Source organism: Mustelus asterias, unplaced genomic scaffold, assembly GCF_964213995.1.
Source record: "Mustelus asterias unplaced genomic scaffold, sMusAst1.hap1.1 HAP1_SCAFFOLD_1789, whole genome shotgun sequence".
Lineage (NCBI taxonomy): Eukaryota > Metazoa > Chordata > Chondrichthyes > Carcharhiniformes > Triakidae > Mustelus > Mustelus asterias.
The window spans coordinates 9,822-72,500 of NW_027591734.1; the positions used below are offsets into that span (position 1 = coordinate 9,822).

Genomic DNA, 62,679 nt, shown 5'->3' on the forward strand with positions numbered 1-62,679 from the left:
GTCCCTTTGTTCCACAGAACTTCCCAGTCATAGAATCATAGAATCCCTGCAGTGTAGGAGGCCAATCAGCCCATCGAGTCTGCACCGAGGCCCCACTCCCACCACCCCACACATTTACCCTGCTAATCCCCTGACACTAAGGGACAATTTAGCGTAGCCAATCCACCTAACCAGCACATCTTTCGGACTGTGGGAGAAAACCGGAGCACCCGGAGGAAACCCATGCAGATAAGGGGAGAACGTGAATTGAACCCGGGTCTCTGGCGCTGTGAGGCAGTAGTGCTAACCACTGTGCCACTGTGCAGCCTGCATCAGAGTGCCGATTAAATAGACTCTAGACTTGCTGACTGGATAGCACTGATTAAACAGACTCCGCAGACTTGTAGACTGATCTGCTCTGATTAAATAGACTCTGTAGACTGGGAGACTGAACTGCTCTGATTAAATAGATTCTGTAGACTTGTTGACTGAATGGCACTGATTAAATAGACTCTGTGGACTTGTTGACTGAATGGCACTGATTAAATACTCTATGGACTTGTAGACTGATCTGCTCTGGTTAAATAGACTGTTTAAGAATAATACGGGGAGATGATGTATTTGGGGTTTTCTGTGAGCCCCAGCCCAGTCTTGCCACAAATGGTGTCCTCACTCCCTGCAGGAGAACCAAGCCCTTGTTGGAGTTGCCAGGACCGCGGCTCACTCTGGGAATACTGACCTGTGGGGGGACTGAGTTGGGGTCTGCTGGCCCGGCTGAAAAACAGGCTGCCTGGTTTCAGACTGTTACCGCTCCCTTCCTCCTCCTTCACTACAAACTGACCCAGTTTGGTGATCTTCTGCTGGGAAAAAGGGCAAAGGAGTTAAAAGGCATAAACACGCGCTGTTCCAGACCAAGGTGGCATTGAACTCAGTACAGGCAAAGGATTCATGCAATAACTTCCTTTATATAGCACCTTCAACAGAGAAAACATCCCAAGGAATGACGATCAAACAATATTTGACTCTGAAGCGAATAAGGATATCAGCAACAGGTAATCAAAATCTCCCACAAAGAGGAAAGGTTGAAGAGAGTCTTAAAGGAGAGAAGTTCTCCCTCCCCCACAAATTCATCCCTGTAACCTCCTCCAACCCCTACAACCTTCCCTATCTCTGTAACCTCCTCCAACCCCTACAACCTTCCCTATCTCTGTAACCTCCTCCAGCCCCTACAACCCTCCCTATCTCTGTAACCCTTCTCCAGCCCCTACAACCCTCCCTATCTCTGTAACCCTTCTCCAGCCCCTACAACCCTCCCTATCTCTGTAACCCTCCTCCAGCCCCTACAACCCTCCCTATCTCTGTAACCCTTCTCCAGCCCCTAAAACCCTCCCTATCTCTGTAACCCTTCTCCAGCCCCTAAAACCCTCCCTATCTCTGTAACCCTTCTCCAGCCCCTACAACCTTCCCTATCTCTGTAACCTCCTCCAACCCCTACAACCTTCCCTATCTCTGTAACCTCCTCCAACCCCTACACCCCCTCCCTATCTCTGTAACCTCCTCCAACCCCTACAACCTTCCCTATCTCTGTAACCTCCTCCAACCCCTACAACCTTCCCTATCTCTGTAGCCTCCTCCAACCCCTACACCCCTCCCTATCTCTGTAACCTCCTCCAGCCCCTACAACCCTCCCTATCTCTGTAACCCTTCTCCAGCCCCTACAACCCTCCCTATCTCTGTAACCCTTCTCCAGCCCCTACAACCCTCCCTATCTCTGTAACCCTTCTCCAGCCCCTACAACCCTCCCTATCTCTGTAACCCTCCTCCAGCCCCTACAACCCTCCCTATCTCTGTAACCCTTCTCCAGCCCCTAAAACCCTCCCTATCTCTGTAACCCTCCTCCAGCCCCTAAAACCCTCCCTATCTCTGTAACCCTTCTCCAGCCCCTACAACCTTCCCTATCTCTGTAACCTCCTCCAACCCCTACAACCTTCCCTATCTCTGTAACCTCCTCCAACCCCTACACCCCTCCCTATCTCTGTAACCTCCTCCAACCCCTACACCCCCTCCCTATCTCTGTAACCTCCTCCAACCCCTACACCCCCTCCCTATCTCTGTAACCTCCTCCAACCCCTACACCCCTCCCTATCTCTGTAACCTCCTCCAGCCCCTACACCCCTCCCTATCTCTGTAACCTCCTCTAACCCCTATAACACTCCCTAACTCTGTAACCTTTGAAGAAAGATATATTATCGTTGGAGGCAGTACAGAGAAGATGATCCCAGCTATAGAGGGACTGGCAAATGAGGAAAGATTAAACAGGGTGAGTCTGTACTCCTTGGAGTTCAGAGGAATCAGGGGTGATACGATTGAAACATAAAACACTGAAACATAGAAGGCTGATGAGCCTGGCATCAGTGGTGGGTAAGTTACTGGAGGGGATTCTGAGGGACAGGATCTACCAACATTTGGGTCGTCAAGGTCTGATTAGGGATAGTCAGCACGACTTCATGCGTGGGAAGCAATGTCTGACAAATCTTTTAGCGTTTTTCAGAGGTAATCAAGAGGATGGATGAGGTGAGGACAGTAGATGTTGTTTATATGGACTTTAGCAAGACCTTTGACAAGGTCCTGCATTGGAGGCTAGTCTGGAAGGTTAGGTCACATGGGATCCAGGGAGAACTAGCAAATTGGATTCAAAATTGGCTCGATGGTAGGAAGCAGAGGGTGAAGGTTATTTCTCGGACTGGAGGGCCTGTGACTGGTGGTGTGCTTCAGGGGTGGGTGTTGGGACCCTTGTTATTCATTATTTATATAAATGATTTGGATGTGAATCTTAGAAACCCTACAGCACAGAAAGAGGCCATTCGGCCCATCGAGTCTGCACCGACCACAATCCCACCCAGGCCCTACCCCCATATCCGCCCACTAATCTCTCTAACCTACGCATCTCAGGACTCTAAGGGGCAATTTTTAGCATGGCCAATCAACCTAACCCGCACATCTTTGGACTGTGGGAGGAAACCGGAACACCCAGAGGAAACCCACGCAGACACGAGGAGAATGTGCAAACTCCACACGGACAGTGACCCAAGCTGGGAATCGAACCCAGGTCCCTGGAGCTGTGAAGCAGCAGTGCTAACCTCTGTGCTACCGTGCCACCCGTTGTATGTACACAGCATGGTTAGTAAGTTACTAAATTAGGAGGTATCGTTGATAGTGAAGAAGGTTATCAAAAATCTCAGGGGGATCTTTATTGGTTGGGGAAGTGGGCCGAGGATTGGCAAAGGGATTTCAATACAGATAAGTGTGAGGTGTCGCATTTTGGAAAGTCAAACCGGGTAGGACTTAAACAGTGAATAGTAGGGCCCTGGGGCGTGTTGAGGAACAGAGGGACCTAGGGTGGTGACGAAGGCGTTTAGCACACTGGCCTTCATCAGGGCATTGAGTATAGGAGTTGGGACATTATGTTGCAGTTGTATAAGTCATTGGTGAGGCCACACTTGGAGTATTGTGGACAGTTTTGGTCACCCTGTTATAGGAAACACATTGATAAACTGGGAAGACTGCAGAGAAGATTTACGAGGCTGTTGCCAGGATCAGTGAGCCTGAGTTGTAGGGAGCGGTTGGCCAGGCTCGGCCTTGGAATGTAAGAGAATGAGGGGTGACGTTAGTGAGATGTATAAAATCATGAGGGACATCGATAGGGTGAACGCACACAGTCTTTTTTCCCAGGGAAGGGGAATTGAAAAGGTTCAATAGCGAAATTTAGAAGGCATTTGGATAAGTATATGGATGGGAAAGGATTAGCGGGATATGGGCCAAACACAGGCAATCAGGACTAGCTGGGAGGGCACCATAGTCGGCATGAAGCAGATGGGCCTGTTTCTGTGCTGTATTGCTCTCTGAGATTCTGAGGTTAACACAGTCAGGAGTCTCACAACAGCAGGTTAAAGTCCAACAGGTTTATTTGGTAGCTAACACCACGAGCTTTCGGAGCACTGCTCCTTCGTCAGGTGAGTGGGAGATCTGCTCATAAACAGCAAACAGGGCAACTCAGTTGAGTTTGGTTCACCTGTCACTAATACTGCGTGTATCTCACTGTTAACATGTTTTATAACAGTGCTGCAGGGGACAGGCCAATATTGTTAAGTTCCAGGTGTGAGGTAACCACACGCTGTTGTCAAGGGGCAGAGTGCGGAGAGGATGTACTCATGCTGCCCGGGTTTATAAACACACTCACCGGTGAGGAGGGTCCGGCAGACGTTTCAGTGTCCTCTGGAGTGGAATAAAACCTGATGAATGAGAGGCCGTACGCCAAGCTCTACATTGGTGTGGAATGAGAATTAAACCAGTCAACAGCAGCGAGAGACTCAAACCACCCCCCTCCCTCCGACGGAGCGGCACTCCCTCACCCTCCTCCCTCCGACAGAGCGGCACTCCCTCACCCCCTCCCTCCGACGGAGCGGCACTCCCTCACCACCGGCCCTCCGACGGAGCGGCACTCCCTCACCACCAGCCCTCCACTCCCTCAACACCGGCCCTCCGACAGAGCGGCACTCCCTCACCCCCCTCCCTCCGACGGGGCGGCATTCCCTCGGCTCTCTTGGCACCAACCCTCCAATAGTGCAGTGTTCCCTCCGCACCAATCATCCAACGGGTCAGTCCAGCCTCAGCGCCGACCTTCCGACAGCATGGTGCTCCATTTGCACCGACCCTCCAACAGTGCCGACCTCCGACAGCACGACACTCCCTCGACACCGACCCTCCCACAGCGCAGCGCTCCATCAGCACCGACCCGCCAACAGCGCGGCACTTCCTCTGCACCTGCCCTTCGAAGCGCAGCACTCTCTCAGTGGTGACCCTCCGACATCGCAGCGCTCCCTCGGCACTCACCTTGTTGTAGGGTTGGGTGCAGACCACTTTTACACGGTCCCATTTTTTACTCAGAGTGGCTTTAGCCAGTTTGTCTGGGCCGAACATGCGCACTCTGTTCAGGGATGTGCCACCCCGACTCTCCATGGGAGACATGAAGAAGGAGGACACCAGGATCACCTACATGCCAGAGAGAGAGAGAGAGAGAAAGTATTTCAATCAGGACAGGAGGCCCAGTGGACAATGGGACAGTAATGAATTACATTAAACTGCTGACAGCCCTCCCTCAGCACTGACCCTCTGACAGTGCGGCACTCCCTCAGTACTGACCCTCTGACAGTGCGGCACTCCCTCAGAACTGACCCTCTGACAGTGCGGTGCTCCCTCAGTACTGACCCTCTGACAGTGCGGTGCTCCCTCAGTACTGACCCTCTGACAGTGCGGTGCTCCCTCAATACTGACCCTCTGACAGTGCGGCACTCCCTCAGTACTGACTCTCTGACAGTGCGGCACTCCCTCAGTACTGACCCTCTGACAGTGCGGTGCTCCCTCAGTACTGACCCTCTGACAGTGCGGCACTTCCTCAGTACTGACCCTCTGACAGTGCGGCACTCCCTCAGTACTGACCCTCTGACAGTGCAACACTCCCTCAGTACTGACCCTCTGACAGTGCGGCACTCCCTCAGTACTGACCCTCTGACAGTGCGGCACTCCCTCAGTACTGACCCTCTGACAGTGCGGCACTCCCTTAGTACTGACCCTCTGACAGTGCGGCACTCCCTCAGTACTGACCCTCTGACAGTGCAGCACTCCCTCAGTACTGACCCTCTGACAGTGCGGCACTCCCTCAGTACTGACCCTCTGACAGTGCGGCACTCCCTCAGTACTGACCCTCTGACAGTGCCGCACTCCCTCAGTACTGACCCTCTGACAGTGCAGCACTCCCTCAGTACTGACCCTCTGACAGTGCGGCACTCCCTCAGCACTGACCCTCTGACTGTGCGGCACTCCCTCAGCACTGACCCTCTGACAGTGCGGCACTCCCTCAGTACTGACCCTCTGACAGTGCAGCACTCCCTCAGTACTGACCCTCTGACAGTGCAGCACTCCCTCAGTACTGACCCTCTGACAGTGCGGCACTCCCTCAGTACTGACCCTCTGACAATGCGGCACTCCCTCAGTACTGACCCTCTGACAGTGCGGCACTCCCTCAGCACTGACCCTCTGACAGTGCGGCACTCCCTTAGTACTGACCCTCTGACAGTGCGGCACTCCCTCAGTACTGACCCTCTGACAGTGCAGCACTCCCTCAGTACTGACCCTCTGACAGTGCGGCACTCCCTCAGTACTGACCCTCTGACAGTGCGGCACTCCCTCAGTACTGACCCTCTGACAGTGCCGCACTCCCTCAGTACTGACCCTCTGACAGTGCAGCACTCCCTCAGTACTGACCCTCTGACAGTGCGGCACTCCCTCAGCACTGACCCTCTGACTGTGCGGCACTCCCTCAGCACTGACCCTCTGACAGTGCGGCACTCCCTCAGTACTGACCCTCTGACAGTGCAGCACTCCCTCAGTACTGACCCTCTGACAGTGCGGCACTCCCTCAGTACTGACCCTCTGACAATGCGGCACTCCCTCAGTACTGACCCTCTGACAGTGCGGCACTCCCTCAGCACTGACCCTCTGACAGTGCGGCACTCCCTCAGCACTGACCCTCTGACAGTGCGGCACTCCCTCAGTACTGACCCTCTGACAGTGCGGCACTCCCTCAGCACTGACCCTCTGACAGTGCGGCACTCCCTCAGTACTGACCCTCTGACAGTGCGGCACCTCCTCAGCACTGACCCTCTGACTGTGCGGCACTCCCTCAGCACTGACCCTCTGACAGTGCGGCACTCCCTCAGTACTGACCCTCTGACAGTGCAGCACTCCCTCAGTACTGACCCTCTGACAGTGCGGCACTCCCTCAGTACTGACCCTCTGACAGTGCAGCAGTCCCTCAGTACTGACCCTCTGACAGTGCGGCACTCCCTCAGTACTGACCCTCTGACAGTGCGGCACTCCCTCAGTACTGACCCCCTGACAGTGCAGCACTCCCTCAGTACTGACCCCCTGACAGTGCAGCACTCCCTCAGCACTGACCCTCTGACAGTGCGGCACTCCCTCAGTACTGACCCTCTGACAGTGCGGCACTCCCTCAGCACTGACCCTCTGACAGTGCGGCACTCTCTCGGCTCTGCATCACTGTCGCTTATGAAGTGCTCGGTGCAGCTTCCAGTTGTGAACAGCTCAATTAGATCCATCCCTCCCCGCTCTGAGGGGAGGTGGGTAACTCGTAAAGTGCAGCTCGACAATTCCAGGTCATCCTCACTGGGATGTGGCCCTCGCTGCCTCCGATTGTGGGAGAAGCAGATTTAATCCAGTCTTCCAGAAGGATCACGCTTTAGCCAGGAATCAATGTGCAGGCAGTGGGAGCAGGCAGAGGAGTGAGAAGAGGCTTGGTGTTCTTGTGGAGGGCCGACAGCGCAGATGGGCTGAACATCCTCCCTCTTGTGCTGTAATACACCTGGGATACAGCTAACCGGTCTGAGGGCCAAGCGACAGGGCGGAAAACACCCGATACACCACTCACCTCAAAATCCTGTTCGCAGGCTGAGGTGGAATTCCCGACCAAGACCTCCACAAAGGCAGATCCCTCATTGCCAATATCGATATGGTGAATGTATTCCGCCTTCTCAAACTGCAGGGTCAAAGACAGAGGATTACACAGGGAATCTGACACACAATAATAAATCCCCTCACTGGATTTGTTACTCATTCTCTTCTATTGATGGCCCCTCGCTCCCGCCTCCGGGGAATTCAGGAGAAACCCTCTCCCACAGGGAGTGAGAGGATGTGGGACTCGCTCCCACAGGGAGTGAGAGGATGTGGGACTCGCTCCCACAGGGAGTGAGAGGATGTGGGACTCGCTCCCACAGGGAGTGAGAGGATGTGGGACTCGCTCCCACAGGGAGTGAGAGGATGTGGGACTCGCTCCCACAGGGAGTGAGAGGATGTGGGACTCGCTCCCACAGGGAGTGAGAGGATGTGGGACTCGCTCCCACAGGGAGTGAGAGGATGTGGGACTCGCTCCCACAGGGAGTGAGAGGATGTGGGACTCGCTCCCACAGGGAGTGAGAGGATGTGGGACTCGCTCCCACAGGGAGTGAGAGGATGTGGGACTCGCTCCCACAGGGAGTGAGAGGATGTGGGTTTCGCTCCGACGGGGAGAGGATGTGAGAGGATGTGGGACTCGCTCCCACAGGGAGTGAGAGGATGTGGGACTCGCTCCGACAGGGAGTGAGAGGATGTGGGACTCGCTCCCACAGGGAGTGAGAGAATGTGGGACTCGCTCCCACAGGGAGTGAGAGGATGTAGGACTCGCTCCCACAGGGAGTGAGAGAATGTGGGACTCGCTCCGACAGGGAGTGAGAGGATGTGGGACTCGCTCCCACAGGGAGTGAGAGAATGTGGGACTCGCTCCCACAGGGAGTGAGAGGATGTAGGACTCGCTCCCACAGGGAGTGAGAGAATGTGGGACTCGCTCCCACAGGGAGTGAGAGAATGTGGGACTCGCTCCCACAGGGAGTGAGAGGATGTGGGACTCGCTCCCACAGGGAGTGAGAGGATGTGGGTTTCGCTCCGACGGGGAGTGAGAGGATGTGAGAGGATGTGGGACTCGCTCCCACAGGGAGTGAGAGGATGTGGGACTCGCTCCCACAGGGAGTGAGAGAATGTGGGACTCGCTCCCACAGGGAGTGAGAGAATGTGGGACTCGCTCCCACAGGGAGTGAGAGGGTGTGGGACTCGCTCCCACAGGGAGTGAGAGGATGTAGGATTCGCTCCCACAGGGAGTGAGAGGATGTGGGGCTCGCTCCGACGGGGAGTGGGGAGAATGTGGGACTCGCTCCCACGGGGAGTGGGGAGAATGTGGGACTCGCTACCACAGGGAGTGAGAGGATGTGGGTTTCGCTCCCACAGGGAGTGGGGAGAATGTGGGACTCGCTCCCACAGGGAGTGGGGAGAATGTGGGATCCAGGTGCAAAGACTCTCAGTCAGTCCACGCTGTGCTCACACACACAATGAAAGAAATGATTTCCTAATCCTCTGCTTTTCTTCTGAATAAAGATATTTAAATGCAAGAGATTCACAGCTCGACAGAACATAATCACCGAGAATGGTTTGCGGGAAAGCTGCTGGGATCTCCGTGAAGCTCACAGCCCCTCTCCATTCCCTGCTCGAGATTAAACTGGGAAAGTACTGGGACTGCAGACATGGCAGATTGAAAACACATGAGTGGGTTTGGAAGGTGCTGCCTAAGGAGCCTTGGTGAGTTGCTGCAGTGCATCTTGTAGATGGTACACACGGCTGTCACTGTGCGTCGGGGGTGGAGGGAGTGAATGTTTGTGGTTAGCGTGTCGATCAAGCGGGGCTGCTTTGTCCTGGATGGTGTCGAGCTTCTCGAGTGTTGTTGGAGCCGCACCCATCCAGGCAAGTGGGGAGTATTCCATCACACTCCTGACTTGTGTCCCTGTAGATAGTGTCAGGCTTTGGGGAGTCAGGAGGTGAGTTACTCGCCGCAGGATTCCCAGCCTCTGACCTGCTCTGGGAGTCACTGTGTTTATATGGCTGGGTCCAGTTCAGTTTCTGGTCAATGGTAACCCCCAGGATGTTGATAGTGGGGGATTCAGCAATGGTGATGCCATTGACTGTCAGAGTGTGATGTTCAGATCCTCTCTCCAGTTGGAGATGGTCATTGCTTGGCACAATAAGGATTTTAAATCACTCAAGATCTGAATCTCACCTGCAGGATGACAGACGACTGTTTCTCCCCCAGATCAGAACATTTCCACTTCCTGTAAGTGTCTGGCTTCAACAGGTTGTCTGCCTTGTGGGTCTGGGGAAAATAGAGAGCGAACCGTCAGATCAGAGCACTCTGCGGGCAAACCTGTCCACCCCTGGAAACCTCATCTCACCCAGAACAATGCTGTCTCCCCCACCCCGCTGTATCCCTCACACACACCGCGTCCCACTCACCCGCCCCGCCTTGCTTGCTGAGCTGCCATCAGCTCCCGATCGGGGGGCACTTCCATTTCAAACCTCCCTGAATTGTTTTCAAAACACTGCCCCTCTCCTTAGGGTGACACAGTGGTTAGTACTGCTGCCTCACAGCGCCAGGGATCCGGGTTCGATTCCAGCCTCGGGTGACTGTGTGCAGTGTACATGTTCTCCCCGTGTCTGTGTGGGTTTCCTTACAGTCCAAAGATGTGCAAGTTAGGTGGATTGGCCATGCTAAATCGTCCCATAGTGCCCAAAGATATGTAGGTTAGGTGAATTGGCTATGCTAAATTGCCCCTTAGTGTCCAAAGATGTGCAGGTTAGGTGGACTGGCCATGGTAAACACGCAGGGTTATGGGGATACGGCTTGGATAAGATACTCTCAGAGTTGGTGCAGACCCAATGGGTCTAATGCCCTCCTACTGCACTGTGGGAATTCTTTGATTCAACCTCATCTCTGTAACCTCCTTCAGCCCCGACAAGCCTATCTCTCTGTAAGCTCCCCCAGCCCTGTAAGCCTCCCTATCTCTGCAATCTCCTCCAGCCCCTACAACCCCCGTTATCTCTGAAACCTCCTCCAGCCCCTACACCCCTCCCAATCTCTGTAACCTCCTCCAGCCCCTACACCCCTCCCTATCTCCGAAACCTCCTCCAGCCCCTACACCCCTCCCTATCTCTGTAACCTCCTCCAGCCCCTACACCCCTCCCTATCTCTGTAACCTCCTCCAGCCCCTACACCCCTCCCTATCTCCGAAACCTCCTCCAGCCCCTACACCCCTCCCTATCTCTGTAACCTCCTCCAGCCCCTACACCCCTCCCTATCTCTGTAACCTCCTCCAGCCCCTACACCCCTCCCTATCTCTGTAACCTCCTCCAGCCCCTACACCCCTCCCTATCTCCGAAACCTCCTCCAGCCCCTACACCCCTCCCTATCTCCGAAACCTCCTCCAGCCCCTACACCCCTCCCTATCTCTGTAACCTCCTCCAGCCCCTACACCCCTCCCTATCTCTGTAACCTCCTCCAGCCCCAACATCTCTCCGAGATCTCTGCGCTCCTCCAATTCCGGCCTCTTGATCATCCCCCAATTCCCATCGCTCCGCCATTGGTGACTGTGCCTTCAGCTGCCTGGGGGGCCCTAATTCCCACCCCCCTCTCTTTCACCTTGAAGGCCCTTAATAATCAACCTCCTTCAGTGACCTTTTGGTCACCTGTCCTAATGTCAACTCAATATAAAGTGACGGAAAACGATTAACTTGGAGTAGGGTTCTTACAAAAAAAAGGCCACCACTCGGAAATTACTTCAACTATTAATTAATTATCCAGTAAATAAAAATTCTGTTGAATGATGTAGAACTTAAGAATGTTCAGTCTAGGGTGGCATGGTGGCACAGTGGTTCGCACTGCTGCCTCACAGCGCCAGGGCCTGGGTTGATTCCCGGTTTGGGTCACTGTCTGTGTGGAGTTTGCACATTCTCCCCGTGTCTGCGTGGGTTTCCTCCGGGTGCTCCGGTTTCCTCCCACACTCCAAAGATGTGCGGTTGGGTTGATTGGCCATGCTAAATTGCCCCTTAGTGTCAGGGGATTAGCAGGGTAAATATGTGCGATTGCGGGAATAGGGCCTGGGTGGGACTGTGATCGGTGCAGACTCGCTGGGCTGAATGGCCTCCTCCTGCACTGTAGGGTGTCTTTGATTCAACAATGAGAAGACGCATGAACTTGGTTTTTATTCTCTCAGAGCTGTAGGTGATAGAATCGGGTCAATACAGCACCAGTATAGTTAGAATAAAGAAACATTTCCAGAATATGCTTCAAGGTGACATGCCAGCTCTGACATTCCCCTAACTCAGAGCAATAAACTACATCTCGGCCCAAGGAGTGTAACAGCCAATGATGGGCTTTTTTTTTGAAACGCAGTGAGGCTACCATTGTTCTGCAGGAAATACAGCAGCCAAATTATGCAAAGCAAGATCCCACATTCAGGATGTGGTAATGATCCAGATCATCTGCTTTTTTTGTCAAAGATCTTGCTCGCGGGATAAAGCCTCAGGGACAGATTCAAGAACAGCTTCTTCCCTGCTGCCATCAGACTTGGGAATGGACCTACCTTATTTTAAGTTGATCTTTCTCTACACCCTCGCTATGACTGTAACACTACATTCTGCACTCTCTCCCTTCCCTCTCCCCATGTGCTCCATGAACAGTATGCTTTGTCTGTACAGCGCGCAAGAAACAATACTTCTCACTGTATTCCAAATATGTGAGACATTAAAACAAGACCAATATTGGCGCCAGGACTCCGGAAAGAACATCCATCTACACAACTACCAACCCCACCCCCGACCCCCCCACCCCCACAACTACCAACCCCACCCCCCAACCCTCCACCACCGACCCCCCACCCCCACAACTACCAACACCACCCCGACTCCCCCAACCCCCCTTCACGACTCTTCTTCCAAACAGTGACCATGGGAACTTTTATGCCTACACCGAGGTCAGACAGAGCCTCAGTTTAATGTCTCGTACTGAAAGACGGCATCTGACAGTGCGGCACTCCCTCAGCACTGACCCTCTGACAGTGCGGCACTCCCTCAGCACTGACCCTCTGACAGTGCGGCACTCCCTCAGCACTGATCCTCTGAGAATGCACCACTCCCTCAGTACTGACCCTCTGACAGTGCGGCACTCCCTCAGTCCTGACCCTCTGACAGTGCGGCACTCCCTCAGTACTGACCCTCTGACAGTGCGGCACTCCCTCAGTACTGACCCACTGAGAATGCACCACTCCCTCAGTACTGACCCTCTGACAGTGCGGCACTCCCTCAGTACTGACCCTCTGACAGTGCGGCACTCCCTCAGTCCTGACCCTCTGACAGTGCGGCACTCCCTCAGTACTGACCCTCTGACAGTGCGGCACTCCCTCAGTACTGACCCTCTGACACTCCCTCAGTACTGACCCTCTGACAGTGCGGCACTCCCTCAGCACTGACCCTCTGACAGTGCGGCACTCCCTCAGTACTGACCCTCTGACAGTGCGGCACCCCCTCAGTACTGACCCTCTGACAGTGCGGCACTCCCTCAGTACTGACCCTCTGACAGTGCGGCACTCCCTCAGTACTGACCCTCTGACAGTGCAGCACTCCCTCAGTACTGACCCTCTGACAGTGCGGCACTCCCTCAGTACTGACCCTCTGACAGTGCGGCACTCCCTCAGCACTGACCCTCTGACAGTGCGGCACTCCCTCAGTACTGACCCTCTGACAGTGCGGCACTCTCTCAGCACTGACCCTCCGACAACAATATCCAACAACTGTACAGCACAGATTGGGGGGCCATTCAACCCATCATGCTTCTACTAACCCTGTAACAGAAATCCCTCTCTTTTCAAGCACCTGCCTCGCTCTTTCCCCAGAAAACCAACTTATAAACCAAGAGATTCGAGAAGTAGCCCAAAAGAGATGAAATAAACCGACTGGTGGGCGTCCTTCTTCTTAAAGGGATCGTCCAACATAAATCCCTTCGCTCCCAAGGGAAAAGCAACGCGGGTGAAGAAGGCATGCACATTTCTTTGAAGAGGGAAAGGGCTGAAATGCCAAGTTTTAAAGAGCATTAAGTCAAAATTGGAAGAAGAGAAGCATGAAGCGATGCAGGGTTGTCTGGACACGGGCCACAATGGGGGAAGAAGCTCACCGTGTCCTCACTGCTGCAGGAGACAACATGTTTGAGTTTGATCTCGGGCATCTTGAGGGGAGATGGGGCAAAAAGGAAAAGTAACTCTGGGGATATTTTGACAGCTGAGGAGGTGCAAAAAAAAAATCTCACAACCGCGCCTCCAAGTCCTGAGGGGTGACAGAGTGCAGCATTTCACAGGGTGCTTTCCTCATAGAACGAGGGATAAGTCCAGAAATCTTCACTAAAAACAGGTTTGAAGTGGAGATTTCCCTCGATGGCGCTTCTCCTGCTCTGTCCGGGCGGGCTCCTCTTCACTTCCGGGTCGCCCTGCCAAATAGTATTCAATTAAATCATTAGAAATCGAGCCTCCGCCCCCTCAGCACAACTCCAATGTCATCCTATTCCATCTGGGGAATTAATTGATGTTCCCCTTTCTTGCCTTTTTCAAATCAAAGAACTCATTTCATGGTGCCAGGATGTCAAAGGTCAGAGGGTTAGTGTGCAGGGTCCGGCCGCCGCCATCTTTGCTCCTGGCAAACTCTCTGCTCCTCCCCTCCCTGTGGAAGGAGGCTGTCAGTCAAAGTCAACTGGGCTGGGTTGTGGGAGACTTGAACTTGAGTTGGTCTCTTGCTCACTTTATGTCAGTAAGAAGTTTAACAACACCAGGTTAAAGTCCAACAGGTTTATTTGGTAGCAAAAGCCACACAAGCTTTCGAGGCTCTGAGCCCCTTCTTCAGGTGAGTGGGAATTCTGTTCACAAACAGAACTTATAAGACACAGACTCAATTTACATGAATAATGGTTGGAATGCGAATACTTACAACTAATCCAGTCTTTAAGAAACAAAACAATGGGAGTGGAGAGAGCATCAAGACAGGCTAAAAAGATGTGTATTGTCTCCAGACAAGACAGCCAGTGAAACTCTGCAGGTCCACGCAACTGTGGGAGTTACAAATAGTGTGACATAAATTCTGATTCTAGGATCGCATGATAAAGACTCAGGAGGAAAAAAGCAGAAATATTTATGTGAAATAGTGTGACATAAACCCAATATCCCGGTTGAGGCCGTCCTTGTGTGTGCGGAACCTGGCTATCAGTTTCTGCTCCGCGACTCTGCGCTGTCGTGTGTCGCGAAGGCCGCCTTGGAGAACGCTTACCCGAATATCAGAGGCCGAATGCGTTCTCCAAGGCGGCCTTCGCGACACACGACAGCGCAGAGTCGCGGAGCAGAAACTGATAGCCAGGTTCCGCACACACAAGGACGGCCTCAACCGGGATATTGGGTTTATGTCACACTATTTCACATAAATATTTCTGCTTTTTTCCTCCTGAGTCTTTATCATGCGATCCTAGAATCAGAATTTATGTCACACTATTTGTAACTCCCACAGTTGCGTGGACCTGCAGAGTTTCACTGGCTGTCTTGTCTGGAGACAATACACATCTTTTTAGCCTGTCTTGATGCTCTCTCCACTCCCATTGTTTTGTTTCTTAAAGACTGGATTAGTTGTAAGTATTCGCATTCCAACCATTATTCATGTAAATTGAGTCTGTGTCTTATAAGTTCTGTTTGTGAACAGAATTCCCACTCACCTGAAGAAGGGGCTCAGAGCCTCGAAAGCTTGTGTGGCTTTTGCTACCAAATAAACCTGTTGGACTTTAACCTGGTGTTGTTAAACTTCTTACTGTGTTTACCCCAGTCCAACGCCGGCATCTCCACATCACTTTATGTCAACCATTGCAATATTGGCTTTCACTCTAACATCAAAAAGAGGAGAGGGGGGAGGGGGGGATGTTACGGGTTGAGAATGCAGTGGAATAATTTCAGATCAAAGCAGATGCTGGAATCTGGAACTAAATACTGGAAAACCTCAGCAGGAGCATTCAGAATAAGGGAGGTGAACTTGGAGCGTGGATTGGTACTTGGGACTACGATGTTGTGGCCATTACGGAGACGTGGTTAGAACAGGGACAGGAATGGTTGTTGGATGTTCCGGGGTATAGATGTTTCAGTAAGAGTAGGGAAGGTGGTAAAAGAGGTGGAGGAGTGGCATTGTTAATCAAGGACAGTTTAACGGCTGCGGAAAGGCACTTCGAGGGGGATCTGCCTACTGAGGTAATATGGGCTGAAGTTAGGAATAGGAAAGGAGCGGTCACGTTGTTAGGAGTTTTCTATAGGCCCCCAAATAGTAATAGAGATGTGGAGGAAGAAATTGCAAAACAGATTATGGATATGTGTGGGGGTCACAGGGTAGTTGTCATGGGTGACTTTAACTTTCCAAATATTGATTGGAACCTTTGTAGGTCGAATAGTTCGGATGGGGCAGTTTTTGTACAGTGTGTGCAGGAGGGTTTCCTGACACAATATGTGGATAGGCCGACAAAAGGTGGGGCCACATTGGATTTGGTACTGAGTAATGAACCAGGCCAAGTGTTAGATTCGTTTGTGGGAGAGCACTTTGGAGATAGTGACCACAATTCGGTGTCTTTCATTATTGCAAGGAATGAGCTAAAAAAAGGGCTTAGGAGAGCTAGGAGGGGTCATGAGAAGTCCTTGGCGGGTCGAATCAAGGAAAACCCCAAGGCTTTTTACTCTTATGTGAGAAATAAAAGAATGACCAGGGTGAGGTTAGGGCCGGTCAAGGACAGTAGTGGGAACTTGTGCATGGAGTTAGAAGAAATAGGAGAGGCGATGAATGAATACTTTTCTTCAGTTTTCACCAAGGAGAGGGGCCATGTTTTTGAGGATGTGTGAGATACAGGCTGATAGGCTGGAGGAGGTCGATGTTCTGAGGGAAGATGTATTAGCAATTTTGAAAACCCTGAGGGTCGATAAGTCCCCTGGGCCAGATGGGATATATCCTAGGATTCTTTGGGAGGCAGGACATGAGATTGCAGAGCCTTTGGCTTTGATCTTTGGGTCCTCACTGTCCACGGGGATAGTGCCAGAGGACTGGAGAGTAGCGAATGTTGTTCCTCTGTTCAAGAAAGGAAATAGGAATGACCCTGGCAATTATAGGCCAGTTAGTCTTACTTCGGTGGACGGTAAGTTAATGGAAAAGATCCTGAGGGATAGGATTTATGACCATTTGGAAATGTGCAGCTTAATCCGTGATAGTCAGCACGGATTCGTGAAGGGGAAGTCTTGCCTCACAAATTTGATTGAATTCTTTGAGGAGGTAACTAAGTGTGTAGATGAAGGTAGAGCAGTTGATGTCGTATACATGGATTTTAATAAGGCGTTTGGTAAGGTTCCCCATGGTCGGCTCATGAAGAAAGTAAGGAGGTGTGGGATAGAGGGAAATTTGGCCGATTGGATAAGTAACTGGCTATCTCATGGAAGACAGAGGGTGGTGGCGGATGGAAAATTTTCAGACTGGAGACCAGTTATCAGCAGTGTACCACAGGGATCAGTGCTGGGTCCTCTGCTATTTGTGATTTTTATCAGTGACTTGGAGGAGGGGGCTGAAGGGTGGATCAGTAAATTTGCTGATGACACCAAGATTGGTGGAGTAGTGGATGAGGTGGAGGGCTGTTGTAGGCTGCAAAGAGACATTGATAGGATGCAGAGCTGGGCTGAAAAATAGCAGATGGAGTTTAACCCTGATAAGTGCGAGGTGATTCATTTTGGTAGGACAAATTTGAATGCGGATTACAGGGTCAACGGTAGGGTTCTGAAGACTGTGGAGGAACAGAGAGATCTTGGGGTTCATATCTCAAGTGGATAGAGCCGTGAAGAAGGCCGATAGTGTGTTAGCGTTTATTAACAGGGGGTTTGAGTTTAAGAGCCATGGGGTTATGCTACAACTGTACAGGACCTTGGTGAGACCACATTTGGAATAGTGTGTGCAGTTCTGGTCACCTCACTATAAGAAGGATGTGGAAGCATTGGAGAGAGTGCAGAGGAGATTTATTAGGATGCTGCCTGGTTTGGAGGGTAGGTCTTATGAGGAAAGGTTGAGGGAGCTAGGACTTTTCTCTTTAGAGCGGAGGAGGTTGAGAGGCAACTTAATAGAGGTTTATAAGATGATGGGGGGATAGATAGAGTGGACGTTCAGAGACTATTTCCTCAGGTGGATGTAGCTGTTACTTGGGGGCATAACTATAAGGTTCATGGTGGGAGATATAGGAAGGATATCAGAGGTAGGTTCTTTACGCAGAGAGTGGTTGGGGTGTGGAATGGACTGCCTGCTGTGATAGTGGAGTCGGACACTTTAGGAACATTTAAGCGGTTATTGGATAGGCACATGGAGCACACCAGGATGATAGGGAGTGGGATAGCTTGATCTTGGTTTCGGACAAAGCTCGGCACAACATCGAGGGCCGAAGGGCCTGTACTGTGCTGTATTGTTCTATGTTCTCTGTCTCTCTCTCTGTCTCTCTCTCTCTCTCTCTCTCGCCCTCTCTGTCTCTCTCTCTCTCTCTGCCTCTCTCTCTCTGCCTCTCTCTGTCTCTCTCTCTCTCCCTCTGTCTCTCTCTCTCCCTCAGCTCCTCCCTCTAGTCTAACATCTCGACAATGAAAAGCTGTTTTTATTGGTGGGCACATTCTCAGCCTTGTGATTGGACGTCTGATCGTAATTCACCTGTTTCAGTATCGTATAAATTGTCACCTTTAACTAAAAACATCTTTCTCCTTCTCCCCACTCTGTCTTTTACCCTCTTTCACTCCCCACTCTTGCACACTCTCTCTTCCTCCCTTTCCCTCTCTCCCTCTCTGTCTCTTGTCTGTCTGTCTATCTTTCTATCCCTCGCTCTCCATCTTTCTTTCTATATCTTTCTATATCTATCTCTCTCTATCTGTCTCTCTCCCTCTATATCTCTATCTATTTCTATTTATCAATCCCTCTATCACACCCTCTCTGCCTCACTCTCTTTCTCTGTCTCCTCCTCTCTGTCTCCCCCTCTCTCTCTATCTCTGTGTAGTCTCACAGTCTCCAGATGATCCCATTTTCCTAAACTCAGAGTCTGGGCTGGCGAAGGAGGAGGCTGAACTTTCCACGGAATCTACCTGTGTGACTATAGGTGTGTGAGAGAGAGAGAGTAACCTCGGACCACCCCTCAGACTCTCCCCGCTGACCAGCCACGTGGCTCTGCCGGGGGGGGGGGGGGGGGGGGAATTTACACAAGACTGACCAATTGAGCCCTTATTAACAGCTGACACCACCAATCACTCTATCCCGCCTGTGTGCGGATAACAGGTTGGCCACTGGGCGGCAGTGCTGCTCCACATGGGAACACTGGGCCACTGCCTCCAGATGGAGCAGCCGCACCATCTGCTGGACATCAGTGCACATTACAGGGCAACGCTGCTCACTTATCCAACAACCTCCCACTGCATTTAGATATCGCCTTTCACAGCAACAGGACACCCCATGGTGCTTTGCAGTAAATGACACACTGTTAAACTGTGATCATGCAGGAAGCTGTTTGGTGCATAGTGTTTATAATTCAGGTCAGAAACTGCAAAGTGTTGTTTCGAGCCCACCTGGATCCTAAGTTTTGCACCTTGAATTTGGCTGGGAAAAGCGATGATATGGTTCGCATCAGGTATGATTCAAATGACCCACTAGGGAGCTTTTATCAAACAAATTTTAATTAGGAATATAGTTAACATGTATGGAAAGAAAATTAGCAATAACCTTTATCAATTCAAACAAGAAACGAGAGACCGGGATAATGTATAACCCTCAACAAAGATATCTAAAATATTCCAATCAAAAAAACTTCCCATCGACAAAAAACCCTTTTCACAGGTTTAACACAGCAAAGACTAATGCTCACGTGATACTGGGACTGAGTCCTTTGGTTGGATGCTGCAGTTCTCTTGAGGCACAGACAGACAGGCTTGGAGTCAGAACAGCTTCCCAGGACAGAGAGACTCTGGTCGAGACACCAACAGCAGATTCTCTACTCCAGGAAGGCAAGAAGCCTTGCTTTCAGCTCACCAGCAGGGCATCCAAAACCAGGGAGCGAGAGAGAGAAAGACACTTCTTTTCAGCTTGATGTCCCTTCTAAAACTAAGCTGCCGCCGCCAAAACAGAAAACGAAACTTGAAATTCACTCGGAAGGAAAAAAAACTGTCCAAAAAACACACAGGACCTTCCCCCGAATACTGCAGAGTCACAACAGATCCCAGAGTCAAAATAAACTAATCCCATTTCAATAGAAACAGAATCATCGAGGTTTACAGCATGCAAACAGCCCCTTCGGCCCAATTGTCCAGGCCACACAGTTTTTACCACAAAGCTAGTCCCAATTGCCCGCATTTGGCCCATATCCCTCTATATCCATCTTACCCGTGTAACTGTCTAAATGCTTTTTAAAACACAACATTGTATCCGTCTCTACTACTACCTCTGGCAGCTTGTTCCAGACACTCACCACCCTCTGTGTGAAAAAATTGCCCCTCTGGACACTTTTGTATCTCTCACCTCTCACCGTAAACCGATGCCCTCCAGTTTTAGACTCCCCTACCTTTGGGAAAAGATATTGACTCTCTAGCTGATCTATGCCCCTCATTATTTTATAGACCTCTATAAGATCACCCCTCAGCCTCCTCCGCTCCAGAGAAAAAAGTCCCAGTCCATCCAAACTCTCCTTATAACTCAAACCATCAAGTCCCGGTAGCATCCGAGTAAATCTATTGCTAAGTAGCAATAAAAAGGACTTCAAGCTGCCAGCGTGGCAGCAGTGAGAGTGAGACTGCTGATAGCTGTAGAGAACATGATTCTACAAATAACAACTCTCAAAGGTAACTAATGTCACAACAGCACGATCCCACACACAGAGCAATGTGACAATCACCCAGCTCATCTGTTTCTTTTCACTGATGATGGTTCAGGGATAAATATTGACCCCAATACACCGGTGAGAACCCACCCCACCGCCCCCCCCCGCCCCCCCCCGCCCCCCCCCCGCCCCCCCTTCCCTCCCCCCCCCCAGCCTCCCCCCACCCCACCCCCCCACCCCCCACTTCTTCCAAATAGCGACCATGGGACGTTTTTACACCCCCCCCCCCCCCCGAGAGGGAAGCTGGAGCATCGATTTAATGTCTCATCCTGAATGACAGCATCTCTGACAGTGCAGCACTCCCTCAGTACTGACCCTCTGACAGTGCAGCACTCCCTCAGTACTGACACTCTGACAGTGCGGCACTCCCTCAGTACTGACCCTCTGACAGTGCAGCACTCCCTCAGTACTGACCCTCTGACAGTGCAGCACTCCCTCAGTACTGACCCTCTGACAGTGCGGCACTCCCTCAGTACTGACCCTCTGACAGTGCGGCACTCCCTCAGTACTGACCCTCTGACAGTGCAGCACTCCCTCAGTACTGACCCTCTGACAGTGCAGCACTCCCTCAGTACTGACCCTCTGACAGTGTGGTACTCCCTCAGTACTTACCTTTTGACAGTGCGGCACTCCCTCAGTACTGACCCTCTGACAGTGCAGCACTCCCTCAGCACTGACCCTCTGACAGTGCGGCACTCCCTCAGTACTGACCCTCTGACAGTGCGGCACTCCCTCAGTACTGACCCTCTGACAGTGCGGCACCCCCTCAGTACTGACCCTCTGACAGTGCGGCACCCCCTCAGTACTGACCCTCTGACAGTGCGGCACCCCCTCAGTACTGACCCTCTGACAGTGCGGCACTTCCTCAGTACTGACCCTCTGACAGTCCAGACTCCCTCAGTACTGACCCTCTGACAGTGCGGCACTCCCTCAGCACTGACCCTCCTACAGTGCAGCACACACTCAGCACTGACCCTCCCACAGTGCGGCACTCCCTCAGTACTGACCCTCTGACAGTGCGGCATTCCCTCAGTACAGCACTCTGAGGGTAGGATGTAAGGTGTTTTTGGGTTATGTTGGGGTATTCGATGCTGTGGCAATCCTGTTCTGTGCTGTGGTTGTTTGCGAGAGTGTTTCCAATTGGCAGGGAGTGTTTCTCTGATGTTGAACCAGCTGCAAGCCTCACATTCAGTCTCATCCTTGCAGGAATTCCGGCTCCAATGATGGGAAACTCCAGACTGGCTTATCCGGCCTACGACGGCCATTTTGGATACAGTTGTGTTGCTGTGGCTCAGAGAAATGTCTCATTAATGATCTGCTGCTCAAACCGTCGGCAGTGCCCGCACACCCTCTATTCCAACACCCTCTCTCCCACACTCCCAACTCCCAGACCCTTCAAACTCCCACTTCTCCACAACTCTGTGGGCCCAGTAACCCCCCCCCCACTCTCTCACCCTCACATCCCACTCACTCACCACTCCAATGACTCTCGCTGACTGACACTCACTCCCGTCTGACAAAGCCAACATTTTACAATTCACCTCCTCGTTTCCAAATCCTCCCTCACCACCCTCACCTCTCTGTAACCTCCTCCCGACCCCACAACAATCCCTATCTATGTAACCTCCTCCAGAGCCGACAACTCTCCCTATCTCTGTAACCTCCTCCAGCCACTGCACCCCTCCCTATCTCTGTAACCTCCTCCAGCCCCTGTAGGGCAGCACGGTGGCACAGTGGTTAGCACTGCTGCTTCACAGCTCCAGGGACCTGGGTTCGATTCCCGGCTTGGGTCACTGTCTGTGTGGAGTTTGCACATTCTCCTCGTGTCTACGTGGGTTTCCTGCGGGTGCTCCGGTTTCCTCCCACAGTCCAAAGATGTGCGGGTTAGGTTGATTGGCCATTCTAAAATTGCCCTTAGTGTCCTGAGATGCGTAGGTTAGAGGGATTAGTGGATAAATATGTAGGGATATGGGGGTAGGGCCTGGTTGGTGCAGACCCGATGGGCCAAATGGCCTCTTTCTGCACTGTAGGGTTTCTATGATCTCTACCCCTCCCTATCTCTGTAACCTCCTCCAGCCCCTACACCCCTCCCTAATTCTGTAACCTCCTCCAGCCCCTACACCCCTCCCTAATTCTGTAACCTCCTCCAGCCCCTACACCCCTCCCTATCTCTGTAACCTCCTCCAGCCCCTACACCCCTCCCTAATTCTGTAACCTCCTCCAGCCCCTACACCCCTCCCTATCTCTGTAACCTCTTCCAGCCCCTACACCCCTCCCTAATTCTGTAACCTCCTCCAGCCCCTACACCCCTCCCTATCTCAGTAACCTCCTCCAGCCCCTACACCCCTCCCTACCTCTGTAACCTCCTCCAGCCCCTATACCCCTCCCTAACTCTGTAACCTCCTCCAGCCCCTACACCCCTCCCTATCTCTGTAACCTCCTCCAGCCCCTACACCCCTCCCTATCTCTGTAACCTCCTCCAACCCCTACACCCCACCCTATCTCTGTAACCTCCTCCAGCCCCTACAACCCTCCCTAATTCTGTAACCTCCTCCAGCCCCTACACCCCTCCCTATCTCTGTAACCTCCTCCAGCCCCTACACCCCTCCCTATCTCTGTAACCTTCTCCAGCCCCTACAACCCTCCCTAATTCTGTAACCTCCTCCAGCACCTACACCTCTCCCTATCACTGTAACCTCATCCAGCCCCTACAATCCTCCGAGATCTCTGCGTTCCTCCAATTCCGGCCTCTTGAGCATCCCCCGATTCCCATCGCTCCGCCATTGGCGGCCGTGCCTTCAGCTGCCTGGGGGGGGCCCTCAGCTCTGGAATTCCCTCCCTAAACCTCACCACCTCTCTGTCTCTCTCCTCCTTGAAGACGCTCCTTAAAAAAACAACCTCTTTGACCGAACCTTTGGTCTCCCTGTCCCTGAAACTGCTCACCTGTCGTGTTGTCAAGTATTTGGTTAACAATTGTTCCGATGTCAAGGGCGTTATACTTCAAAGGCGCTATATGAATGCAGGTTTTTTAAGTTGTCGGAATCCTTTGGCCTGTGGGGACAGATGTAATTCCTAAACCCTCCCCTGACTCTCTTGGCCATTTTCACTGTTGTAGGTTGAGGGTTGCTGAGGCTCTGACGTTGGTCTGACTGGCCCGCTGGTGGAGATGATTGACACGTCAAGTCTGATCGGGATTTTTGTGAGACTCCAGCTGGGATTGTGGTCTGTTGGGGGTGGGGAGGGAGGAATGCCCCCTGCTTTACCACCCCTCGCAGTCCAGCGTGTCCAAAGACAGCCAGAAGCCTGGGGCTCGCCTCACATTGTCCAGTTCAATTTGACACTGAGCCTCCAGGGGGAGCCAAAGTCCCCATTCGCCATTGCGTCCACAAACTCACTGAGCCTCATCAGCAGTTTAAAAATATAACAGAAACCAAACTGTAAACGGACAGTTCCATTTGTGTCTTCAACCACTAGAGAGGCGCCAAGTGAGAGACAGTTCACACCAAGTTCAGGGTAAGTCAGCGAGAGGGTCTGGGTTTAACATCTCAGTAAGAAGTCTCACAACACCAGGTTAAAGTCCAACTGGTTTATTTGGTAGCACAAACCACTAGCTTTCGGAGCGCTGCTCCTTCATCAGGTGAGTGGGAGTTCTGTTCACAAACAGGGCACATAAAGACACAAACTCAATTTACAAAATAATGGTTGGAATGCGAGTCTTTACAGCTAATCAAGTCTTAAAGGTACAGACAATGCGAGTGGAGAGAGGGTTAAGCACAGGTTAAAGAGATGTGTATTGTCTCCAGACAGGACAGTTAGTGAGATTTTGCAAGCCCAGGCAAGTCGTGGGGGTTACAGATAGTGTGACATGAACCCAGGATCCCGGTTTAGGCCGTCCTCATGTGTGCGGAACTTGGCTATCAGTCTCTGCTCGGCGACTCTGCGCTGTCGTGTGTCATGAAGGCCGCCTTGGAGAACTCTTACCCGAAGATCAGCGTGACCGCTGAAGTGCTCCCCAACAGGAAGGGAACAGTCTTGCCTGGTGATTGTCGAGCGGTGTTCATTCATCCGTTGTCGCAGCGTCTGCATGGTTTCCCCAATGTACCATGCCTCGGGACATCCTTTCCTGCAGCGTATCAGGTAGACAACGTTGGCCGAGTTGCAAGTGTATGTACCGTGTACCTGGTGGATGGTGTTCTCATGTGAGATGATGGCATCCGTGTCGATGATCCGGCACGTCTTGCAGAGGTTGCTGTGGCAGGGTTGTGTGGTGTCGTGGTCACTGTTCTCCTGAAGGCTGGGTAGTTTGCTGCGGACAATGGTCTGTTTGAGGTTGTGCGGTTGTTTGAAGGTAAGAAGTGGGGGTGTGGGGATGGCCTTGGCAAGATGATTGTCTTCATCAATGATATGTTGAAGGCTCTGAAGAAGATGTCGTAGCTTCTCCGCTCCGGGGAAGTACTGGACGACGAAGGGTAATCTGTCCACCATGTCCCGTGTTTGTCTTCTGAGGAGGTCGGTGCGGTTTTTCGTTGTGGTGCGTCGGAACTGTTGATCGATGAGTCGAGCGCCATATCCTGTTCTTATGAGGGCATTTTTCAGCGTCTGGAGGTGTCTGTTGCGATCCTCCTCATCTGAGCAGATCCTGTGAATACGGAGGGCTTGTCCGTAGGGGATGGCTTCTTTAACGTGTTTAGGGTGGAAGCTGGAGAAGTGGAGCATCGTGAGGTTATCCGCGGGCTTGCGGTACAGTGAGGTGCTGAGGTGACCGTCCTTTATGGAGATGTGTGTGTCCAAGAATGCAACTGATTCCGGAGAGTAGTCTATGGTGAGTCTGATGGTGGGATGGAACTTGTTGATGTCATCATATAGTTGTTTCAGTGATTGTTCACCATGAGTCCAAAGGAAGAAAATGTCATCGATGTATCTAGTGTATAGCATCGGTTGAAGGTCCTGTGCGGTGAAGAGGTCTTGTTCGAACCTGTGCATGAAGATGTTGGCATATTGAGGTGCGAATTTGGTCCCCATAGCTGTTCCGTGTGTCTGGATGAAGAACTGGTTGTTGAAGGTGAAGACATTGTGGTCCAGGATGAAGCGGATGAGTTGTAAAATTGCATCTGGAAACTGGCAGTTGTCGGCGTTGAGTACTGAGGCCGTTGCAGCAATGCCATCGTCGTGGGGGATGCTGGTGCAGAGTGCCGAGACATCCATTGTGACGAGGAATGTTCCTGGTTCAACTGCTCCATGTGTGCTGAGTTTCTGTAGGAAGTCCATAGTGTCGCGACAAAAGCTGGGGGTTCTTTGTACAATGGGTTTCAGGATGCCCTCGACATAGCCGGAGAGGTTCTCGCACAGGCTCCCATTGCCCGATATGATGGGACAGCCGGGTGTGTTGGCCTTGTGTATCTTCGGGAGGCAGTAGAGATCTCCAACGTGGGGAGTACGTGGGATGAGAGCACGGAGGGTGCTCTGAAGGTCCGGATCAAAGGTCTTGATCAGTCTGTTGAGTTGACGGGTGTGTTCTTTGGTCGGATCTGTGGGTAACCGTCTGAAGTGTTCCTCGTTGTTGAGTTGTCGGTACACTTCTTTGCAGTAATCCATTCTGTTCAGTATGACGATGGCCCCTCCTTTGTCTGCTGGTTTGATGACAATGTTGCGGTTGGTCTTGAGAGCGTGGATGGCGTTACGTTGTGCTTGGGTGATGTTCGGGGCTGTATTGTGAGTGCGGCTGATGAATTGGTGTTGACGCACCTCCTGACGGCTTGGGCATACATGTCGAGTCGAGGGCGGTGGCCTTCCGGAGGAGTCCAATTCGACTCTTTCCTCTTCGGTTGCTGCACTGCGGATCTCTCTGTCGGCTGTCACAGGCATTCAGCCTCTGATCTTCGGGTAAGCGTTCTCCAAGGCGGCCTTCATGACACACGACAGCGCAGAGTCGCTGAGCTGAGACTGATAGCCAAGTTCCGCACACATGAGGACGGCCTCAACCGGGATCTTGGGTTCATGTCACACTATCTGTAACCCCCACGACTTGCCTGGGCTTGCAAAATCTCACCAACTGTCCTGTCTGGAGACAATACACATCTCTTTAACCTGTGCTTAATGCTCTCTCCACTCACGTTGTCTGTACCTTTAAGACTTGATTACCTGTAAAGACTCACATTCCAACCATTTTTTTGTAAATTGAGTTTGTGTCTTTATATGCCCTGTTTGTGAACAGAACTCCCACTCACCTGACGAAGGAGCAGCACTCCGAAAGCTAGTGGTTTGTGCTACCAAATAAACCTGTTGGACTTTAACCTGGTGTTGTGAGACTTCTTGCTGTGTTTACCCCAGTCCAACGCCGGCATCTCCACACCATGTTTAACCTCTCACTCAGAAGACAGCACACCATCGACACTGCGGCACTCCCTCTGTATGACCCTCTGACAGTGCAGCACTCTCTCAGTACTGACCCTCTGACAGTGCAGCACTCCCTCAGTACTGACCCTCTGACAGTGCGGCACTCCCTCTGAATGACCCTCTGACAGTGCGGCACTCCCTCAGTACTGACCCTCTGACAGTGCAGCACTCCCTCAGCACTGACCCTCTGACAGTGCAGCACTTCCTCAGCACTGACCCTCTGACAGTGCGGCACTCCCTCAGGACTGACCCTCTGACAGTGCGGCACTCCCTCAGGACTGACCCTCTGACAGTGCGGCACTCCCTCAGTACTGACCCTCTGACAGTGCGGCACTCCCTCAGTACTGACCCTCTGACAGTGCAGCACTCCCTCAGTACTGACCCTCTGACAGTGCAGCACTCCCTCAGCACTGACCCTCTGACACTGCGGCACTCCCTCAGGACTGACCCTCTGACACTGCGGCACTCCCTCAGTACTGACCCTCTGACAGTGCGGCACTCCCTCAGCACTGACCCTCTGACAGTGCGGCACTCCCTCAGTACTGACCCTCTGACAATGCGGCATTCCCTCAGTACTGACCCTCTGACAGTGCGGCACTCCCTCAGCACTGACCCTCTGACCGTGCGGCGCTCCCTCAGTACTGACCCTCTGACAGTGCGGCACTCCCTCAGTACTGACCCTCTGACAGTGCGGCACTCCCTCAGTACTGACCCTCTGACTGTGCGGCACTCCCTCAGTACTGACCCTCTGACAGTGCGGCACTCCCTCAGTACTGACCCTCTGACAGTGCGGCACTCCCTCAGTACTGACCCTCTGACAATGCGGCACTCCCTCAGTACTGACCCTCTGACAGTGCGCCACCCCCTCAGTACTGACCCTCTGACAATGCAGCACTCCCTCAGTACTGACCTTCTGACAGTGCGCCACTCCCTCAGTACTGACCCTCTGACAGTGCAGCACTCCCTCAGTACTGACCCTCTGACAGTGCAGCACTCCCTCAGTACTGACCCTCTGACAGTGCGGCACTCCCTCAGTACTGACCCTCTGACAGTGCGGCACTCCATCATTTTAATGTACCGGACTCGACAGACAAAGGGTTAACGTAGGATTGGGTCATAGCACCACGATCATATGATATTTAGGGTCACACAATAACAGACCCGGAGAGAAATGTCTGGAGAGAACATTTTGGAAGTGGTCTATCTGAATGACAGCCAGTCCATGTATGAGTGATCTGGCATCTGTATGTTGTTGAACACTAACAATAAATGCTGCAATTTTGAATATTCAGGCCTCAAATTCCCATAATTGACATCCACAGATCCCATATTACAACATGTTGGCAGCGAGGGCTCGGTGGTGAAGAGGGATGAGAGTCATACCATGATGATCAGAGCAGGGATCGCAAATAAACATTATATTGTAATCCTTCACTGGAAGGCATTGTATTTTTGATTGAAGAAGAATGGGCGGATATTGTGACCCCTGTATACCATTGTCAGATAAAGATGCTTGGCAGAGCAAGAGTTAAGGTGTGCCTGGAAAACGGCAGAACTCGTGGTATGATGTATTGTGTCACATGGTTAATGGACTTTGGTGATAATCAAGAAATGGTTCATGTTTAAACAAATATGTCTCAAAATCTCATTGAGACTTGGAAAGAATCCATAACCCACATCACAACACTTCCATCTCAGAGAATAATATTCACACCACCCGTTACCCCTTGACCCTATTCATAGAATCATACAGTGCAGGAGAGGCCCTTCAGCCATTGAGTCCGCACCAACACATTAGAAACACCTCAACCCCCACCTAATCCCACTTGCCCGGACTTGTCCCATAGCCCTGAATGTTATGACGTGCCAAGTACACATCCAGGTACTTTTTAAAGGATGTGAGGCATCCCGCCTCCACCACCCTCCCAGGCAGCGCATTCCAGACTGTCCCCACCCTCTGGGTAAAAACTTACACTCTAGGTAAATGCTTTTCCAAACATTCCCCCTCAACCTCCCACCCCTCACTTTTAACTTGTGTGCCCTCGCAACTGATCCTTCAACTGAGGGGAACAGCTGCTCCCTATCCATCCTGTCCGTGCCCCTCAATCTTGTACACCTCAATTAGCTCGCCCCTCAGTCTTCTCTGCTCCAATGAAACAACCCAAGTCTACCCAACCTCTCTCCATAACTTAAATGTTCCATCCCAGGCAGCATCCTGGTAAATCTCCGCTGCACTCCCTCCGCTCCAATCACATCCTTCCTATAATGTGGCGACCAGAACTGCACACAGTACTCCAGCTGTGGCCTCACCAAAGTTCTATACAACTCCAACATGACCTCTCTGATTTTGTAATCTATGCCTCGATTGATAAAGACAAGTGTCCCATCTGCCTTTTTTACCACTCTTCCAAAATGGGCAGCACGGTGGCACAGTGGTTAGCACTGCTGCCTCACAGCACCGGGGTCCCGGGTTCGATTCTCAGCTTGGGTCACTGTCTGTGCAGAGTTTGCACATTCTCCTTGTGTCTGCGTGGGTTTCCTCCGGGTGCTCTGGTTTCCTCCCACAGTCCAAAGATGTGCGGGTTAGGTAGATTGGCCATGCTAAATTGGTCTCAGTGTCAGGAGGACTAGCTAGGGTAAATGCATGGTGTTATGGGGATAGGGCCTGGGTGGGATTGTGGTTGGTGCAGCTCGATGGGCCGAATGGCCTCCTTCTGCACTGTAGGATTCTATGATTCTATTCTATTCCTTTCAGCTTTCAGAGATCTGTGGAGAAACACGCCAAGGTCCCTTTGTTCCACAGAACTTCCTAGTTGTCCTACTATTCATTGAATACTTCCTTGTCAAATTACTCCTTCCAATGTGTATCACCTCACATTTTTCAGGGTTAAATTCCATCTGCCACTGATCTGCCCATTTGACCATTCCATCTATATCTTCTTGTATCCCAAGACACTCAACCTCCCACCCAGCCAATCTTTGTGTCATCCATAAACTTATTAATCTGAAAGGACTGCCTGTGATTGGCTGATTCCGACCACGGGTCTTCACCTCAGCTCAACGGTGAGCACTGAGGTGAAGAAATTTTCATCGAGTCCATAACCGAAGGGAAGCTATTCGGCCCATCAAATCCCTGCTATCTCTCTGTACAGCAATCCAGTCAGTCCCACCCTCACTCATTTTATCCCTGTATCCCTGCAAATCCATCTCCCTTCAGTTCCCATCCGATTTCCTTTTGAAATCATCCATCGTCTTTCTCTACCTGATCCAAAGCAGTCCCCATCGTGTCCACCTCGTTCCAATCTCCCCTCAATCTCCTTCTGCTCTGAGGAGAACAACTCTCCGGCATCTCCAGCCCCAACCTCAGAGCTAAAATTCCCTCATCTCCGGAACCATCAGACATAGGAGCAGAATTAGGCCACTCGGCCCATCGAATCTGCTCCACCATTCAATCATGGCTGATATTTTTCTCATCCCCATTCTCCTGCCTTTTCCCCATAACCCCTGATCCCCTTATTGATCAAGAATCTATCTATCTCTGTCTTAAAGACACTCAATGACCCGGCCTCCACAGCCTTCTGCGGCAAAGAGTTCCACAGATTCACCACTCTCTGGCTGAAGAAATTCCTCCTCACCCCTCCACACCCTCTCCAGAATTCTCACATGCCCTCCCCTCTCTTTCCGAAAGTCTGGAGGCCCAGAACTGGACACAGTCCTCAATGTGGAACCATGATCTATTTCTCTGGTTTTATTCAATAGATTGTTAGTCAAAGAAACAAAGAAACTAGAATCAGGAGGAGGCCATTTGGCCCTTCGAGCCTGCTCCGCCATTCATTTTGATCATGGCTGATCATCAAATTCAATATCCTGATTCCCCCCTTCCCCCCATATCCCTCGATCCCTTTAACCCCAAGAGCTATATCGAAGTTCTTCTTGAAATCACACAAAGTTTTGGCCTCAACTACTTTCTGTGGTGGTGAATTCCACACATTCACCACCCTCTGGGTGAAGAGATTTCTCCTCACCTCAGTTCTCTGGGTGGCACAGTGGTTAGCACTGCTGCCTCACAGCACCAGGGACCTGGGTTCGATTTCCAGCTTGGGTCACTACCTGTGCAGAGTTTGCACTTCCTCCCCGTGCCTGCGTGGGTTTCCTCCGGGTGCTCCGGTTTTCTCCCACAGTCAGAAAGACGTGCTGGTTAGGGGGATTGGCCGTGCTAAATTCTCCTTCAGTGTTACCCGAACAGGCACCGGAGTGTGGCAACTGGGGGATTTTCGCAGTATCTTCTTTGCAGTGTTAATGTAAACCTACTTGTGACACTAATAAATAAACTTTAAAAAAAACTTAAACTTAAAACTTCCAAAAGGTTTCCCCTTTATCCTCAACCTATTGTTATGGTTCAGGTCAGCAACTCCAAAGTGTTTTATTGAAGACCGCCTGGATCGTAGGTTTATCACCTTGAATTTTTCTGGGATAAGCATGATAGGTTTCACTTCAGGTATGATTCAAATGAACAACTAGGGAGCTTTTATCAAACAGAATTTATTTAAGAATATAGTTAACATGTATAGTAAGAAAATTCACAATAACTTCTATCAGTTACAAACAAGAACCAAAACCATGATAATGTATAAACCTTGACAAATATATCTGAGACATTCCCAGCAAACCAAAACCTTCCATAGACAAAACCCTTGAAACAGGTTCAACACAGCACAGATTAATGCTCATGTGATAATGGACATAAAACCTTTTCTGAGGAAGGATGTTCTTGGCTCTCGAGGGAGTGCAGCGACCTAATAGAGGTGTATAAAATTATGAAGGGCATAGGTAGGGTGAACAGTGGGAAGCTTTTTCCCAGGTCGGAGGTGACGAACACAAGGGGTCACGGGTTCAAGGTGAGGGGGGCAAGGTTCAACACAGATGTCAGGGGGACGTATTTTACACAGAGGGTGGTGGGGGCCTGGAATGTACTGCCAAGCAAGGTGATTGAGGCGGACACGCTGGGATCGTTTAAGACTTATCGAGATAGCCACATGAACAGACTGGGAATAGAGGGATACAAACGAATGGTCTAGTTGGGCACTTGAGCAGCGCAGGCTTGGAGGGCTGAAGGGCCTGTTCATGTGCTGTGTTGTTCTTTGTTCTTTGTTTACCAGGCTGATTCCGGGGATGGCGGGACTGATGTATGAGGAGAGATTGACTCGGTGAGGATTGTTTTCACTGGAGTTCAGACGAATGAGGAGGGAATCTCATAGAGACTTATAAAATTCTAACAGGACAAGACAGGGTAGATGCAGGGAGGATATTTCCGATAGTGGGGGTGGTGTGGTGAACCATCGTTGGTTCCCACTGGATAGTGCTGAGCCAGGGGCTGGCCAGTACTACAAGGATGTACATATGTTACTGTTGGGTTGTGCTATTGTTGCTGTTGGGGTTAGGGTGGGGTTGTTACACCTTTGTACTGTAGTGTTGTGGTACATCCCAGTCGGGCTCCGCCTCCTGGGAGAGGTATAAAGGTCCCTGCTCTGGCCGGGACCCCTTCAGTCTGGGATAGTGTATATAATTACTGGCTGCTTCATTACAGTGAATAAAAGCCTTTCATTTACCGAGCATCAGGCCTCGTGTTTGAGTAGCGCATCAGGGGTGTCCAGAACCAGGGGTTACAGTCTGAGGATTCGGTGTGGACCATTTAGGATGGAGATGAGGAAACATTTCTTCACCCAAAGAGTGGTGAGCCTGTGGAATTAATTACCACAGGAAGTAGTTGATACCAAAACATTGAAGAGGCGGCTGGATATAGCACTTGGGGCGAATGGGATCAAAGGTTATGGGGTGAAAGCAGGATTAGGTTATTGAGTTGGACGATCAGCCATGATCGTAATGAATGGCGGAGCAGGCTCGAAGGGCCGAATGGCCTCCTCCTGCTCCTATCTTCTATGTTTCTATGGAGTTGAGTCCTTTGGTTAGAGAAATTAAAACTCCCAGTCTTGTAAGTTCTAATAGTCCTCATGACACACCCAGAACAGTTTGAAGTTTGCAGACGACACAAAGATAAGTGGAAAAGCGAATCGTGTGGAGGACGGAGAAGATCTGCAGAGAGATTTGGACAGGCTGAGTGAGTGGGCGAGGATATGGCAAATGGAGTATAACGTTGATAAATGCAAGGTTATACACTTTGGAGGAAATAATAACAAATGGGATTATTATCTCAATGGAAACAAATTAAAACATGCTACCGTGCAAAGGGACCTGGGGGTCCTTGTGCATGAGACGCAATAGCCCAGTCTGCAGGTACAACAGGTGATCAAGAAGGCAAATGGGATGTTGGCCTATATTGCGAGGGGGATAGAATATAAAAGCAGGGATGTCTTGATGCACCTGTACAGGGCATTGGTGAGGCCGCAGCTGGAATACTGTGTGCAGTATTGGTCCCCTTATATGAGGAAGGATATATTGGCATTGGAGGGAGTGCAGAGAAGGTTCACCAGGTTGATACCGGAGATGAGGGGTTTGGATTATGAGGAGAGGCTGAGGAGATTGGGTTTGTACTCATTGGAGTTTAGAAGGATGAGGGGGGATCTTATGGAGACTTATAAGATAATGCGGGGGCTGGATAGGGTGGAGGCGGAGAGATTCTTTCCACTTCGTAAGGAAGTTAAAACTAGAGGACACAGCCTCAAAATAAAGGGGGGTCGGTTTAAGACAGAGTTGAGGAGGAACTTCTTCTCCCAGAGGGTGGTGAATCTCTGGAATTCTCTGCCCACTGAGGTGGTGGAGGCTACCTCGCTGAATATGTTTAAAGCGCGGATGGATGGATTCCTGATCGGTAAGGGAATTAAGGGTTATGGGGATCAGGCGGGTAAGTGGTACTGATCCACGTCAGATCAGCCATGATCTTATTGAATGGCGGGGCAGGCTCGAGGGGCTAGATGGCCTACTCCTGCTCCTATTTCTTATGTTCTTATGTTCTTAAGTCAGAACCTCCTCATCTCAGTTTAAAGGAGCGTCCCTTCACTCTAGTCTCTCCCACAGAGTGGACAATCTACCCAGACCTCTCAGTATTCTGTAAGCTTCAATTAGTCCCCCCCCCGCTTATCTTTCTAAAAACTCCACCGAGTGCAGAGCCAGACTCCTCAACCATTCCTCACATGACAAGCTCTTCAGCTAAGGCTGTGAGCTACAGAGAACAAAAACCTCTTAAAAGGTACACGAACATCAAATTATGGGCAGCACGGTGGCACAGTGGTTAGCACTGCTGCCTCACAGCGCCAGGGACCCGGGTTCAATTCCCGGCTTGGGTCACTGTCTGTGTGGAGTCTGCTCCTCGTGTCTGCGTGGGTTTCCTCCGGGTGCTCCAGTTTCCTCCTACAGTCCAAAGATGTGTGGGTTAGGTTGATTGGCCATGTTAAATTGACCCTAGTGTCAGGGGGATTAGCAAGGTAAATGTGGGGTTACAGGGTTAGGGCCAGGGTGGGATTGTGGTCGGTGCAGACTCGATGGGCCGAATGGCCTCCTTCTGTACTGTAGGGATTCTATGATTCAACTTATAAACTCCTGACCCCTAGTTCTGGACTCCCCCACCATCGGGAACATTCTTTCTGAAGCTACCCTATTGAACCCTGTTAGAAATTTATACGTTTCTACGAGATCCCCTCTCACTCTTCTAAACTCCAGTGAATATAATCCTAACGAGCCGGCTTAGTCTCTCCTCATATGACAGAGCTGTCATACCAGGAATCAGGTGATATTGTTGGTTATATTAAGCTGTTATTTCCCAGGGAGTGCCGTTCAATAGGGTCTTAACTTTCTCAATGCGAGCTGAACCCTCTCCCGAACCAGCATCCCTGTGGTTTGACCGCTTTGTCCAAACTGTTTGCCAACGCCCCCTTCCCGCGCCCTCAATTCCCACCCCGATGTAAAACCGGATCTGCCTAAATCAGCCCCCAACCCCTCACTGGCCGGGTCCAGCATTTATTGCCCATCCCTCATTGCCCCTTGGGAAGGTGGCGGGTGAGCCGCCATCTTGGACCCCGCTGCAGTCCCTGAGGTGTAGGTACACCCACAGTGCTGTTAGGGAGGGAGTTCCAGGATTTTGACCCCAGCGACAGTGAAGGAACGGCCGATATATTCCCAAGTCGGGATGGTGAGTGACTCGGAGGGGAACCTCCAGGTGGTGCTGTTCCCAGGTATCTGCTGTCCTTGTCCTTCTGGATGGCAGTGGTTGTGGGTTTGGAAGGAGCTGCCTAAGGAACCTTGGTGAGTTGCTGCAGTGCATCTTGTAGATGGTACACACGGCTGCCACTGTGCGTCGGTGTGGAGGGAGTGAATGTTTGTGGATGGGGGTGTGTTAATGTTTGTCCTTAGATGGCGTTTAGTTTGGAGTTATTATGTGAGCCACACTCATCCCCACAGTGCAGAGTACTGCATTAATCCCCTCCCAATGTCCAGTGTACCTACAGCTGTACTTTGGGCTGTCTGCAATAAAACTTACGCAATGTGAAGGAGTGATTAATGTTTAAACTCTTATTGCTTCATAAAGTTTGCCTCTGATCACTTTATTCTCTCACTTCCTCAGAGTGCAGACATAAGAAAGTTACACTTGCTGCGCTTTGTCAATGTTGGGGCCTCTGCTCAAATCCAACAGCCTCCGAGGCCTAACAATCAGTCCCAAGCCTGGGACTGGATTTCGCAGCGGCTGGAATGTACGTCCACGACAGTCCTTCATCCCTGGTGTACCCAGCAAACTGTACCACCAACAGACTGCCCGGGCTAAAGGGTTAATATTTCGACAGGTAAGACATTAGATTTGGGTCAACAGAAACTCAGAGAGACAAAAACCCTCTGACAGTGCAGCACTCCCTCAGCACTGACCCTCTGACAGTGCGGCACTCCCTCAGCACTGACCCTCTGACAGTGCGGCACTCCCTCAGTACTGACTCTCTGACAGTGCGGCACTCCCTCAGTACTGACCCTCTGACAGTGCAGCACTCCCTCAGTACTGACCCTCTGACAGTGCGGCACTCCCTCAGCACTGACCCTCTGACAGTGCGGCACTCCCTCAGCACTGACCCTCTGACAGTGCAGCACTCCCTCAGCACTGACCCTCTGACAGTGCAGCACTCCCTCAGTACTGACTCTCTGACAGTGCGGCACTCCCTCAGTACTGACCCTCTGACAGTGCGGCACTCCCTCAGTACTGACTCTCTGACAGTGCGGCACTCCCTCAGTACTGACCCTCTGACAGTGCGGCACTCCCTCAGCACTGACCCTCTGACAGTGCGACACTCCCTCAGCACTGACCCTCTGACAGTGCAGCACTCCCTCAGCACTGACCCTCTGACAGTGCAGCACTCCCTCAGTACTGACCCTCTGACAGTGCGGCACACCCTCAGTACTGACTCTCTGACAGTGCGGCACTCCCTCAGCACTGACCCTCTGACAGTGCAGCACTCCCTCAGTACTGACCCTCTGACAGTGCGGCACACCCTCAGTACTGACTCTCTGACAGTGCAGCACTCCCTCAGTACTGACCCTCTGACAGTGCAGCACTCCCTCAGTACTGACTCTCTGACAGTGCGGCACTCCCTCAGTACTGACCCTCTGACAGTGCGGCACTCCCTCAGTACTGACTCTCTGACAGTGCGGCACTCCCTCAGTACTGACCCTCTGACAGTGCGGCACTCCCTCAGCACTGACCCTCTGACAGTGCGACACTCCCTCAGCACTGACCCTCTGACAGTGCAGCACTCCCTCAGTACTGACCCTCTGACAGTGTGGCACTCCCTCAGTAACTGACCCTCTGACAGTGCGGCACTCCCTCAGTACTGACCCTCTGACAGTGCAGCACTCCCTCAGTACTGACCCTCTGACAGTGCAGCATTCCCTCAGTACTGACTCTCTGACAGTGCGGCACTCCCTCAGTACTGACCCTCTGACAGTGCAGCACTCCCTCAGTACTGACCCTCTGACAGTGCAGCACTCCCTCAGCACTGACCCTCTGACAGTGCAGCATTCCCTCAGTACTGACCCTCTGACAGTGCGGCACTCCCTCAGTACTGTCCCTCTGACAGTGCGGCACTCCCTCAGTACTGTCCCTCTGACAGTGCAGCACTCCCTTACACATACACAAAAAAACTCACAGTCACAAACATGTGCACACACTCGTGAACATATACGCACTCATGCGCACACTCGCATGCGCGCACACACACATGCTCACAACACACGCTGAGACATGCTCTCTCTCTCACACACTCTCTCACTCAGACACTCTCTCACACACTCTCTCTCTCACATACTCTCACACACACACTCTCTCACACACACACTCTCTCTCTCACACACACTCTCTCTCTCACACACACACTCTCTCTCTCACACACACACACTCTCACTCTCTCACACACCACACTCTCTCTCTCTCACACACACACTCTCTCTCTCACACACACACTCTCTCTCTCACACACACTCTCTCTCTCACACACACACTCTCTCTCTCACACACACACTCTCTCTCTCACACACACACTCTCTCTCTCTCACACACACTCTCTCTCTCACACACACACTCTCTCTCTCACACACACACTCTCTCTCTCACACACACACTCTCTCTCTCTCACACACACTCTCTCTCTCTCACACACACTCTCTCTCTCTCACACACACTCTCTCTCTCTCACACACACTCTCTCTCTCTCACACACCACACTCTCTCTCTCTCACACACACACTCTCCCACTCACACACACTCTCTCTCTCTCACACACACTCTCTCTCTCTCACACACACTCTCTCTCTCTCTCACACTCTCTCTCTCACACACACACTCTCTCTCTCACGCACACACTCTCTCTCTCTCTCTCACACGAACTCTCTCTCACAACTGAATGACTCACAATTTTTCTTTCCGAATTTTTTCAGCTCTTTGAGAAGATCAGCTGCACCTACACGTACATCCTGGCAGACCCCCACAGCAAGGAGGCTGTGATTATAGATCCTGTCATTGATGAAGTGAATCGCGATGTTCAATTAATTCAGCAGCTGGGACTAAAACTGCTCTACGCAGGTATGCTCCCTCGACACTGTCCCCATCAAACACTCCCAGGTCAGGTACAGCACGGGGTTAGATTACAGAGTAAAGCTCCCTCGACACTGTCCCCATCAAACACGCCCAGGTCAGGTACAGCACGGGGTTAGATACAGAGTAAAGCTCCCTCTGCACTGTCCCCATCAAACACGCCCAGGACAGGTACAGCACGGGGTTAGATTACAGAGTAAAGCTCCCTCTACACTGTCCCCCATCAAACACTCCCAGGACAGGTACAGCACGGGGTTAGATACAGAGTAAAGCTCCCTCTGCACTGTCCCCATCAAACACGCCCAGGACAGGTACAGCACGGGGTTAGATACAGAGTAAAGCTCCCTCTACACTGTCCCCCATCAAACACTCCCAGGACAGGTACAGCACGGGGTCAGATACAGAGTAAAGCTCCCTCTACACTGTCCCCCATCAAACACTCCCAGGACAGGTACAGCACGGGGTTAGATTACAGAGTAAAGCTCCCTCTACACTGTCCCCCATCAAACACTCCCAGGACAGGTACAGCACGGGGTTAGATACAGAGTAAAGCTCCCTCTGCACTGTCCCCATCAAACACTCCCAGGACAGGTACAGCACGGGGTTAGATACAGAGTAAAGCTCCCTCTACACTGTCCCCATCAAACACTCCCAGGACAGGTACAGCACGGGGTTAGATACAGAATAAAGCTCCCTCTACACTGTCCCCATCAAACACTCCCAGGACAGGTACAGCACGGGGTTAGATACAGAGTAAAGCTCCCTCTACACTGTCCCCCATCAAACACTCCCAGGACAGGTACAGCACGGGGTTAGATACAGAGTAAAGCTCCCTCTACACTGTCCCCATCAAACACGCCCAGGACAGGTACAGCACGGGGTCAGATACAGAGTAAAGCTCCCTCTACACTGTCCCCCATCAAACACTCCCAGGACAGGTACAGCACGGGGTTAGATTACAGAGTAAAGCTCCCTCTACACTGTCCCCATCAAACACTCCCAGGACAGGTACAGCACGGAGTTAGATTACAGAGTAAAGCTCCCTCTACACTGTCCCCCATCAAACACTCCCAGTACAGGTACAGCACGGGGTTAGATACAGAGTAAAGCTCCCTCTGCACTGTCCCCCATCAAACACTCCCAGGACAGGTACAGCACGGGGTTAGATACAGAGTAAAGCTCCCTCTAGACTGTCCCCATTCCCCATGGGGGCGAGTCTCACAGGAGGAAGGCCCATTCAGCCCCTCGAGCCTGTCCCACCAGTCTATCAGATCCTGGCTGCTCTGTATCGGAACTCCATCTCCCCGCCTCAGTTCCGTAACCTTCAACCTCCTTAACCCGACAAGAAATGGACCAATCTCAGTTGTGAAAACTCCAATTGGCTCCTCGTGGCCACGACAGGATTTTCTGGGGTGGGAGAAAGTTCCCTTTGTGTGAGGAAGTGCTTTCTGGCATTCCCACCCTGCAAGGATGTCCTGTCTCTGAGTTTAGGATCACGCACCCCCCCCCCACCCCACCCCACCGCACCCCCCCCCGCCCCCCGGCCTTGTTCTGGAATCTTCCATCCCCCCACCCCGCTCCCGCCAGAGGAAATAGTTTCTCCCCAATCGATCCGATCGAATCCTTTACTCATCTGAAACCCCGTGATTAGATCACCCCGGAATCTTCCGGACTGGAGGGGGACACGAGCCCAGTCTGTGTGAACCTGTCCTCGGAGTTTTAACCCTTTCAGTCCCGGGATTGTTCTGGTGAATCTGCTCCACTCCTCCTGTCAGGGACAATAACTCCTTCCTGAGGGACGAGGGGGGGGGGAGGGAGCCGGAACTCTGTAAATAAATCAGAGAAGGTGCGGGGTCGTGGGGAGGGGTGGCAGCGGGCGGGGAGCAGTTGGGACGTACGTTGTTGCTGAGATCGGGAACTCAGTGAGAGGCGGAACTGTCAGCAGGAGGAACGTATCTGGACATGAATCCCCGAGATCCGTCTGGGACACTGATCCCTTGAAACGCGGCCGAGAAGCCAGTATTCCTGAGAGGAAAAACCCCCTCGTCTGGATGCCAATTCCATAAGGATTGGAATTCCCCACTCACGAGGCCTGTTGTCACCATTAACCCCCTCCTGCCCTCCATTTCAGCACTAACCCACTCCCCTCAACTCCCTCCCTCCCCGATGGAGGGTGACTCTTGCTTGGGGACGGGGGTTGCGAGGGCGGTGGGCTTTACACTTGCTGCCCACACCCCTTCCATGCCAGTATATCCACTTTCCCCGTGGCATGGCTGTGAGGCAGCAGTGCTAACCACTGTGCCACTATGCTGCCTGTGACTGATCTGATGTGGTAATCCTCAACTCCACTTTCCCGCCTTATCCCCTCGATTAGGGTTGGCACGGTGGCACAGTGATTAGCACGGCTGCCTCACAGCGCCAGGGACCCGGGTTCAATCCCTGGCTCGGGTCACTGTCTGTATGGAGTCTGCACGTTCTTCCCATGTCTACGTGGGTTTCCTCCGGGTGCTCCGGTTTCCTCCCACAGTCCAAAGATGTGCGGTGGATTGGCCATGCTAAATTTCCTCTTAGTGTCAGGGGGACTAGCTAGGGTAAATGCATGGGGTTATGGGGAGAGGGCCTGGGTGGGATTGCGGACGGTGCAGACTCGATGGGCCGAACGGCCTCTTTCTGCACTGTTGGGATTCTATGATTCCCTTCCTGATTAAATATCTGTCTATCTCAGCCTTGAACATTAATGACCCAGCCTCTACAGCCCCCTGCGGGAAAGAATTCCACAGATTCACTCCCCTCTGAGAGAAGAAATTCCTCCTCATCTCTATCTTCAATGGGCCCCCTCACTCTGAGATTATTCCCTCTGGTCCCAGACTCTCCCACACGGGGAAACAACCTCTCAGCATCGACCCTGTCAAACCCCCTGAGAATCCGATATGTCTCAATAAGATCGCCTCTCATTCTTCTAAACTCCAACGAGTACAGGCCCAACCTATCCAACCTCTCCTCATCAGAAAATCCCTCCCTACCCTCCAATGCTGCTAAATCTTTCCTTCAGTGAGGGCACTAAAACTCTTCACAATTTAGCATGGTCAATCCCCCCAACCTGCACATCTTTGGACACTGAGGGACAATTTGGCATTGCTAATCCCCCAACCCGCACATCTTTGGACTGTGGGAGGAAACCGGAGCACCCGGAGGAAACCCACGCAGACACGGGGAGAACGTGCAGACTCCACACAGACAGTGCCCCGAGGCTGGAATTGAACCCGGGTCCCTGGCGCTGAGAGGCAGCAGCGCTAACCCGCTGTGCCACCGTGCCGCCCAACTCCACTTTCCCGCCTTATCCCCTCGATTAGCGGTGGCACGATGACGCAGTGATTAGCACTGCTGCCTCACAGCGCCAGGAACGCGGGTTCGATTCCTGGCTTGAGTCACTGTCCGTGTGGAGACTGCACGTTTTCCCCGAGTCCCTGACCCTTTGAGGCAGAATGCGAACCACTGTGCGGCCCATTATATATATTAAAAGATCCCATGTTCACTATTTGGAAGAAGAGCAGGGGTGGGTGAGGGGGGGTGGGGGTTCTCCTCGGTATTTTACACAGAGGGTGGTGGGGGCCTGGAATGTACTGCCAAGCAAGGTGATTGAGGCGGACACGCTGGGATCGTTTAAGACTTATCGAGATAGCCACATGAACAGACTGGGAATAGAGGGATACAAACGAATGGTCTAGTTGGGCACTTGAGCAGCGCAGGCTTGGAGGGCTGAAGGGCCTGTTCATGTGCTGTGTTGTTCTTTGTTCTTTGTTTACCAGGCTGATTCCGGGGATGGCGGGACTGATGTATGAGGAGAGATTGACTCGGTGAGGATTGTTTTCACTGGAGTTCAGACGAATGAGGAGGGAATCTCATAGAGACTTATAAAATTCTAACAGGACAAGACAGGGTAGATGCAGGGAGGATATTTCCGATAGTGGGGGTGGTGTGGTGAACCATCGTTGGTTCCCACTGGATAGTGCTGAGCCAGGGGCTGGCCAGTACTACAAGGATGTACATATGTTACTGTTGGGTTGTGCTATTGTTGCTGTTGGGGTTAGGGTGGGGTTGTTACACCTTTGTATTGTAGTGTTGTGGTACATCCCAGTCGGGCTCCGCCTCCTGGGAGAGGTATAAGAGTCCCTGCTCTGGCCGGGACCCCTTCAGTCTGGGATAGTGTATATAATTACTGGCTGCTTCATTACAGTGAATAAAAGCCTTTCATTTACCGAGCATCAGGCCTCGTGTTTGAGTAGCGCATCAGGGGTGTCCAGAACCAGGGGTTACAGTCTGAGGATTCGGTGTGGACCATTTAGGACGGAGATGAGGAAACATTTCTTCACCCAGAGAGTGGTGAGCCTGTGGAATTAATTACCACAGGAAGTAGTTGATACCAAAACATTGAAGAGGCGGCTGGATATAGCACTTGGGGCGAATGGGATCAAAGGTTATGGGGTGAAAGCAGGATTAGGTTATTGAGTTGGACGATCAGCCATGATCGTAATGAATGGCGGAGCAGGCTCGAAGGGCCGAATGGCCTCCTCCTGCTCCTATCTTCTATGTTTCTATGGAGTTGAGTCCTTTGGTTAGAGAAATTAAAACTCCCAGTCTTGTAAGTTCTAATAGTCCTCATGACACACCCAGAACAGTTTGAAGTTTGCAGACGACACAAAGATAAGTGGAAAAGCGAATCGTGTGGAGGACGGAGAAGATCTGCAGAGAGATTTGGACAGGCTGAGTGAGTGGGCGAGGATATGGCAAATGGAGTATAACGTTGATAAATGCAAGGTTATACACTTTGGAGGAAATAATAACAAATGGGATTATTATCTCAATGGAAACAAATTAAAACATGCTACCGTGCAAAGGGACCTGGGGGTCCTTGTGCATGAGACGCAAAAGCCCAGTCTGCAGGTACAACAGGTGATCAAGAAGGCAAATGGGATGTTGGCCTATATTGCGAGGGGGATAGAATATAAAAGCAGGGATGTCTTGATGCACCTGTACAGGGCATTGGTGAGGCCGCAGCTGGAATACTGTGTGCAGTATTGGTCCCCTTATATGAGGAAGGATATATTGGCATTGGAGGGAGTGCAGAGAAGGTTCACCAGGTTGATACCGGAGATGAGGGGTTTGGATTATGAGGAGAGGCTGAGGAGATTGGGTTTGTACTCATTGGAGTTTAGAAGGATGAGGGGGGATCTTATGGAGACTTATAAGATAATGCGGGGGCTGGATAGGGTGGAGGCGGAGAGATTCTTTCCACTTCGTAAGGAAGTTAAAACTAGAGGACACAGCCTCAAAATAAAGGGGGGTCGGTTTAAGACAGAGTTGAGGAGGAACTTCTTCTCCCAGAGGGTGGTGAATCTCTGGAATTCTCTGCCCACTGAGGTGGTGGAGGCTACCTCGCTGAATATGTTTAAAGCGCGGATGGATGGATTCCTGATCGGTAAGGGAATTAAGGGTTATGGGGATCAGGCGGGTAAGTGGTACTGATCCACGTCAGATCAGCCATGATCTTATTGAATGGCGGGGCAGGCTCGAGGGGCTAGATGGCCTACTCCTGCTCCTATTTCTTATGTTCTTATGTTCTTAAGTCAGAACCTCCTCATCTCAGTTTAAAGGAGCGTCCCTTCACTCTAGTCTCTCCCACAGAGTGGACAATCTACCCAGACCTCTCAGTATTCTGTAAGCTTCAATTAGTCCCCCCCCCGCTTATCTTTCTAAAAACTCCACCGAGTGCAGAGCCAGACTCCTCAACCATTCCTCACATGACAAGCTCTTCAGCTAAGGCTGTGAGCTACAGAGAACAAAAACCTCTTAAAAGGTACACGAACATCAAATTATGGGCAGCACGGTGGCACAGTGGTTAGCACTGCTGCCTCACAGCGCCAGGGACCCGGGTTCAATTCCCGGCTTGGGTCACTGTCTGTGTGGAGTCTGCTCCTCGTGTCTGCGTGGGTTTCCTCCGGGTGCTCCAGTTTCCTCCTACAGTCCAAAGATGTGTGGGTTAGGTTGATTGGCCATGTTAAATTGACCCTAGTGTCAGGGGGATTAGCAAGGTAAATGTGGGGTTACAGGGTTAGGGCCAGGGTGGGATTGTGGTCGGTGCAGACTCGATGGGCCGAATGGCCTCCTTCTGTACTGTAGGGATTCTATGATTCAACTTATAAACTCCTGACCCCTAGTTCTGGACTCCCCCACCATCGGGAACATTCTTTCTGAAGCTACCCTATTGAACCCTGTTAGAAATTTATACGTTTCTACGAGATCCCCTCTCACTCTTCTAAACTCCAGTGAATATAATCCTAACGAGCCGGCTTAGTCTCTCCTCATATGACAGAGCTGTCATACCAGGAATCAGGTGATATTGTTGGTTATATTAAGCTGTTATTTCCCAGGGAGTGCCGTTCAATAGGGTCTTAACTTTCTCAATGCGAGCTGAACCCTCTCCCGAACCAGCATCCCTGTGGTTTGACCGCTTTGTCCAAACTGTTTGCCAACGCCCCCTTCCCGCGCCCTCAATTCCCACCCCGATGTAAAACCGGATCTGCCTAAATCAGCCCCCAACCCCTCACTGGCCGGGTCCAGCATTTATTGCCCATCCCTCATTGCCCCTTGGGAAGGTGGCGGGTGAGCCGCCATCTTGGACCCCGCTGCAGTCCCTGAGGTGTAGGTACACCCACAGTGCTGTTAGGGAGGGAGTTCCAGGATTTTGACCCCAGCGACAGTGAAGGAACGGCCGATATATTCCCAAGTCGGGATGGTGAGTGACTCGGAGGGGAACCTCCAGGTGGTGCTGTTCCCAGGTATCTGCTGTCCTTGTCCTTCTGGATGGCAGTGGTTGTGGGTTTGGAAGGAGCTGCCTAAGGAACCTTGGTGAGTTGCTGCAGTGCATCTTGTAGATGGTACACACGGCTGCCACTGTGCGTCGGTGTGGAGGGAGTGAATGTTTGTGGATGGGGGTGTGTTAATGTTTGTCCTTAGATGGCGTTTAGTTTGGAGTTATTATGTGAGCCACACTCATCCCCACAGTGCAGAGTACTGCATTAATCCCCTCCCAATGTCCAGTGTACCTACAGCTGTACTTTGGGCTGTCTGCAATAAAACTTACGCAATGTGAAGGAGTGATTAATGTTTAAACTCTTATTGCTTCATAAAGTTTGCCTCTGATCACTTTATTCTCTCACTTCCTCAGAGTGCAGACATAAGAAAGTTACACTTGCTGCGCTTTGTCAATGTTGGGGCCTCTGCTCAAATCCAACAGCCTCCGAGGCCTAACAATCAGTCCCAAGCCTGGGACTGGATTTCGCAGCGGCTGGAATGTACGTCCACGACAGTCCTTCATCCCTGGTGTACCCAGCAAACTGTACCACCAACAGACTGCCCGGGCTAAAGGGTTAATATTTCGACAGGTAAGACATTAGATTTGGGTCAACAGAAACTCAGAGAGACAAAAACCCTCTGACAGTGCAGCACTCCCTCAGCACTGACCCTCTGACAGTGCGGCACTCCCTCAGCACTGACCCTCTGACAGTGCGGCACTCCCTCAGTACTGACTCTCTGACAGTGCGGCACTCCCTCAGTACTGACCCTCTGACAGTGCGGCACTCCCTCAGTACTGACCCTCTGACAGTGCGGCACTCCCTCAGCACTGACCCTCTGACAGTGCGGCACTCCCTCAGCACTGACCCTCTGACAGTGCAGCACTCCCTCAGCACTGACCCTCTGACAGTGCAGCACTCCCTCAGTACTGACTCTCTGACAGTGCGGCACTCCCTCAGTACTGACCCTCTGACAGTGCAGCACTCCCTCAGTACTGACCCTCTGACAGTGCAGCACTCCCTCAGCACTGACCCTCTGACAGTGCGGCACTCCCTCAGCACTGACCCTCTGACAGTGCGGCACTCCCTCAGCACTGACCCTCTGACAGTGCAGCACTCCCTCAGTACTGACTCTCTGACAGTGCGGCACTCCCTCAGTACTGACCCTCTGACAGTGCAGCGCTCCCTCAGTAACTGACCCTCTGACAGTGCGGCACTCCCTCAGTACTGAACCTCTGACAGTGCAGCACTCCCTCAGTACTGACCCTCTGACAGTGTGGCACTCCCTCAGTAACTGACCCTCTGACAGTGCGGCACTCCCTCAGTACTGACCCTCTGACAGTGCGGCACTCCCTCAGTACTGACCCTCTGACAGTGCGGCACTCCCTCAGTACTGACCCTCTGACAGTGCAGCACTCCCTCAGTACTGACCCTCTGACAGTGCGGCACTCCCTCAGTGCTGACCCTCTGACAGTGCAGCACTCCCTCAGTACTGACCCTCTGACAGTGCAGCACTCCCTCAGTACTGACCCTCTGACAGTGCGACACTCCCTCAGTACTGACCCTCTGACAGTGCGGCACTCCCTCAGCACTGACCCTCTGACAGTGCGGCACTCCCTCAGTACTGACCCTCTGACAGTGCAGCACTCCCTCAGTACTGACCCTCTGACAGTGCGGCACTCCCTCAGTACTGACCCTCTGACAGTGCGGCACTCCCTCAGTACTGACCCTCTGACAGTGCGGCACTCCCTCAGCACTGACCCTCTGACAGTGCAGCACTCCCTTACACATACACAAAAAAACTCACAGTCACAAACATGTGCACACACTCGTGAACATATACGCACTCATGCGCACACTCGCATGCGCGCACACACACATGCTCACAACACACGCTGAGACATGCTCTCTCTCTCACACACTCTCTCACTCACACACTCTCTCACACACACACTCTCTCACACACACACTCTCACACACACACACTCTCTCACTCACACACTCTCTCACACACACACTCTCACACACACACACTCTCTCACTCACACACTCTCTCACACACACACTCTCTCACACACACACTCTCTCACTCACACACTCTCTCACACACACACTCTCTCACACACACACACTCTCACACACACACACTCTCACACTCTCTCTCTCACACACACACACTCTCTCTCTCACACACACACTCTCTCTCTCACACACACACACTCTCTCTCTCTCACACACACTCTCTCTCTCTCACACACACTCTCTCTCTCTCACACACACTCTCTCTCTCTCTCACACTCTCTCTCTCACACACACACTCTCTCTCTCACGCACACACTCTCTCTCTCTCTCTCACACGAACTCTCTCTCACAACTGAATGACTCACAATTTTTCTTTCCGAATTTTTTCAGCTTTTTGAGAAGATCAGCTGCACCTACACGTACATCCTGGCAGACCCCCACAGCAAGGAGGCTGTGATTATAGATCCTGTCATTGATGAAGTGAATCGCGATGTTCAATTAATTCAGCAGCTGGGACTAAAACTGCTCTACGCAGGTATGCTCCCTCGACACTGTCCCCATCAAACACGCCCAGGTCAGGTACAGCACAGGGTTAGATACAGAGTAAAGCTCCCTCTGCACTGTCCCCATCAAACACGCCCAGGACAGGTACAGCACGGGGTTAGATTACAGAGTAAAGCTCCCTCTACACTGTCCCCCATCAAACACTCCCAGGACAGATACAGCACGGGGTTAGATACAGAGTAAAGCTCCCTCTACACTGTCTCCATCAAACACTCCCAGGACAGGTACAGCACGGGGTTAGATACAGAGTAAAGCTCCCTCTGCACTGTCCCCATCAAACACGCCCAGGACAGGTACAGCACGGGGTTAGATACAGAGTAAAGCTCCCTCTACACTGTCCCCATCAAACACTCCCAGGACAGGGACAGCACGGGGTTAGATACAGAGTAAAGCTCCCTCTACACTGTCCCCCATCAAACACTCCCAGGACAGGTACAGCACGGGGTTAGATACAGAGTAAAGCTCCCTCTACACTGTCCCCCATCAAACACTCCCAGGACAGGTACAGCATGGGGTTAGATACAGAGTAAAGCTCCCTCTGCACTGTCCCCATCAAACACGCCCAGGACAGGTACAGCACGGGGTCAGATACAGAGTAAAGCTCCCTCTACACTGTCCCCCATCAAACACTCCCAGGACAGGTACAGCACGGGGTTAGATACAGAGTAAAGCTCCCTCTAGACTGTCCCCATTCCCCATGGGGGCGAGTCTCACAGGAGGAAGGCCCATTCAGCCCCTCGAGCCTGTCCCACCAGTCTATCAGATCCTGGCTGCTCTGTATCGGAACTCCATCTCCCCGCCTCAGTTCCGTAACCTTCAACCTCCTTAACCCGACAAGAAATGGACCAATCTCAGTTGTGAAAACTCCAATTGGCTCCTCGTGGCCACGACAGGATTTTCTGGGGTGGGAGAAAGTTCCCTTTGTGTGAGGAAGTGCTTTCTGGCATTCCCACCCTGCAAGGATGTCCTGTCTCTGAGTTTAGGATCACGCACCCCCCCCCACCCCACCCCACCGCACCCCCCCCCCCTCCCCCCCCCGGCCTTGTTCTGGAATCTTCCATCCCCCCACCCCGCTCCCGCCAGAGGAAATAGTTTCTCCCCAATCGATCCGATCGAATCCTTTACTCATCTGAAACCCCGTGATTAGATCACCCCGGAATCTTCCGGACTGGAGGGGGACACGAGCCCAGTCTGTGTGAACCTGTCCTCGGAGTTTTAACCCTTTCAGTCCCGGGATTGTTCTGGTGAATCTGCTCCACTCCTCCTGTCAGGGACAATAACTCCTTCCTGAGGGACGAGGGGGGGGGGGGAGGGAGCCGGAACTCTGTAAATAAATCAGAGAAGGTGCGGGGTCGTGGGGAGGGGTGGCAGCGGGCGGGGAGCAGTTGGGACGGACGTTGTTGCTGAGATCGGGAACTCAGTGAGAGGCGGAACTGTCAGCAGGAGGAACGTATCTGGACATGAATCCCCGAGATCCGTCTGGGACACTGATCCCTTGAAACGCGGCCGAGAAGCCAGTATTCCTGAGAGGAAAAACCCCCTCGTCTGGATGCCAATTCCATAAGGATTGGAATTCCCCACTCACGAGGCCTGTTGTCACCATTAACCCCCTCCTGCCCTCCATTTCAGCACTAACCCACTCCCCTCAACTCCCTCCCCGATGGAGGGTGACTCTTGCTTGGGGACGGGGGTTGCGAGGGCGGTGGGCTTTACACTTGCTGCCCACACCCCTTCCATGCCAGTATACCCACTTTCCCCGTGGCATGGCCCACAGCCTCAAGTGTAGTGGGGGCGGGTGTGGAAAGAGGTGACCCCTCCCCCCCCCCCCCCCCAACCAAATGTTTACCTGCGCGTACCCCACCCCCAACTATATGACAACCCCCTTCCCCCCTCGAAACCGCCCCAGAGATCACCCCACCCAAACCTCATTAGACCCTAACATGGCCATTCAGCCCATCGAGCCTGGCCCTGCCATTCAATGGGATTAAAGTTTATTTATTCGTGTCACAAGTAGGCTGACATTAACACTGCAATGAAGTTATTGTGAAAATCCCCTAGTCGCCACACTCCGGCGCCTGTTCGGGTACACTGAGGGTGAATTTAGCATGGCCAGTGCACCTAACCAGCACGTCTTTCAGACTGTGGGAGGAAACCGGAGCACCCGGAGGAAACCCACGCAGACACGGGGAGAACATGCAGAGTCCACACAGACAGTGACCCGAGGCCGAAATTGAACCCGGGACCCTGGCACTGTGAGGCAGCAGTGCTAACCACTGTGACACTATGCTGCCTGTGACTGATCTGATGTGGTAATCCTCAACTCCACTTTCCCGCCTTATCCCCTCGATTAGGGTCGGCACGGTGGTATAGTGATTAGCACGGCTGCCTCACAGCGCCAGGGACCCGGGTTCAATCCCTGACTCGGGTCACTGTCTGTATGGAGTCTGCACCTTCTCCCCATGTCTACGTGGGTTTCCTCCGGGTGCTCCGGTTTCCTCCCACATTCCAAAGATGTGCGGTGGATTGGCCATGCTAAATTTCCTCTTAGTGTCAGGGGGACTAGCTAGGGTAAATGCATGGGGTTATGGGGAGAGGGCCTGGGTGGGATTGCGGACGGTGCAGACTCGATGGGCCGAACGGCCTCTTTCTGCACTGTTGGGATTCTATGATTCCCTTACTGATTAAATATCTGTGTATCTCAGCCTTGAACATTAATGACCCAGCCTCTACAGCCCCCTGCGGGAAAGAATTCCACAGATTCACTCCCCTCTGAGAGAAGAAATTCCTCCTCATCTCTATCTTCAATGGACCCCCTTACTCTGAGATTATTCCCTCTGGTCCCTGACTCTCCCACACGGGGAAACAACCTCTCAGCATCGACCCTGTCAAACCCCCTGAGAATCCGATATGTCTCAATAAGGTCGCTTCTCATTCTTCTAAACTCCAACGAGTACAGGCCCAACCTATCCAACCTCTCCTCATCAGAAAATCCCTCCCTCCCCTCCAATGCTGCTATATCTTTCCTTCAGTGAGGGCACTAAAACTCTTCACAATTTAGCATGGTCAATCCCCCCAACCTGCACATCTTTGGACACTGAGGGACAATTTGGCATTGCTAATCCCCCAACCCGCACATCTTTGGACTGTGGGAGGAAACCGGAGCACCCGGAGGAAACCCACGCAGACACGGGGAGAACGTGCAGACTCCACACAGACAGTGCCCCAAGGCTGGAATTGAACCCGGGTCCCTGGCACTGAGAGGCAGCAGCGCTAACCCGCTGTGCCACCGTGCCGCCCAACTCCACTTTCCCGCCTTATCCCCTCGATTAGCGGTGGCACGATGACGCAGTGATTAGCACTGCTGCCTCACAGCGCCAGGAACGCGGGTTCGATTCCTGGCTTGAGTCACTGTCCGTGTGGAGACTGCACATTTCTCCCGAGTCCCTGACCCTTTGAGGCAGAATGCGAACCACTGTGCGGCCCATTATATATATTAAAAGATCCCATGGTCACTATTTGGAAGAAGAGCAGGGGTGGGTGAGGGGGGGTGGGGGTTCTCCTGGGTGTCCTGGGGTCAATATTTATCCCTCAACCATCATCAAGAAAAAAAACAGATGATCTGGGTCATTGTCACATTGCTGTTTGCTTGTGGGATCTTGCTGTGCATGAAGAACCAGCGGCGTTCCCTGCACTACGACAGTGACCACATTTCCCAAACACAAAAGATGTGCCTGATTGAAGGGTTTTGAGGAGGTGGCAGGCGTTAGAAAAATGCAGGATGGTGGCATCGGAGGAAGTTCAGAGGTGGGTCACCAGATTGATTCCGGGGATGAAAGAGTTGACGTACGAGGAGAGATTAAACTGGGTTGATACTTGCTGGAGTTTAGGAGGATGAGAGGGGGATCTGATCGAGGGATATAAAATAATAAAAGGGATTGATAAAGTAAACGTGGACCAAACGTTTCCCGTTGTGAGACAGTCTCGAACAAGAGGTCACAGGTATCGGTTGTGAGGCGGTAGATTTAAAACTGATGAGGAGGAACTACTTCTCGCAGAGGGTGGTGAATTTGTGGAACTCACTGCCCCATAACGCGGTGGGGTCTGAATCGTTGAATGGTTTCAGGAAGGAGATAGATATATTTCTAATAAAAAAGGGATTAAGGGGATATCCAGAATTAGGGGTCACAGTCTGAGGATTCGCTGTGGACCATTTAGGATGGAGATGAGGAGACATTTCTTCACCCAAAGAATAGTTGGTGCCAAAACATTGAATGTATTCAAGATTCGGCTGGATAGGGCACTTGGGGCGAATGGGATCAGAGGTTATGGGGGAAAAGCAGGATTAGGCTATTGAGTTGGACGATCAGCCATGATTGTAATGAATGGTGGAGCAGGCTCGAAGGGCCGAATGGCCTCCTCCTGCTCCTATGTTTCTGTGTGGGGATTTGAGACCAGGGAGGGATCAGCCATGATCCTGATTGAATGGCGGAGTGGGTTCAAAGGGCTGAATTTGCCAACTTCTGTTCCTAATTCCGACATTCCTCTGATTGGATCCGTAATCCAATTGCTTTTTCCTTGAAGTGCCTGTCCCGCCAATCCTGGATTGGGTGGAGATTCACCTGACTGATCACATTGTGTCGCTCCCCCTCCCTGCAGCCAATACGCACTGCCACGCTGATCATGTGACTGGTACCGGAGTCTTGAAGAAGATTCTGCCTGGATGCCGGAGTGTTATCGCAAAGGATATTGGAGCCCTGGCCGACATTCACATCCAGGATGGCAGCACCATCAACTTTGGCGACTTTGTGAGTAAGATGGAGAGTAATTCCCGCACCGAGACAGGCCATTCCGCCCATCTGCTCCCTGCTGTTGTTTCGGCTCCACACCAGCCTCCTCCCCACCCCCCTCCTGATCCCCACCCATCGCCATCTCCTTCTATTCCTTTCTCCTGAGGAATTCACGCTGGTTTATCAGTGGGAGTTCAGAGAAGAATCGGCCACACTCTGTGCACTGCTGAGTGCACTCGTGTGAATATCAGCGGGGCCTATTCCCGCTGGAGAGGCCGGCAGCTTAGCGCTGAGTGGGCCAGTGTGCATGCGCCCATCTGTCAGAGCGGAGATCAGCGCGTGTGCAGTAGCCCCGCACTGCCGGCCTCCCGATTGCTGGCCAGCCCCCCGCAACGCCAGCCCTCTGACCGCCCCCCCCCCCCAACAGCCCGATCATTGGCCCCCTGACCATTCCCGACCCCCTGATCTCCAGCCCCGATTCCCCCCCCCGACAGTTACACTGCCAACCCCGCCCCCACAGGGCCGACCCCCGCCTCCTAGGCCTCACCCCCTTGGCACTACCCGATGGGCAGTACCAAGGTGCCCCCTGGCATTGGCACTTGGCCCCTTGGGCACCGCCAGGGTGCCCATGCCCAGGGGGCACCACCACCCCCGCCACCCGACCCCCTGGGGGGGCTCTGATTGTCCCCCCTTCAATCCAGCGGGGTCAGGCCGCTCCCTGTTAGTGGGGCCTATTCCAAACCCCGCTGGACTGAACCACTCCTGGCGAGCGGGGGGGGGGCGGGGGGGGGCGGGGGGGAGAGGCCTGCGTACCCGGAGAATTCAGTCCCGGCTCGCTAATTGTATTTAAAATATATTTAAATCTTTATTGAAATGGTTTCCGCGCCTCCCTGCCGATTTCCGTCACGGAGCTGACGCCGCTGGAAATCCGGCGCTGGGAGACGCTATCGGGGCGGGACGCCCAGCGTGAATCCCGTGGATCAGACACCATGAGATTCTCCAGGGAGAATCCCCCCACCCCGACAATACTGGACACAGTGCTGCAAGTGTGGGCGAACCATTAAGGAAGGCTGTGGCGTAGTGGTATTGTTACTGGACGTGTAATTCGGTTCCAGGGTAACGCTCCAGGGAACCTGGTTCAAATCCCACCAAAGCGCATGGCAATGCCCAAGGAGCCAAGTGCCAATGCCAGTTACTTGGATTTCCAGCATCCATTTATCATTATGGGAATGGGAAGTGTGTCATAAATGAGCAGGAAAGTGAGAATTCGGTCCTTGGAGAAGGATGGGATTGGGAATGCTGACTCCATTTCTCTGCTTTGCCCGTCCCCTGTCCAGTATCTCGAGGCTCGTTCCACGCCTGGACACACAGACGGATGTCTCACCTACGTCCTGAATGACAAATCCATGGCCTTCACTGGAGACGCTCTCCTCATTCGAGGTTGTGGACGTACGGATTTCCAGTCAGGTAAACCCCTCCATCCCGCTGACCCCTCCATCCCGCTGACCCCTCCATCCCGCTCACCCCTCCATCCCGCTCACCCTGACACCCAACCTCCCAAGATAAATACTTTCCACATTCTCCCCACTCCCCGTGGGAGCGAGTCCCACATTCTCCCCACTCCCCGTGGGAGCGAGTCCCACATTCTCTCCATTCCCCGTGGGAGCTAGTCCCACATTCTCCCCACTCCCCGTGGGAGCGAGTCCCACATTCTCCCCACTCCCCGTGGGAGCGAGTCCCACATTCTCCCCACTCCCCGTGGGAGCGAGTCCCACATTCTCCCCACTCCCCGTGGGAGCGAGTCCCACATTCTCCCCACTCCCCGTGGGAGCGAGTCCCACATTCTCCCCACTCCCCGTGGGAGCGAGTCCCACATTCTCCCCACTCCCCGTGGGAGCGAGTCCCACATTCTCCCCACTCCCCGTGGGAGCGAGTCCCACATTCTCCCCACTCCCCGTGGGAGCGAGTCCCACATTCTCCCCACTCCCCGTGGGAGCGGGTCCCACATTCCCCCCACTCCCCGTGGGAGCGAGTCCCACATTCTCCCCACTCCCCGTGGGAGCGAGTCCCACATTCTCCCCACTCCCCGTGGGAGCGAGTCCCACATTCTCCCCACTCCCCGTGGGAGCGAGTCCCACATTCTCCCCACTCCCCGTGGGAGCGAGTCCCACATTCTCCCCACTCCCCGTGGGAGCGAGTCCCACATTCTCCCCACTCCCCCTGGGAGCGAGTCCCACATTCTCCCCACTCCCCCTGGGAGCGAGTCCCACATTCTCCCCACTCCCCGTGGGAGCGAGTCCCACATTCTCCCCACTCCCCGTGGGAGCGAGTCCCACATTCTCCCCACTCCCCCTGGGAGCGAGTCCCACATTCTCCCCACTCCCCGTGGGAGCGAGTCCCACATTCTCCCCACTCCCCGTGGGAGCGAGTCCCACATTCTCCCCACTCCCCGTGGGAGCGAGTCCCACATTCTCCCCACTCCCCGTGGGAGCGAGTCCCACATTCTCCCCACTCCCCGGGTAAAGACGTTTCTCCTGAATTCTCCCTTGGGTTTATTCGCGACTGTCGCATGTCGTTGTCAAACCTCCCTCTGTTCTGCATTCCCCCACTTCCGCACTTGTCAAACTCGGAAACATCTCGACAGCTGGCCTATCGAAAGCCGATCATAAATGTAAAGGCTTGTTTAAACTCCTCCCCCCTCTGCAATTCTTCTCGCTCGTCCCGTTCCACGACTCATTCCCGATTGTCTCTCCAGGTTGTCCGAGAACACTGTACAATTCCGTGCACAGCCGAATCTTCACGCTCCCGGGAGATTGCATGCTGTACCCAGCTCACGATTATACAGGTTAGTGAAGGACACACTCCACCCTCACCCATAACGGCCATCCATTCCATGCAGGGAGAGGGGCTTATGCCGGTGGGGGTCAGGGGTGTTTGGGGGGTGCTGTCTGGGGCAATGATAACATATTCTTTGTTTAAAGTTTTCTAAATAGCAGTTTTTGAAGTTCATTTATTAGTCACAAGTAGGATTACATTAACACTGCAATGAAGTTACTGTGAAAATCCCTTGGTCGCTACACTCCGGCGCCTGTTCAGATACACTGAGGGAGAATTTAGCATGGCCAATGCACCTAACCAGCACGTCTTTCGGAGTGTGGGAGGAAACCGGAGCACCCGGAGGAAACCCACGCAGACATGGGGAGAATGTGCAAACTCCGCACAGACAGTGACCCAAGCCGGGATCGAACCCGGGTCCCTGGCGCTGTGAGGCAGCAGTGCTAACCACTGCGCCACCCACATCACAGCCTCCATATCTTACCTAGGCCCACTCCCCTCCGCTCTATCACCCATAATCCCGCACATTTACCATGGCCAATCACCCTAACCTACACATCTTTTTACACTAAGGGGCAATTTAGCATGGCCAATCCACCCTAACCTGTACATCTTTCGACTGTGGGAGGAAACCGGAGCACCCGGAGGAAACCCACGCAGACATCGATTAAAGAGGAATGAACAGGTTTATATATCAATAAATTGCACACTTTTTATCAGGTACAACAAAGATAGGTCCGAGGGTTTACCAGACAGACCACTCAGTATATAGAGCACCGTTTTCAGCCATCCGTTCCTACAAAGTTCTGATTTCCCTCAGGTAGAATTCCGACTCCTTTCCTTCCAAGCTTGAGCATCATCCCCGACGGCAGCTCCCAATCAGAGTCCATGTGTACAATCTTTGGTCAGAGTCTAAACCTACAAATGGTGAAGCCAGGGTCAGAAGATAATATTTGACCGGTCACCTTTCAGACAAAACCACCCCCAAAATTCAAACAAACCACCTATTTCATCACATGATAGTAAAAATCTTCCCTCCCATCAAGAGTTCCTCTGGATGAATCCCAGTTCCGGTTGTCCCTTTTGCCTCACATTTTCCGGTGTTTTTTTTCCCCCTGTTTTAAATCCCGGAATTCACATTTGGAATGGAAAACCATTCAGGGTTCCCAGTCATCGAAGGAGATGCCCTCTTTCCCCAACTATCCCCCGTGAACCATGCCATTGGCAAGGTAGGTATACTGCCAGGGGGGGGGAGGCAAATAACAAAGAACAATAGAGCACAGGAACAGGCCTTTCAACCCACCAAGTCTGTGCCGACACAGATGTCTCTCCAATCTAATATTTTCTTGCATCTACGTGGTCCATATCCCTCTATGCCATGCCAATTCATGTATCTATCCAGATGCCTACTGAGGCAGGTGGCACAGTGACTGGCACTGATGCCTCATAGTGCAAGCGACTTAGGTCACTGTCTGTGAGGAGTTTGCACATTCTTCCCGTGTCTGCGTGGGTTTCCCCCGGGTGCTCTGCTTTCCTCCGACACTCCAAAGATGTGTAGGTTAGGTGGATTGGCCATGCAAAATTGCCCCTTGGTGTCCAAAGATGTGCAGGTTAGGTGCATTAGCCATGGTAAATTGTCCCTTTGTGTCCAAAGATGTGCGGGTTAGGTGGATTGGCCATGCTAAATTGCCCCTTGGTGTCCAAAGATGTGCAGGTTAGGTGGATTGGCCGTGCTAAATTGCCCCTTAATGTCCAAAGGTGTGTAGGTTAGGTGGATTGGCCGTGCTAAATTGCCCCTTAATGTCCAAAGGTGTGTAGGTTAGGTGGATTGGCCGTGCTAAATTGCCCCTTAATGTCCAAAGGTGTGTAGGTTAGGTGGATTGGCTATGCTAAACTGTCCCTTAGTGTCCAATGATGTGCGGGTTAGATGGATTAGCAATGGGAAGTGTGTAGGGGTACAGGGATAGGGTGGGGGAAGAGGCCCTGTCAGAGATACTCTGTCAGAGAGTCGGCGCAGACTTGATGGGTCGAATGGCCTCTCCTGCATTGTAAGGATTCTATGAGTGTGGGCAATGAATGTGAAGACCCCTTCCCCCCTCGACCCACCCTGACCCCCAGCGAGAGTCACCCTCCATCTGGAGGGAGTTGAGAGAAGAGGGTTAATGCTGAAATGGAGGGCAGGAGGGGGTTAATGGTGACTAAAGGCCTTGCGAGTGGGGAATTCCAATCCGTAGGGAATTGGCGTCCAGACGAGGGGGTTTTTCCTCTCAGGGATACTGGCTTCTCGGCCGGGTTTCTGGAACTGCGATCAGTGTCCCTGACGGATCTCGGGAATTCATGTCCAGACACATTCCACTGCTGACGGTTCTGCCTTTCACTCAGTTCCCGATCTCAGCAACAATGTCCGTCCCAACTCCACCCCCTCTCCCTCCTGATTTATTTATAGTGTTCTGGACCCCCCCCCCCCCCCCCGCCGTCCCTCAGGAAGGAGATATTGTCCCTGTCGGCTGGGGGGAGGGGGAGGTGGGGCCAGAACGATCCCGGGACTGAAAGGGTTAAACTCGGAGGACAGGGTCACACAGACTGGGCTCGTGTCCCCCTCCAGTCCGGAAGATTCCGGGGTGATTTCATCGAGGAGTTTGAGATGGTTAAAGGATTCGATTGGATCGATGGAGAGAAACTATTTCCTCCGATGGGGGGGATGGAAGATTGGAAGGTTCCAGAACAAGGCCGAATGGATCTGAAACTCAGAGCCAGGACGTCCTTGCGGCGGGGGGGGAGGATGGGGGGGGGGGGGGGGGGGGGGGTGGGGAGGGGGGGGGGGGGGATGTCAGGAAGCAGTTCCTCACACAAAGGGAATTCTAGAATTTTCTCCCACCCCAGAAAATTCTGTTGCGGCCGGGAGGAGTCAGTTGGATATTTCACAACTGAAATTGGTCCAGTTATTTGTTGGGTTCAGGGGGGGGTGAAAGGTGATGGAACCGAGGCGGGGAGATGGAGTTCCGCAACAGAGCAGCCAGGATCTGATAGACTGGTGGGCCAAGCTCGAGGGGCTGAATGGCCTTCCCTGTTCCTGTGTTACAGGCTCGAGGGGGGTTGAATGGGGCCTCCTCCTGTTCCTGTGTAACAGGCTCGAGGGGGGCTGAATGGGGCCTCCTCCTGTTCCTGTGTAACAGGCTCAAGGGGGGCTGAATGGGGCCTCCTCCTGTTCCTGTGTAACAGGCTCAAGGGGGGCTGAATGGGGCCTCCTCCTGTTCCTGTGTAACAGGCTCGAGGGGCTGAATGGGGCCTCCTCCTGCTCTGAGTGTGACTGTTGTTGTTTTTGTGCAGGTCGGACGGTGACGACTGTGGAAGAGGAGAAGAAATTCAACCCACGTCTCACCAAACCGCTGGCAGAGTTCATTGACCTGATGAACAATCTGAATCTCCCAAAGCCTGCGCAGATTGGTGAGAACCCAAGCCACATCATCGCATTCCCCAAAACAGATAATTATCCCTCTGCATTCAACCCCCTCCCCCCCGCAACTCAGAATGCCCCAAAGCGTTTCCCTGCCAATGAGGGACTTGTTTTGAGGTGCTGTTAACTGTTGTAATGTCGGAAATGCAGCAGCCATTTTGCGCACAGCAAGATCCCACAGACAGCAATGTGATAATGACCCAACTCATCTGATTTTTTTCAGTGATTGAGGGATATATATTGGCCCCAGGGCACTGAGGAGATCTCACCCCCACCCCCCACCCTTCTTCCAAAGTGACCATGGGATCTTTCACAACCACCCAGAGAGAGGAGACGGAGCCTCGGTTTAATGTCTCATCCTGAAAGACGGCATCTCTGACAGTGCGGCGCTCCCTCAGTACTGATCCTCTGACAGTGCGGCACTCCCTCAGTACTGATCCTCTGACAGTGCGGCACTCCCTCAGTACTGACCCTCTGACTGGGCCGCACTCCCTCAGCACTGACCCTCTGGCAGTGCAGCACTCCCTCAGTACTGACCCTCTGACAGTGCAGCACTCCCTCAGTACTGACCCTCTGACAGTGCAGCACTCCCCCTCAATACTGACCCTCTGACAGTGCGGCACTCCCTCAGTACTGACCCTCTGACAGTGCAGCACTCCCTCAATACTGACCATCTGACAGTGTAGCACTCCCTTAGCACTGACCCTCTGGCAGTGCGGCGCTCCCTCAGTACTGACCCTCTGACAGTGCGGCACTCCCTCAGTACTGACCCTCTGACAGTGCGGCACTCCCTCAGTACTGACCCTCTGACAGTGCGGCACTTCCTCAGTACTGACCCTCTGACAGTGTGGCACTCCCTCAGTACTGACCCTCTGACAGTGCGACACTCCCTCAGTACTGACCCTCTGATAGTGCGGCACTCCCTCAGTACTGACACTCTGACAGTGCGGCACTCCCTCAGTACTGACCCTCTGACAGTGTAGCACTCCCTCAGTACTGACCCTCTGACAGTGCGGCACTCCCTCAGTACTGACCCTCTGACAGTGCAGCACTCCCTCAGTACTGACCCTCTGACAGTGCGGCACTCCCTCAGTACTGGTTAATCTTTGCTCTTCCTCTCTCACACATACAGACGTGGCTATTCCGGCCAATCTCCAATGTGGAATCCAGGATGATCCAGTTGCAACGGGGCCCTAGGAGGCACAACAGGACTCTGATCTGTGTGGTCTCAGCGACCAATCTCTTTCAGCTGCTGTACACGAGGATGAGCTGTCTTCGGCGTCAATGCCCACAGAAGTCAAATGTCAAACTGTGTGTGAGCTGTGTCAATTCCGATTCAAAACTACTCTTCCCTGAAGATGGGGCCAGTTTATGAATCTCTCTCCAATCTCACTCCTGTACTCCAAACACAGAGTACCAAATTCAGAATACCTTCAACATGCTTCAATTGTGAAATAAAATCATCCAAGATCAGATTATATGGAATTGAATCTCCCTCCCTATCAAACACTAACAGGACAGGTACAGCACGGGGTTAGATACAGAGTAAAGCCCACTCTGCACTGTCCCCATCAAACACTCCCAGGACAGGTACAGCACGGGGTTAGATACAGAGTAAAGCTCCCTCTACACTGTCCCCCATCAAACACTCCCAGGACGGGTACAGCACGGGGTTAGATACAGAGTAAAGCTCCCTCTACACTGTCACCACCAAACACTCCCAGGACAGGTACAGCAAGGGGTTGGATACAGAGTAAAGCTCCCTCTACACTGTCCCCCATCAAACACTCCCAGGACAAGTACAGCACGGGGTTAGATACAGAGTAAAGCTCCCTCTACACTGTCCCGATCAAACACTCCCAGGACAGGTACAGCACGGGGTTAGATACAGAGTTAAGCTCCCTCTACACTGTCCCCCATCAAACACTCCCAGGACAGGTACAGCACGGGGTTAGATACAGAGTAAAGCTCCCTCTACACTGTCCCCCATCAAACACTCCCAGGACAGGTACAGCACGGGGTTAGATACAGAGTAAAGCTCCCTCTACACTGTCCCCCATCAAACACTCCCAGGACAGGTACAGCACGGGGTTAGATACAGAGTAAAGCTCCCTCTACACTGTCGCCCATCAAACACTCCCAGGACAGGTGCAGCACGGGGTTAGATACAAAGTAAAGCTCCCTCTACACTGTCCCCCATCAAACACTCCCAGGACAGGTACAGCACGGGGATAGATACAGAGTAAAGCTCCCTCTACACTGTCCCCCATCAAACACTCCCAGGACAGGTACAGCACGGGGTTAGATACAGAGTAAAGCTCCCTCTACACTGTCCCCCATCAAACACTCCCAGGACAGGTACAGCACGGGGTTAGATACAGAGTAAAGCTCCCTCTACACTGTCCCCATCAAACACTCCCAGGACAGGTACAGCACGGGGTTAGATACAAAGTAAAGCTCCCTCTACACTGTCCCCCATCAAACACTCCCAGGACAGGTACAGCACGGTGTTAGATACAGAGTAAAGCTCCCTCTACACTGTCCCTCATCAAACACTCCCAGGACAGGTACAGCACAGGGTTAGATACAGAGTAAAGCTCCCTCTACACCCATCAAGCACACACACACTCTCTCACTCAGAGAGTCAGGATCAAGTCACACCGCTGTGAAAAGTGATATTTTATTCAGCCAGTGACCTCATTCCTTGCTCTGGATGTGGATCACAGTCTCCTGTGTGTGTCTGTGTTTAAATTCCGAGGTTATATTCTGACCCCAGCCTCTCTCTTCCCCATTTAAAGATATGTCCCAGTGCAGTGATGGAAAGCGGAAGGGAAAGTGAGTGAGCAAAAGCGGAACCACAGGACAAGTCAGAACTGGAAACCAGGCAGAGAATCGACGCCAAAGTCAGTGCCCGTCACACAGTATCAGTCCCAGATCAACCAGCTTTCTCACTGTGTAACGTGACAGAGCTAAGCTAGAGGCGAGGGTGTCACATTATCCCTGAACGTCACCCCACCCCGATTAGACACTGATTAAAGTGGAACACTCCACCAACCGATTCTTTACAAATTTCACACAAAATAGGAGCAAGAGGCGGCCCTCGGTCCCTCCAACCTGCTACACCGCTCAATAAAATCAAGCCTTCCTGATTGTAACCTGAACCCCACATTCCCGCCGACCCCCTGCCCTCATAGCCTTTCACCCCCCATAACCTTTCACCCCCCCTGGATAATCGAGAATCTATCTCCCTCTGCCTTAAAAATATTCAGACTCTGCCTCCTTTTGCATTTGAGGAAGAGGGTTCCAGAAACTTCCCCCGCCCCGAGAGAAAACATTTCTCCCTCATCTCTGTCTGCAATGGGTGACCCCTTATTTTTAATCAGTGACCCCTGGTTCTAGATTCCCCCACAAGAGGAAACATCCTCTCCACATCGACCCTGCCAACGCCCCTCAGGGTCTGAAAGGTTTTGATCAAATGTTCCCACATATTCCCCGGGATATTTATATTTGATCACTAGATTTCAGAATAGCAATCGCAAAGGCAACAAGTTGGGGTGGTACAGTGGAAGTGACATAAACAGCTGATGAAGGAAGGGCCGTGGATGTCGTCTATATGGATTTCAGTAAGGCATTTGACAAAGTCCCACATGGCAGGTTGGTTAAGAAGGTTAAGGCTCATGGGATACAAGGAGAAGTGGCTCGATGGGTGGAGAACTGGCTTGGCCATAGGAGACAGAGGGTAGTGGTCGAAGGGTCTTTTTCCGACTGGAGGTCTGTGACCAGTGGTGTTCCGCAGGGCTCTGTACTGGGACCTCTGCTATTTGTGACAGATATAAATGATTTGGAAGAAGGTGTAACTGGTGTTATCAGCAAGTTTGCGGATAACACAAAGATGGCTGGACTTGCGGATAGCGAAGAGCATTGTCGGGCAATACAGCAGGATATAGATAGGCTGGAAAATTGGGCGGAAAGGTGGCAGATGGAATTTAATCCGGATAAATGCGAAGTGATGCATTTTGGAAGAAATAATGTAGGGAGGAGTTATACAATAAATGACAGAGCCATCAAGAGTATAGAAACACAGAGGGACCTAGGTGTGCAAGTCCACAAATCCTTGAAGGTGGCAGCACAGGTGGAGAAGGTGGTGAAGAAGGCATATGGTATGCTTGCCTTTATAGGAAGGGGTATAGAGTATAAAAGCTGGAGTCTGATGATGCAGCTGTATAGAACGCTGATTAGGCCACATTTGGAGTACTGCATCCAGT

General features: G+C 52.3%; 2 protein-coding genes across 3 annotated transcripts in view; one reads left to right on the forward strand and one right to left on the reverse strand.

The window, feature by feature from the left end:
• The window catches only part of LOC144488704 (DNA repair protein XRCC1-like), a gene marked incomplete at its 3' end in the record, with an annotated part of 18,170 nt that extends 4,238 nt beyond the window's left edge, over nucleotides 1-13,932 (reverse strand). Inside the window, exons 1-6 of the mRNA XM_078206794.1 lie at nucleotides 13,643-13,932; nucleotides 9,698-9,790; nucleotides 7,487-7,594; nucleotides 4,873-5,031; nucleotides 4,220-4,300; nucleotides 719-836 (exon numbers count right to left, since the gene is read on the reverse strand). Of these exons, the coding sequence (XP_078062920.1) occupies nucleotides 719-836; nucleotides 4,220-4,300; nucleotides 4,873-5,031; nucleotides 7,487-7,594; nucleotides 9,698-9,790; nucleotides 13,643-13,693 (610 nt within the window). The remainder of the gene's footprint in view (nucleotides 1-718; nucleotides 837-4,219; nucleotides 4,301-4,872; nucleotides 5,032-7,486; nucleotides 7,595-9,697; nucleotides 9,791-13,642) is intronic.
• Nucleotides 13,933-35,387: 21,455 nt separating this feature from the next.
• LOC144488703 (persulfide dioxygenase ETHE1, mitochondrial-like) lies at nucleotides 35,388-59,891 on the forward strand. 2 transcript variants are annotated; one of them, XM_078206792.1, is made up of 9 exons: nucleotides 35,388-35,604; nucleotides 37,739-37,883; nucleotides 45,124-45,340; nucleotides 47,162-47,306; nucleotides 51,992-52,140; nucleotides 53,460-53,589; nucleotides 54,878-54,967; nucleotides 58,288-58,404; nucleotides 59,547-59,891. In XM_078206792.1, the coding sequence occupies exons 3-9, from the start codon at nucleotides 45,164-45,166 to the stop codon at nucleotides 59,609-59,611; spliced, it is 873 nt and encodes a 290-aa protein (XP_078062918.1). In that variant the 5' UTR covers nucleotides 35,388-35,604; nucleotides 37,739-37,883; nucleotides 45,124-45,163; the 3' UTR covers nucleotides 59,612-59,891. The 2 variants fall into 2 exon arrangements, with proteins under 2 accessions (XP_078062918.1, XP_078062919.1); XM_078206793.1 differs by lacking the exons at nucleotides 35,388-35,604; nucleotides 37,739-37,883 and adding an exon at nucleotides 44,733-44,804.
• Nucleotides 59,892-62,679: the final 2,788 nt, after the last annotated feature.

Excerpts from the sequence above, each read along its gene's own strand:
- LOC144488703 (XM_078206792.1), top strand. The coding sequence starts at position 45,164 with ATGTTGGGGCCTCTGCTCAAATCCAACAGCCTCCGAGGCCTAACAATC. Across the intron at positions 45,341-47,161 it reads AAGGGTTAATATTTCGACAG|CTTTTTGAGAAGATCAGCTG; the intron begins GTAAGACATTAG and ends GAATTTTTTCAG. Across the intron at positions 47,307-51,991 it reads ACTAAAACTGCTCTACGCAG|CCAATACGCACTGCCACGCT; the intron begins GTATGCTCCCTC and ends CCCTCCCTGCAG.